Source organism: Rutidosis leptorrhynchoides, chromosome 1 (assembly GCF_046630445.1).
Source record: "Rutidosis leptorrhynchoides isolate AG116_Rl617_1_P2 chromosome 1, CSIRO_AGI_Rlap_v1, whole genome shotgun sequence".
Lineage (NCBI taxonomy): Eukaryota > Viridiplantae > Streptophyta > Magnoliopsida > Asterales > Asteraceae > Rutidosis > Rutidosis leptorrhynchoides.
Window position 1 is genome coordinate 44,978,401 of NC_092333.1, and position 72,089 is coordinate 45,050,489.

Here is a 72,089-nt window from a genome sequence, read left to right on the forward strand (position 1 = left end):
TCCTAAGAGAACTTGATTTATACATGATGATATGATTCAGACTCCGCCAACCCAACGAGTAACTAGATCTAGGACTTCGACATCTATCGTCCGCTAAACAGTTACTCCAACCGTTGGTGATACGGATCAAGACTTAGAGCCAATTAGGTCACCCTCACCCATCTCCGTATCACATCCAATAATAACAGTAAGCCCTACGTTAAATGAAGCGTAAGCTTCGGTAGGCAAGAGAGCTAAATGCAAGGATGGTAAAAATACCATTAAACCCATCAAATCTAAACAGGACTTAATAATAAATCTTACACAGAAAGATGCTTCGGCATCTAAGGAAGTAAAGTCTTCTGTAATGACCCAGAATTTTTCAACCAAATTATACTTATGAGATTAATATTTACATAAATTAAACCATACCAACATGATAAGCAATCCAAATTGTTGAGACTTGTGTTTTTGAAAAGAGTTTTACACAACGTTTGACCGTCCAATATGACTGATGGTATCACGAACTATATAACATACGATAATTATACGTTTGTGTATATATATATATTTATATATATTTAACATGATCTAAGGATAGTTTAACATCTCATTGTGTACTAATGACAATGAGTTATAAGTATATTTTGAGACTACTATCTTAAGTTTTCAAAACGATAACTATACGTAACATTCTTTGATATATATACTTATAATATATAATGCTTATACACGTATCGTATATATAATGTATTTAATCACTTTTTAAGGACTTAAATACATAAAACAATATAAGTATATTCACAAAAGATAGCTATATTTGAATTCTCGTTCCGTTTCCTCAAGATTTCTATACATATATCTAGGGTATATGTACCCGTATCATACCCAGCTTCTATACGTATTTACTATTGGTATATACACATAAAATCAACATCCTAATCAACATTATTACTGCCCTAGATATGAGGTAACTAAGATTTGTCAAGTAGTAAGAATTATTAGTAAGAAAACAAAATTAGGAATCCTTTTCTTTCTTTATAAACTAAAAACGTTTTTATAAATGAACACCATTTCTTCACTCCATTTTCTCATACATACACCCTCATTTCTCTCTCAAAATACTCCTAACTTCATACTTGATCATCTTCAAGCATTTTCCCCATCATTTAGCTTCAATTACAAGCCTTAAACACCATAAGAAAACTCTTTCAAGAACATATCAAAATAACCACCCATTTGAAGAAGTTTACTTCCAACATTTTGATCTAACTCCACCACTCTTTGATTCCAAGATTATTTCTTATCTTTTGCAGTAACTTTGTCGAAGTAACTTGAGGTAGTAAACTTGTTCATAATCTTATTCAATTCATATTCATATAGCTATCTTATTTTGTGGTATAAAATTTTAACAACAAGAACATAGTTTGAATGATTTCAAACTTGTTCGCAAACTAAATAGATCCTTCTAAATTGACTTTTAAAACACTTCAAGACCTGTAATATATCATAATGATATGCTAACCTAACAAGATATAACTTGGTTTTACAAAAAACATCTTAAAAACTGAATCTACGTCGTCGGAGTGCAACCGGGGGCTGTTTTGGGTTGGATAATTAAAAACCATCTTGAACTTTGAATTAGAAGTTCATGTTCTGAAAAAATGATATTTATTATGAATATGTTAACACATAAAAATTTCATGGTTTAACTCAAAGTGTAAGTATTTTTAGAAAAATGATCATTAAATGTTGTTTTTATGATGAAAAATGATCACTTTCATAAGTTTCACCAAAGTTTGACCTATGACCTATGATTTTGAATACAAACTAAGGTATTTTTAGTTCATATTCTTAAAATTTGACTCGATCCAAGGAAGTGGCAAGTTGAACCAACAAAAACGGAGTTGTAATGAAGAAACTACGACTAAAACAAGATTGGGTATCCGAAGCTAGTTTAGCTACGAAAATATTTGGAGAAAAAGTAAATTAATCATATCTTTTCTAATTAATATGATATTTTATATATAATTACTTATGATTTGATTTTATATATTTCAGGACCACCCGTAAACAACATGAGAAGATTAATCATAAGACCTCATGATTGTACGCAACACGTCATTTGACAACACGGTACTTTATGTACGCAACACGTCATTTGACAACATGGTACCATGGGTCGAGATTAATTCTAATCAATACGAATACGATGGGGTCTTTATTTATTTTATTTAAGCAACAAATTGTGGACCACTAACATCGGACTGCTAACTACGGACTAAGAAAATATTAAAAGTATTAAAAGTATATATATATGTAACGATTACTTAAAAAGAAAATATGTTGATATATTATATATATGGTTAGGTTCGTGATATCTATCGGAGACCAAGTCGAATTAAATACCTTCAAGGCAAAAGTGAGTTTCATTTGCTCCCTTTTTAATTGCTTTTGTAATATATATTTTTGGGCTGAGAATACATGCGCTGCTTTTATAAATGTTTACAAAATAGACACAAGTACTTAAAAATATTTTCTACGTTGAGTTGTACCACTGGCATATTTCCCTGTAGCTTGGTAACTACTATTTACATGGGTATTGTAAACGCGAATCCTGTTGATAGATCTATCGGGCCTGACAACCCCAACCGGACTGGACGACCAGTATTCAACGGTTGCACAGTACTTCCTTTTGGTGACTACACTTGATACGGTGTAGTGAGATTTCATAATAAAGGGAATATGCGACGTTGATTAAATGTTAAGTATGGTTACCAAGTGCTCAACCACTTAGAATGCTTTACATACACTTGCGAGTGTATTATGTTTATGATTATGAAATCTTGTGGTCTATTAACATATTGAAATGATTGTTATGATAAACCTATGAACTCACCAACCTTTTGGTTCACACTTTAAAGCATGTTTATTATCAGGTACGAATTAAGTCTTTCGCTGTGCATTTGCTCAATATAAGGACATTACTTGGAGCCGATCATCGCAATGGGACCAAATGTTGATGACTTCGTCCAGGTGGATTAGGACGGGTCCTTTTAGTTGGTATCAGAGCTGGTTTAATTCCGTTTATTAGCGGGTTAATCGTAGAGGGGGTTCTCACAGTGTTACCTGTGATGAAGCATTGGCTCTTACTCCTCGCGGTCCCTATTAGGGTTGGCTGTACTGTCGAGAGGCGGGCCGTAAAATCAGTGTCTGAGGTACGCTCAGTAGTCACAGGCGGTTAGCTGAGAAGGCACTGAGTGGGATGCGTCCCCAACTTTCAGTTGGTATCAGAGCGGTGGTCGTAGCGAACCAGGTCTTGCATTAGTGTGTCTAACTAGTAGTTGTTAGGATGCATTAATGAGTCTGGACTTCGACCGTGTCTACATTTCAAAAGTTTTGCTTATCATTTCTAGTCGGAAATCATCTGCTTATCATCCTTAGGAAATTACATGCTTATCATTCATAAGTCTAAACACGTTTTACTGCATTTACTGCATTGATAGTGTATAGACGAATTCTTATCTTAGCATATCTGTTATTGCGAACTTTTACTGATATCTTTTCAAAGATTCTCCGTAATTTACGGGATTTTGGTATTATATATACATATATAAATTATGTATTGACGAGTACCAAATCTAACTCCTATAATCTATTTCATACTAAAAATTCATTTTCCCCATTATACAAGATGGATTCCGCATCTAGTTCGAATTCTTCAGATTCCGACAGTTATACCGATATGGATTTCCATTCGGGCTCCGAAAGCAGCGTAACCAGAATGGATCAACCAATTTCCCATCATCTATTCTGGATGAATTGGGGATGGGTTCGTAATATACTAAATCACTGGAGACAAGAAGCAGGTGATCCATTCCATCCACCAAATTGCCCTCTTGGCGATGAACCTGAAGCACTTACCGGCGAACCTATTCGAAACACCATTTTCTCTCTCATTTCTAGAGTATCTCGTCACGATTATATACTAACCCATATTACAAATATTGTTCATTCGCTCGCTCCAACCGCCAATCATCCCGGTGTACTAGCAGAAGTTAACGAACTTCGCGCTCGCGTGACGGCTTTGGAGAACATGGTGCGAAGGTTGCAAACACCAGCAGCAGCACCAACAGCATAATCAGCACCACCATGAATAACATCAACAATACCATCATCACCACTAACAAACAACATCCGCATCATACGTCTCGACATCATAATCTGTCCCACAAACTTCAACATCATACGCACCATAGATACCAAGGAGTACCAACAATAATGAACGATGAAGTATTGATCCATAACTTCATTGATATTCTGCGAAGAATATGTGATTTCAAAAAGTTTTAGAGATTTCTTATTCTAGCTCAAATCGAAAACAAATGAGATTAATATCATATTAACTCATTAAATTCATGATTTCATCTGAAGAAAATATATATGTATATATGTTTTCATAAAGATTGTAATTAAAAGTTCTTTTGTACAAAATATTAATGGTGAAATTTTTTTTTTAACGGGTAGGTAATACCCGAAGAATAATTAGATTTCATCTTAATAAGTTACATTGTACATTCGTCGAAGCTGATTCAAAAGTCATTTACTATCCTACTTACAACCACAGATATACGTATCCATTCATCGCCGAATAACCATTTTCATTCAATTTCATATTTGGATTTTGACTTCCCAGAATCCAACAAGTGGCATATGAAGAAAACATATGACAAAATAAAATCTGTTAGAAACAAACAAATTAACTATGAAAAATTTTGTTAAGAATCCACGCTAACTGTTCCAGCTAACTGTTCCTAGCTAACTGATTACATTTTATTTATCGCAGTTTATTTATCTCAATTTAATTATCGCACTTTTATTTATCGTCATTTAATTTCTGTAATTATTTTGCGCACTTTAAATATCAGGACACGTATACAATGTTTTGACATATCATATCAACGCATCTATATATATTATTTGGAATCACCATAGACACTCTATATGCAGTAATGATCGAGTTCTCTATACAGGGTTGAGGTTGATTCTACAATAATATATATAGTTTGAGTTGTGATCGAGTCTGAGAGGTATACGGGTCACGACATGTATTAATTAATTCGTATATTATATATTAAACTATATATGAATTATTGAACTGTTACTGTGGACTATCGACTGTGGACTAATGACATTGGACAATTAAAATGAATTAAAATATTGATTATAACATATGAAACTAAACATTTCTTCAAGATTGCCACTTGATTTCATCTTAAACCACATTGTATCTCGACGATTACAATCACCGTTCAAATCTATCATGATTCTTAAAAACACCTCAATCGAGAGGATAAACCAACCGCACTTCATCTACGGAAGAAAAGATTGATGCATATAGTTATGCACCTGAAAAACCCTCGGAAACTGAGTAAACGTTTGACACGTATCTGTTCTAGTTCCTTTGACATTGTTATTACCGAAGATCATTTTGCAATCCCTTTCCAAAGTAGCTAATTTTGTCACAGCTCCAGCAAGTCAACTCCGACTTTTCATCCGAAACAACTTTATTATAACCGTGATATATATGCGTACTCTTTATTGTTACTGGGGAACATTTTATATTCCACAATATTACCATCAGCGATTAATCATTCTAAAAACACAATTCTCCTGAAACTACCTCGGTTTGATAACCGATGACCCAGATCAATTAACTTTGAAAATGTTGACGAAGCAGCATGTTGTAGATGATCTTAATGGCCAAAAGTTTGATGATAAAGAAAGGAGTGTTAGGAACGCTCGATAGAAAATTTAGTACCGAAAAGCGGATTATGCGAAACTATGAAGAAAGCCGTGGACAAATCACAAAGAATAAGTTTGCCTTCAAAGAATCCAAATGATTCTGTGTCTGCTGAAATCGTTAGCAAACATCTTATTTCTCATTCTAAACCTTCACAAACAAATCTTCTTCATCATCCATTGATATTAGAAATTCTAAGATATTCTCGTATGTTCTATTATAAATATCCTCCATATTTCTGGCGATATTTTCACAACTATTCTTATCTGAGATCATTTATCTCTCTGTAATATCTGCAACCTAAAAGAAACTGTGTTAGTTTCTAAATTCTGAAACCTTCGAGTTTAAAATATGAATGTTTTGAAGTAGTGTTGGGAACTGAAGCATGGATTAGTATAATATAATGACACTTGATCAACGTCATTATATTACAGTAAGTCATGCTGAGTTTCTAATGAAGCATGATGATTCACAGTACCGTCATCATGTGCCATTTACACGACTCTTACATTCTATCTAATCTCTAAACATATCAAGAGAATATTTTTCTGGATGACTCGGTCTTCTCCAGGGTATTCTGGTAATTTAACAAATCAAAATCGTTTTATTACCATTTCTTCTTAGAGCATTAGCTATGTTCATTCTGAATTTCATATCTACGAATTCCGGACCATTACTCGCTTGACTCGAAGTCGGGAAGAGAAAACGAAAGCATGAAGCTCCGAAAAATAATGAAGAATATAAACTCCGATAATAACCCCGAAATTACAAACCGAGTATATCGATGCAGATAGCAATATAGAGACATGGGAGAATTAGAAACACTATAAACACAAGAGTATAGTAGAAGTAAATAGATTCTTCTGGTGGTAGATGAAAAAGAAGAATGGCAGATATAAAAGTTAGGAGTATATCAAGAATCAGGACTGGATGGAGCATATTGATGAATGCTTTAAAGTAAGAATCAAGGGAGAAAGAATAGAAGGTGTGAGTCGTGGAAAATAAGGAAACGAAGGGGTGAATTTATAGTGAAATATCCGACAGAGCAATCGAAACAGATTATTGCATATAATCAAAGAAGATCCTGATTTCCTTAATCACCAAAGAACCAAATCTTATTACGTAAGATTCTCTTTAAATCCCTTAAATCCCGGAAATCAATCATAACTACGTCATCGGTTAAGACGAATATATTTTACTCATCTCACTCTTTTACGATAGTCTCATTTATATTCTTCGCATAATCGAATCATTTTATCTACATTACTCAATGATGATAAAACTCCATTATCACCTTATATTTGTCATGAAAACCTTCTTATTGTTATCCATAATAACCTCTATCAAATTTCGGGGACGAAATTTCTTTAACGGGTAGGTACTGTAATGACCCGGAATTTTTCGACCAAATTATACTTATGAGATTAATATTTATATAAATTAAACCATACCAACATGATAAGCAATCCAAATTGTTGAGACTTGTGTTTTTGAAAAGAGTTTTACACAACGTTTGACCGTCCAATATGACCGATGATATCACGAACTATATAACATACGATAATTATACGTTTGTGTATATATATGTATTTATATATATTTAACATGATCTAAGGATGGTTTAACATCTCATTGTGTACTAATGACATTGAGTTATAAGTATATTTTGAAACTACTAACTTAAGTTTTCAAAACGATAAATATACGTAACATTCTTTGATATATATACTTATAATATATAATGCTTATACACGTATCGTATATATAATGTATTTAATCACTTTTTAAGGACTTAAATACATAAAACAATATAAGTATATTCACAAAATATAGCTATATTTGAATTCTCGTTCCGTTTCCTCAAGATTTCTATACGTATATCTAGGGTATATGTACCCGTATCATACCCAGCTTCTATATGTATTTACTATTGGTATATACACATCAAATCAACATCCTAATCAACATTATTACTGCCCTAGATATGAGGTAACTAAGATTTGTCAAGTAGTATGAATTATTTGTAAGAAAACAAAATTAGGAATCCTTTTCTTTCTTTATAAACTAAAAACGTTTTTATAAATGAACACCATTTCTTCACTCCATTTTCTCATACCTACACCCTCATTTCTCTCTCAAAATACTCCTAACTTCATACTTGATCATCTTCAAGCATTTTTCCCATCATTTAGCTTCAATTACAAGCCTTAAACACCATAAGAAAACTCTTTCAAGAACATATTAAAATAACCACCCATTTGAAGAAGTTTACTTCCAACCTTTTGATCTAACTCCACCACTCTTTGATTTCAAGATTATTTCTTATTTTTTGCAGTAACTTTGTCCAAGTAACTTGAGGTAGTAACCTTGTTCATAATCTTATTCAATTCATATTCATATAGCTATCTTATTTTGTGGTATAAAATTTTAACAACAAGAACATAGTTTGAATGATTTCAAACTTGTTCGCAAACTAAATAGATCCTTCTAACTTGACTTTTAAAATACTTCAAGACTTGTAATATATCATAATGATATGCTAACCTAACAAGATATAACTTGGTTTTACAAAGAACATCTTAAAAACTGAATCTACGTCGTCGGAGTGCAACCGGGGGCTGTTTTGGGTTGGATAATTAAAAACCATCTTGAAATTTGAATTGGAAGTTCATGTTCTGGAAAAATGATATTTCTTATGAATATGTTAACACATAAAAATTTCATGGTTTAACTCAAAGTGTAAGTATTTTTAGAAAAATGATCATTAAATGTTGTTTTTATGATGGAAAATGATCACTTTCATAAGTTTCACCAAAGTTTGACCTATAACCTATGATTTCGAATACAAACTAAGGTATATTCAGTTCATATTCTTAAAATTTGACTCGATCCAAGGAAGTGGCAAGTTGAACCAATAAAAACGAAGTTGTAATGAAGAAACTACGACTAAAACAAGATTGGGTATCCGAAGCTAGTTTAGCTACGAAAATATTTGGAGAAAAAGTAAATTAATCATATCTTTTCTAATTAATATGATATTTTATATATAATTACTTATGATTTGATTTTATATATTTCAGAACCACCCGTAAACAACACGAGAAGATTAATCATAAGACCTCATGATTGTACGCAACACGTCATTTCACAACACGGTACTTTATGTACGCAACACGTCATTTGACAACATGGTACCATGGGTCGAGAATAATTCTGATCAATACGAATACGATGGGATCTTTATTTATTTTATTTAAGCAACTAATTGTGGACCACTAACATCGGACTGCTAACTACGGACTAAGAAAATATTAAAAGTATTAAAAGTATATATATATGTAACGATTACTTAAAAAGAAAATATGTTGATATATTATATATATGGTTAGGTTCGTGATATCTATCGGAGACCAAGTCGAATTAAATACCTTCAAGGCAAAAGTGAGTTTCATTTGCTCCCTTTTTAATTGCTTTTGCAATATATATTTTTGGGCTGAGAATACATGCGCTGCTTTTATAAATGTTTACAAAATAGACACAAGTACTTAAAAATATATTCTACGTTGAGTTGTACCACTGGCATATTTCCCTGTAGCTTGGTAACTACTATTTACATGGGTATTGTAAACGCGAATCATGTTGATAGATCTATCGGGCCTGATAACCCCAACCGGACTGGACGACCAGTATTCAACGGTTGCACAGTACTTCATTTTTGTGACTACACTTGGTACGGTGTAGTGAGATTTCATAATAAAGGGAATATGAGACGTTGATTAAATGTTAAGTATGGTTACCAAGTGCTCAACCACTTAGAATGCTTTACATACACTTGCGAGTGTATTATGTTTATGATTATGAAATCTTGTGGTCTATTAACATATTGAAATGATTGTTATGATAAACCTATGAACTCACCAACCTTTTGGTTGACACTATAAAGCATGTTTATTCTCAGGTACGAATTAAGTCTTCCGCTGTGTATTTGCTCAATATAAGGACATTACTTGGAGCCGATCATCGCAATGGGACCAAATGTTGATGACTTCGTCCAGGTGGATTAGGACGGGTCCTTTCATCTTCCTCTGCAGTAAAGTCTGCGTTGACTCAATCGATTGAGGAAACTCAATCATTGAAGTCCAGAATGACCGAAGGGGAGCCGAAAAGTCTTGAAAAGGCACCCTGCGTATCGGCTGGAAATCCTCCTGTGCCTTAACGTACAACAGGGTCTCGAGGTTCGACTTATCTTGATGAGGGAGATCTGCCGCGTCCCATGGAAACGAGTCAACATGACAATCCTTCGGGATATTTATCAGACTTCCAGCAGACTGATCCCTTGGTTCATGAAAGTGATCCATTGGTTCAAACCACTTCTCTTCTAGATTCTGAATCTCAGGGTCTGGAGGAAGAGTCGTTAACTAAAAGAGATGTATCACCTCATGGTATATCAACGATTTCAGGAGTCGAAGATAGGAATATCTCTGCGAGATCAAAACTGATGGATAGTTCTACTACTTTGTCAGAGTCCCATGAGACTAAAGTCATGGAGGCGGATGCTTCGAAAGAAACTTCGCCGGTGACAACTCCGGTTGTTGCCCAACCTCCATCAGAAGGGGATATCAAGAATCTGACTAGTAGTATGTACAGCCCTATATATAAGTATAATACTGCACATTTATGCTTACCTTCCCTCGCGGCAAATCAAACACTTCCACCGACATCGCCTCCAACAGATGCTGCTACTGCTGTTCCTATTGTCACTTTACCACCATCACCCTCGCATTCACCAAATTTCTATGATGCTTTGGAGCAAGAATATTTCAGTCGTATGTTTTCTCGAGTTAATCTTGATGTTCTTCGACGCACTTCAGTTCAAGCATTGTTTCGCGCTCGTGTACGATATTCACTTACTTCCTGCTCTTCTCCAATAAGTCCTCACCGTGATAATGAGCATGACGATTCTGATCCTCAGAATAGTCATGAGGGGGAGATAGGTGTAGATGGAGATTATCTAACGGTGAACATTTCAACCAAGGGTGGTGGTGTGAGGTCTTCATCAGCTTCTCAAGCTCAACAGGTTCAGACAGAATCAGAAATGGTTTCTACTAATGATGAAGTTGATGATAAGGAGCCTGAGCAAGTTATAATTCCAATTGTGCATTCAGAGGCTGATAGTGGACTGGTAGATGAGGATTTGAACTTAAGTGATTTCTATCTTGAAGAAACAGATGATGATGGGTTTCTCATTCTAAGCAAATTATCTTCAGTATCTTTAATCCCAGAAAATGTAGAGATTGTAGATGAAGGGAATCCTGATCCAGTAACTGAAAGTGATGATGAAATGGATTGTTCTGATGATGATGAAGACAATCTTTATGTTAATCCAAATGATGATGATATCTTTGATCATATTGAAGATGATAATGTTCCAACTGATGATGCAACAAATCCTACTGATCATACATCGAATTCTACACCGTCATCGAGTTCAAATCCAATAAATGCTAATGAAAACTCAACTTCTGGTACATCTACATCAAGTGAAACAGTGAATTCCAGATTCAAATACAACCATGGTATATTCTTTAAGAATCGAGAACAAAGATTGTTATTGGGAGTTGAACACGATTTCATTACTTTATGAAACACATTCATCGAGGAGAATGATTACAAGATCTTCCGCATTAACGAAACACCAAGGAGTAAAAGATTTACTTATATAGGTTCATGATTGCTTCCAGCAAGTGAAAGAAACTGGTATGAGTTTATGTGGAGGAAACACATCAACAAAGATGAAGATGACTTGTGGCTTCAAAGAAAATATCGTATTACAGAAGTGTTGAATATTACTCGTGTCGGAGTAGAGATAAGCGAAAAGAAAGACGTCATCAGTCAGTTCCACATTATTAGAGAAGATGAGAAGGAATACAAGTTCACAAAAGCAGATTTTCATAATCTAGATATGCTTGATATCATTCACATCTACAACTATATCCGTATAATCACCATTCGACCTTTTGCTAAGGCTCAAGCTTTGAAAGCTGTGAAAAGATACATGATGGAGACAATTGAACTGATGAGATGTGAAGATTTTCAAATTGGTCTCGAAGCTAATAGGAAAAAGATTCGAATAACCTGTCCGAATCAATACAAATAGGGACAAAAGGATATGAGAATGTTTCAAATGCAATTCGAACCTGAAGGGTTTGTATTTGTGAATTCTCAGAAATAAAAAGTGTTCATCCGCACTAAAGAGTTGAACAAATACTCAGATGGTACACTCAAGGCTGCACTGAAGTATCTTAAAATTCGTCAAAGCAAGTTTGATGACATTGACATGAAAATGGGTCTTGGAGAGTTTATAAAGCATATCAGAGATCGTCTGAAGCTTCGGATCTGTACAAGACAGTTTGAGATTCTTCGTAGCCAGAGAAAGAGAAGGTATTTCAAAGAAATGGATGAATATCCATTACATGAGGGAGATCCAAGAAAAGCGTGGGGCGTCTGGAAACCTTCTAAGCAAATTTTTGAAAATCAAGTAGAAGTTTCAAAACCAGACGGCACACGATGGAAACTAACATTTGGACCTCTCAAAATTACTCAATAGGATTATATTGTAAAGTTCACATTTAACACTAAGGGAGAGATTGTTAGGACCCCGAAGTTGTATAGTGTTAATGTGAAATAAGCTTAATTGATGGTTCCTTAGAAGAGGGCTATATAAGGAACCTAAGTAGTCCTAATTAGATAGCCATTGCATTGTAACTGAGTTCTAGAAGCTATGGAATGTAAATCTTGTTAATTCTCTCTAATACCGAATCTCCTTCACACTTACCGAATCTCATTCTAACTTGTCTTTTCTTTTAATCTCAACATGATCTGACCTATCAAGTATAACCGGAATGGATCAATAAATCAGTCATCATCAATACTGGATGAATTGCGGATGGGTTCGTAGTCGACTTAATCAATGGAGACGAGAAGAAGACAATCCTTTCCACCAACCAAATTCACCTCTTGGCGAAGAACCTGAAGCACTTACCGACAAACCTGTTCGTAATACCATTTTCTCTCTCATTTCCAGAGTATCTCGTCACGATTACATAATAACTCAGATTCTAGATCTTATTCATCCATTCGTTCTGACCGACAATCATCCTGGAGTAATGGACGAAGTCAACGAGCTTCGCGCTCGAGTAATCAATTTGGAAAACATGGTGCAAAACTTACCAGCTTCAACAACATCACCAGCACCAACAGTACCACCAACATCAACACCAGTACTATCAACAACCCAAGTTTCAACATCACACGCCTCAACATCTCATTATGTACCTCGAGCATAATCATCGTTCTACGTATCGTTCTAGCTCATTTATCTTCGTTCGACATGGTGATTATGTAATCTCTAAAGTTTTAGAGATTATGTACTCTAGTTCTAACCGTAAATCAAATGAGTCTAATATCATACTGACTCATTAAATCCATGATTACATCTGAAGAAAATATATATGTATATATATGTTTTCATAAAGATTGTAATTGAAAATTCTTTTGTACAAACTGTTAATGGTGAAAATATTTTAACGGGTAAGTAATACCCGAGGAATATTTAGATTTCACATTAATAAGATACATTGTACATTCTTCCAATCCGATTCAACAGTCAATTACTATCCTACTTACATCCACAGATATACGTATCCGTTTACCGCAGAATAACCATTTTCATTCAATTTCATATTTGGATTTTGACCTATCAGAATCCAACAAGTGGCATAATGAAGAAAACATTGGACAAAATAAAATTTGTTAGAAACAAACAAATTAACTATGAGAAATTTTGTTAAGAATCCATGCTAACAAAATCCTAGCTAACTGTTCCTAGCTAACTGTTAATTCCTTATTACATTTATTTATCGAAATTTATTTATCGCAATTTTAATTCTCGCAATTTTATTTATCGTCATTTAATTTCTGTTATTTATTTTACGCACTTTAAATATCGGGACACGTATACAAGGTTTTGACATATCATATCGACGCATCTATATATATTATTTGGAATAACCATAGACACTCTATATGCGGTAATGATCGAGTTAGCTATACAGGGTTGAGGTTGATTCTACAATAATATATATACTTTGAGTTGTGATCGAGTCTGAGACATGTATACAATGGGTCACGATACATATTAATTAATTCGAATATTATATATTAAACTATATATGAATTATTGAATTGCTAACTGTGGACTAATAATATTGGACAATTAAAATGAATTAAAATATTGATTATAACATATGAAACTAAACATTCCTTCAAGTTTGCCACTTGATTTCATCTTAAACCTCATTTGTATCTTGACGATTACAATTTGTGCTCAAACCTTTCATGATTCTTGAAAACACCTCAGTCGAGAGGATGAACCAACCGCACTTCATCTACGAAAGAAAAGATTTATGCATATAGTTATGCACCTGAAAACACTCGCAACCTGAGTAAACGTTCAACACGCATCTGTGCTAGCCCCTTTGGCATTGTTATTACCGAAAATAACATTGCAATTTTTTTTCAAATTAGTCAATTTTGTCACAGCTTCAGCAAATCAACTTCAATTTTTCATACGAATAAACCTTATTATAAAGATTACCCCTTCGTCATCGTTATCGGGGAACCGTTTATATTCCACCACATTAGCAATAAACTTACCAGTAACTTTATTGATCTTTAACCTTCCAAAAAATCATTATTTTTATCGAAACCCCATCACCTACTCATCCACATCTTATAACGAGAATTGCCATACTAATTACCGAGAATAGCAAACATTATTTTAAAATCTCGCAGCATGTCTACATCAACAGTTATATATATACATATAACCTTTATCTCTTAGGATTATGATCTTCCATTCTGAAATTCTGAAAAACACTCTAGTCTACGAATCAGTTCTTTGAATTTTGAGAAAGCTGATGAAACAGCGAAAACTGTTGATGACTTTAACAGTCAAAAGTTTGATGATAAAGAATGGAGTGTTGAAAAAGCTCCAAAAAAAAATTTGATACTGAAAAACGGATTGAGCAAACCATGAAGGAGACCAAGGACAAATACAAGGACCAAACTCTGTATTTAAAGAATCCTGATGATTCTGTTTCTGATGAAATCCTTAGCAAATACCTTGCTCCTTACTCTAAAACCCTTGCGGACAATATTTTTCATCATCCTCTGATCTTAGATATTCTAAGATATCATCATATCTTTCATTATAAATATCTTCAATATTTATGAAGATATCTTCATAACTATTATGATCCGAAATTATTTATCTCCTCGCGCTATCTGTGTTACATCATACAAGAAACTATTTTAGTTTCTAAGTTCTAAAACCTTCGAGTTTAAAATATGAATATTTTTGAAGTAGTGTTGGGAACTGAAGCATGAGTTAGTATAATATAATGACACTTGATCAACGTGATTATATTATAGTAAGTCATGCTAAGTTTCTAATGGAACGTGATGATTCACAGACCATTACATCATCATGTGCCATGTTACACGACTCTTACATTCTACCTGATCTCCAAACATATTAAGATCATATCTTCTTGATAAATCTATTTTTCCAGGATATTTTGGTAATTTGATAAATCAAGATCGTGTCATTACAAGTTCCTTCTTAGAACATTAACTATGCTCATTCTGAATTTCATATCTACAAATTCTGGACCATTATTCACTTGACTTAAAGTCGGGAAGAGAAAACAAAAGTATGAAACTCCGAAATATAAGGGGAGATATAAAACCCAACAACAACCCAGAAACTACAAACCGTGTATATCAATATTTATCGCAACATAAAGACACGGGAGAATTAAAAATACTATAACCCCAAGGGCGAAGTAGAAATAAACAGATTCCTCTGGTGGAAGTTGGAATAGTAGAATGATTGTTGCGATAGTCAGGATAAGGACAATGATCAGAACTGGATTAAGCATTTTCACAATCTTTTGAATTTGGGAATTGAGTATAGGAGTGGTAAAAGTAATGGAACGAAAGAAGTTAATTTATAGTGAAATATCTGATAAAGAAATCAAGGCAGATTTTCGCATTTAATTAGAGAGATCTTAATTTCCTGAATTTCCGAAGAATCAAATCTTATATAGATTTCTGAGATTAACTTTAAATCCCTGAAATTCTGAAAATTAGCCTTGACTACGTCAGCTGGTTAAGACAAATCTTTATTATCTCATTTCAGTCTTTTGTGATAACTTATCTCATTTCAGTCTTTTGTGATAACTTCACTCATACGCTTCGAATAATCGAATCATTTCATCCATATTAATCTATGGTAATAAAATTCTATTTTATCAACTCATATGCGTCATGAAAACATTCTTATTGTTAGCCATGACGATCTCGATCAAATTTCGGGGACGAAATTTCTTTAACGGGTAGGTACTGTGACAACCCGAAAATTTTCGACCAAATTTAAACTTTATCTTTATATGTTTCCGACACGATAAGCAAAGTCTGTAATATTGAATCTCAAAAGTTTTGGAATTATATTCATGTAACCAATTACCCTTTTGACCATTCTCGACGATTCAAGAACAGTTATGTAAATAAATATGTAAATATATATATAAATATAAGTGTATATAATATTTTAAATTAATAAAATATACTTTATACAATTTGAAATTTAAAATGTAATATAATAAATAGGATAATTAGGTTATTATTAATTTGAATATATAAAAATATATATATAATATTATTATGAATCTATATAGATAAATACATATAAATGATTTCTATAATTATATGTATGACTTAATGACTTATGTTAAAATGTATAAATTTAATACTTAATATAAGTTATTATATAATTAGTAACTAGGATAAAATTTATAAATTGTAATATATTAAATTTAATTACAAGCTTGAATATAATTGTTATGTTAATATTATCAATAATAATTTCATTATAAACACTAATATCAATATTTGAATAATTAATGTTATTATATAATATATATATATATATATATATATATATATATATATATATATATATATATATATATATATATATATATATAAATGTATAAAACTTGATATGTATAAGTAAAATTAATATTATTATTATTATCATTTCTATTATAAGTATTATTATTAGTTTCATCATTATTATTAAAATTAATATTGTTGTTATTATGTTTCCTTATATATATATATATATATATATATATATATATATATATATATATATATATATATATATATATATATATAATTGATATATATATATATAATTATACAAACACTGATATATATATATACATATATATATATAAATTTCAGTTATATATAAATAAATACAGATATAGAAAATCAGATTTATATAAATACGTATACATATATAAATTGCAGATATATATATAAATACATATATAGATAAATTGATTTATAAAAAAATACGATTATATCCATTTTAAATATAGAAAAAAATACGTATTCAGTTTCATGTCTTGATCAAACTGTAATCAAAATTTGTTTTTGTCTGCTATCTGGTTACAAATCGAATAAGATCACTGCTATAATCCAAAATCTGTTAGAAATCCTTTTCTTCTATTATTTTTTTCTTATTTACGTCTGTACCTGATTAATATCTGTCGACCATTTAATTTGCTATAAAACTAGATCAAATGCAGTGTTAAGTGGTACCAATCGATATACATTATCAATTATCAACCACAGAAACCTTTTATAACCTTTAATTAAACGAAATAAATCAGGAAAGGATGAAGAACAGGTACCTGCTCTGTTCTTGTTCTAATTTTCAAAAACTTCGAATTTTTGTTTTATTTAAAAATCTATTAATACATTTCTGTTCTAAATCTTTCATTAAAACTTTCTGGAAAGTTTCAAATCCCAATTTTTAGTATCGAGTAAGAATTTTGAGGTCAAAGTTTTATTTGAAAAAGTCAATCGTTATATTCTTGGTAAAATTCAAAATCAATTTGATGTTTTGAATTAAATTGAGGATCTATATAGTTTCCAGGAGTCATTTACAACTTACTTCATGTTATAATCATTATCTAAAACGTTCTAAAATTGTCGATTGAATTTCAAGTCCTTGGTGTTCATAACTGTGATTAGCAATAGTCTAAATTCAAGTTCAATTTCAAAATCCTTAAACGTAGTGTTGTTAGGAGTCTTATACTCAATCTTTCTGTAAATTTACAGCTTTCAATTTACATTAACGAATCCAAATTTACGAGTCAAAGTTAAATTTCAAAAAGTCAACAATATTGTTCATCTTGAAATTTGATTCCAGTTAGAGGTTTTAGGTTCAACTGAGGTTACAGAAAGATTATAGGAGTGATTTCACACCTTTTTCATGTTAAAATCGCGGTCTATAACAGCCTCTAATTTCGAATTCAACTTCAAGTTTATACGAGTTCAAAATAGCCTGTTTCAGTTTATTTCCTTTAATTTGTTTCTGTTTTAAATAATTTGATTAATCCTTTTCTGTACTGTTTATAAATCTAAAAATTAAATGGAAACATATTTAGTCAGGATTTGATCCCTGGTCGTTTGATTATGAAGAAATTATAGGAAACAGAAATAAACAGATAAATAAATAATGGATACGTTTAATTTCAGAAAAGCAAAAATGGTGTGATGGTTAGGGATGTTTTGTACAAGCGAGAGGTCTCGGGTTCGATTCCGGTTAGGAGCATTCTTTTTATAAAAACTTCTTAAAGAGGGTATATTCCTTATTCATTAAATTTATTATTATTATTATTATTATTATTATTATTATTATTATTATTATTATTATTATTATTATTATTATTATTTTTATTTTTATTATTATTATTATTATTATTATTATATTATTATTATTATTATTATTATTTATTGTTATTATTATTGTTATTCTAAATATTATTAATTATGGTCATTATATTAGTTATTATTATTAATTAGGTGATTAGTATCATTAACTTCATTAATATAAATTACGATATTATCATTATTGTTATTAGTATTATCATTTAGAAAATTAGTAGTATTATCATTACTAATATTATTATTAGTAGTATTATTATTATTGTATTATTGCTAGTAATATTGTTACAATTACAAATTAATATTAAAAGAAACTATCGTCATTAGTTTATAAATTAAATGCGAAGGTTATAATTATTATAACTATGAATATACAGGTTTTAATAATATTGATAAGATAATAAATATAGATATTTTGGATATAAATATTATTATGGAAATGATTAAAATTTTAATTAAAGTACGTTTTAAAAGAGTTATTAAAAGTTTTATAATTGTTGTTATCATAGAAATTTTAATATAACATAGTATTATTATCATTATTAATATCATTATTTTTATTAATATTATTATTATCATTTTTATCATTATAAATATTATTACTAATACTAGTATTATCATAATTATTAATTTCACAAACAAATGGTCTTCACATAAAAATATATTTAACTTAACTATATAAATAAAATGAATATATTTAATTAAATAAAGAAATACATAAGTTGTTAATATAAAAATTATATCACTAAGAATAATAAATAATTTGTTCAGTTACGATTATATGTTTTAATATATATATACAAATGGTATAGGTTCTTGAATCCGAGGCCAACCCTGCATTGTTCAGAATCGTCGTATGAATATTTTTACTATAAAATATTGTAGAGTGAGTTTCATTACTCCCTTTTTAAATGCTTTTGCAATATATATTTTTGGGACTGAGAATACATGTGCATTTATAAATTTTTGACGAAATAGACACAAGTAATCAAAACTACATTATATGGTTGAATGGATCGAAACCGAATATGCCTCTTTTAGCCTGGTAATCTAAGAATTAGGGAACTGGCCCCTAATTGACGTGAATCCTAAAGATAGATCTATTGGGCCCAACAAGCCCCATCCATTGTTGCGGATGCTTTAGTACTTCGAAATTTATCATGTCCGAAGGGAGTCCCGGAATAATGGGGATATTCTATATGCATCTTGTTAATGTCGATTATCAGGTGTTCAATCCATATGAATGATTTTTATGCATGATGTTTATGAGAAATGGAAATATGAAATCTTGTGGTCTATTAAAATTATGAAATGATTATTTATGATAAACTAATGAACTCACCAACCTTTTGGTTGACACTTTAAAGCATGTTTATTCTCAGGTATGAAAGAAATCTTCCGCTGTGCATTTGCTCATTTTAGAGATATTACTTGGAGTCATTCATGACATATTTCAAAAGACGTTGCATTCGAGTCATTGAGTTCATCAAGATTGATAATAAGTAATTCATAGTTTGGATATAGTATGGGATAGTGTGCATGCCTGTCAACTTTCATTATAATGAAAGTTTGTCTTTTAAAAATGAATGCAATGTTTGTAAAATGTATCATTTAGAGGTCAAATACCTTGCGATGTAATCAACTATTGTGAATCGTTTATAATGGATATGAACGGGTCCTTTCAGAAGACATCTATTCTAAGCATGTTGAGAAAGGTTTCATGAATTATAGATGTCAGGAACTAGTCAAACTTTATGTGGTCAAAAACGGTAACAGAGAAAACTGCGGTCGCACTGCGGTTGACCGTGGTGGCGATCGTGCAACTTGTTTTCACAAAACTGCGTTGCAATTCAATTTTGGGGTTTCACGGTTGACTATGCGGTCGACCGTACCTCGACCGTGTGTTTAGCTGAACTTTTAATTTCATTCTTTAACCTATGTTTGACTTGGTCATTTGCAAGATAAAGTATGGATTAGCGACCTTGCGTGTTTTATGTTAAGATGTCAGTCGTCACTTATGCATATGTGTGTGTCATCATCAAAACATATTATTTTGGTTAATCATACTTAAGTTTATCGTTTATTGCATTAACCAACATTCAACCAACAGATTTAATTGAATCGAAGGTGGAAGATTTGAAAACTCGTAAACTTAAGAACCCTAAACTAGAGAGGAGGAAATGAGAAGAAAAATTCGAGAGATGAATGACAAATACATATTCGTACGATTAGGGGTTTATATTAAGAGTTTTTTTTAAATAAAATCATCAAATTGCCCATCATGTGCTTAACACATGTACTTATATAACGAAATAATTTAACTGACATTAAATATAGAACCAGTGTTGTGCATTTATCAAATCATAAGGACTACCGGTATAATACTAAATAGCAAAGGACTACATATATAATTTTGGGTAAACTACATAGACTAATAGTATAATTAACTCTAATATATAAATTTGTAGTTTTAGTATAACATTATGTTATTATTATTATTTTTTTATTATTACTATTATTATTATATATGATTAACAAATACGGATAATACATCATATGAAAAAGAAAACAACAAAAAGACAAGACATTTTCGACACATATTGGCATATTGTGCATAGTGTGCAACTGAATAAGAACTAAAATATTAGAGGAGATCAAAATTTTAAATATTTATAATGTATTTATTTATATACAGTAGCGAAATATTATTCAAACAAATATTTTAAATTACAATTAGCTTGTATGACTATGAACTTAAAAAGATCTTTTTACTTGTATTGTTGTTTGATCCTCGATTACTTGATAACTCAAACTTAAATTAGCAAGTCATATTTATCTTTAATATTTAACCCATAATAACAGAGGCTTATTTTGTTTGTCTCGATGACTATACAAAAGTTTGTGAAATTTCGACATCCAGTTTTAATGACAAGTAAGCCCAGATCGCTCAAACCTACTTGCACGTCTGCAAATCATCTTTTGTTTTTCCCTCTTTTTATTTTTATTTTTTAAAACCCTTTATGCACATGCAACTCCTGCTAACATCAAACAACAATAGCTGGCAATATTTAGTATATACGGAGTAGCACATTACTTTCACTTAAAATTGTCATTTTGATTTTGATTTATTTGGTTGAATAACATTTTCTTTAATTAAGGAAATAACATACTAGTAAATAAAAACTCATAGTAGTAAGCCCAACGATTGAACCGTGAACCATGTTTAGCTTATAAAAAGGCTATGTACCAAATTAGAGTTGTACTCCTTAGAATGACATATAAAAAACACATAGACCAAATGCATTAAGTTTATCATTGGTGAATTTATTTATTAAGTTTTTATTTTATTTTCCAAATTTTAATACAAAAAACACAATAACATAATCGGAGTGTGATACATTATCTAATTAATTGTGTATTGAGCTACAAAGCCTAAATGGTCCCGGCCAAATGTAGACTATTCCCACATGTCAATGGCCATCCATCTTGTTAACAAACCAAAAAGTTGGTTCCATTATATATACGGAGTACTTACATTTATAACATACTTACATTTTTTATTTTATTTTTTAAAAAGCAAACAATTTTATTGATAAAGCAAAAGTTACACAATCGAGGTCAACGATGACCGTACAAAACAAAACCGCTAAGACCTATGTACAAGAGACTAAAAATCTAAGGAACAATACTTAGCAATCCAAATCGAGAAAATCGAGAACTATTGCGCAGCCAAAATTAACGGATCCCCCTTCTGGTGTTCGAAGATGAGGCGTACGTATAAACCCGGGTTAATTAGTCACTGATGTCATTCCAACGAGGATTCCTTGAGGCGTTCAGATACCCAACCGAAGCATGTCGTTTGGATATTGGCTAATATTTTCAAAGCATTCCACACATTCTTGAAAATTACTTCATTCCGAGCTTTCCAAAGGGCATATGAGCAGAACCATTTAGCACTTTGCCAAATGGTTTTTCCTTGCCTTGAAAGCGTAGGAATCATAGATGTATCATCGAAGATTTGTTCAAGCGAAATAGAGTTATCGTTAGGGAGATTCCACAACACTTGAAAAATTGATTCCATATCTCAAGCACATGCGGGCATTGTGTCAAACTATGTTCCACCGTTTCAATAACATTCTTGCAAACCGAGCAAAGAATAGAATCCAAATCAATACGACGTTTATCGAGTTTGACTCTTACCGGGATCCGCTTTTGGCTAGCTCTCCAGACGAAGATACCGACTTTTTGCGGAATAACATTGTTTCGGAGAGTTTCACCCCCAATTAGAATTGGTCAGTCTTTTTTCATCAATGAGTAAAGCATCGATTTTGTTCTATAAATTCCATCAGTTTCCAAGGCCCACTTCCATTTATCACCCGAGCTACTTACATTTAAATCATAAAAAAAGTTTTTATAATTTAAAAGTTCTTATGGTTTACAATTTTACATGTCAGTTGTTTAAACTTTATAAAACTTTGGTAAAATATATATTTTTCGGTGGAAATGACTATTGTGATCTAATTAGAAAGCGAATGCTCAACATATTTGATACCAAATTCTTTTCTTTTATTTTAACATCATAATATTTGTGGTACAATATTAAAGGGCAGTTGAACTAGCGGCATACAGTTGCCCCCTGATTTTGAAGTTATGAGGTGAACATTATCTATATATATTCGTGTTGGATGTGTGCGATTGACTTTTAAAAAAAGAAAAAATGTGGTAGACTAATATAACAAAAAGTGTGATAAATATAGATAATAAGATGACGCATACACCATAATGTATGCGGAGTATAAACGATGAAAGTTAAAAAAAAAAAAAAAAAAAAAAAAAGTATATAGATATATATCACAACATAAACAAAAAAGATTTACCTCGTTTAAGCTATTTGAGATAACAAATATTTTTTACTATAATATACCCGACCTACTCGGATTAATACGTTACAATTTCTAACCTTCCCGAATATATTGGGTCGAAATTGATCAAGCCTAATTTGTCAACTCCAACCAAGCATATGATCAAACCTTAGCCGCCAGTAATTTTTTAGCTGGCTGGCGTATTGAATGCACATCCTGGTTAACCATTAAAAAGTTCGTTGGGAGGTAGTTGTATTTTTATAATTAGTAGTAGTTACATTCACACCAACTTTATATAAATCCCATTTTTTTTCTTCATTTTTCTTTCAAATCCCAATCTTCTAAAAATCAACATTTCTCTCAAAAAAATGGCAGATTCATCAAAACCATCACTTCCCAACTTCTTATTATCAGTTAAACTTAAATATGTCAAATTAGGGTATCATTACTTAATCTCACATTTTATGTACCTTTTATTAATCCCACTCCTAGCAATTGTTTCAATACATTTATCCAGGGGCGGAGCCAGAAAATATGTTCAGTGGTGGCACAAAAATAAAATTTTACCTATTGGCCTTAAGTAAAAATTAACGTTAATTATAATAGCAAAATTCAATGTGGTTGACTTGTGTAATTGATTATAAAGTTCAGATTTGATTATAACATGTTGTTATTAGTGAATCCAACTTACGATTATTATGGCTATAGTGATTTAAAGTGTAAATTGCAAGAAACGTTAAAATGAGAGCGAACAAAGGAAAAACGATATAGCACATAATGTGTAAAAGTATTGATTTTGTGACTTCACATTTTTACTATATGATCTGTTTCAGCTACCTCGTTTAATGTATTGCATGTGTAAAGTGTTTTCCATGGGACCTAATGTATATAACTTGGTTTACTTTTTATATTTTATAAATATTGCTCTAATATATATATTTTAAGATGTCAGCCACTTAAATAGAGGGTCCCATCTTTGATGTTGGTATACTACACTTTATAAGTTGAGGGCTCATATAGGCAAACAATAATATATACTCTCTTTTTACGGTGGCACAGTATATTAGTACTGAAGACATACTTAATATATGGAGGATATAGGTGTTGAGTGGGGGCACGTGCAACCACTCTCACATGCATAGCTCCGCCCCTGCATTTATCAACGCTCACATCACAAGATTTAATCAACTTATGGCAACATCTTCGGTTCAATCTTTTAACCGTCGTTGTTTGTTCTGCTTTACTCGTGTTTTTAGCCACTCTTTACTTCATGAGTCGTCCTAAAAAGGTTTATTTAGTAGATTTCGCGTGTTACAAGCCAAAAGACTCACATATTGTAACACGCGAAATATTTATGGAACATTCTAATATGGCAGGTACATTTAGTGATGAGAATCTAGCGTTTCAAAAGAAGATTCTAGAACGTTCTGGATTAGGACAAAAAACGTATTTCCCTGAGGCAGTTTTGCAAGTTCCACCAAATCCATGTATGGCGGAAGCTAGAAAAGAAGCGGAAATGGTTATGTTTGGCGCGATAGATGAATTATTGGCGAAAACGGGTGTAAAAGCTAAGGAAATTGGGATACTTATTGTGAATTGTAGTTTGTTTTGTCCTACACCTTCACTTAGTTCTATGGTGGTTAATCATTATAAACTTAGAGGCAATATTTTGAGTTATAATCTTGGTGGAATGGGTTGTAGTGCTGGTTTGATATCAATTGATCTTGCTAAACAACTTCTACAGGTACATTTTTATTTTTTTCGGTTATTTATATGAAATTGATTATTTCATTTTCTAATTTCATTTTTTGGCTATTAGGTGATACACAGAGAAGGTTTTTTTTTATATGACTTTATAATAATAAAGTATCAGATTTTAAGATTTTTCTAATGATAGCTTTAAAAATGTTGTTAACACGTAATGGTTGAGTGGTAAAAAACCTCAGTTGGTTGTGGGCTCGTATCCTTGAAAACATATGTGCATGTTCAAATTCCGGGGAGTGTTGTGCCTTTGGTAATTCTGTACTCTGTGCGGGCTAAGCAGTTAACCTAAATCATTCTGTGTACGCTTTGTGCACTGGATGCGTGGAGCTTCTTTCCAACGGATGCGTGAGTGTCAAATGAGAGGATTCGATGCCAAAATTGCTGTTCTAAAAAATAAAAAATATTGTTTACACGTATGACATTATTATACACTATAATGACTGTCATTTTAAAGTCAACATATAGTTACTATGTATAACACTTTATGCTCGTTAAGAAGAGCCGTTGTTTCAATCGTTAGAAGAGCCGTTAGTGCCATCGTTAGAAAAAATTCAAAGGTTGATAATAATTTTTTAATTCTATTAATGACTGTCATTTTTGTGAGTTTTCCTCGTTCAAATATATTTTATCAATTTATTATAGATACTCCCATGTGAATACTGTATAGAGTTTATGTTTTTATATATAAAAAAAACACCAATTATTTTGTCGATATATATGAACACCTTTACTAAAAATGAGTTCGAATTGTCGTGTTCATGGGTCCACTATGCCCATTACCCACCATGTTATAGAGTGTCATACAGAGACATCTCTTTTAGTAATTTACTATAGAAACGTGTAGATCCAGATCTTAGACAACATGGCCTAGCCTAATACTTTTATGATTTTAATTTTATTTAATCTCTACATTTTAAATTTCTAATAGTAGTGTATTAAGTTTCCAGATTTAGATAAATGTATGTGTTGTTATGTCTATTCTTACATGTTAACTGAACAACCAAAACTCTTTATTCGTTCTTATTTTCTAAAACATTACAAACCCATTAAAGTCCAGAATCAAAATTTCAAATTTAACACGTGACGAGTTATTCAACACGTAACAAGATTTTTGAATGATTATATCATTTGGTCATGACTAATCAGTGTCAAAAATATGCTATACGCTCAATTACAATGTGAAAATGTTTAGAATAAATGAAACTAATACTTTTTTTGGTTTTTTTGTTAAAAATAGGTGAACCCTAATTCCTATGCTTTGGTGGTTAGTATGGAAAACATCACATTGAATTGGTACTTTGGGAACAACCGGTCTATGCTTGTGTCAAACTGTCTATTTCGTATGGGTGGTGCCGCGGTTCTGTTATCTAATCGTTCTAGTGACAGACGTCGTTCAAAATATCAATTGATTCACACTGTTCGCACCCATAAGGGTGCAGATGATAGATGTTATAGTTGTGTTTTCCAAGAAGAAGATAACGATAAAAAGATTGGCGTAGCTCTTTCGAAAGATCTTATGGCAGTTGCTGGTGAAGCACTGAAAGCCAACATCACAACACTTGGGCCTTTAGTACTTCCTATGTCGGAACAACTATTATTTTTCGTGACATTAGTTGCTAGAAAAGTTTTCAAAATGAAAATTAAACCTTACATCCCGGATTTTAAGCTCGCGTTTGAGCATTTTTGTATTCACGCGGGAGGAAGAGCGGTTCTAGATGAGTTGGAAAAGAATCTTGAGTTATCCGATTGGCATATGGAACCTTCTAGAATGACGCTTTATAGGTTTGGTAACACGTCGAGTAGCTCATTGTGGTATGAACTAGCGTATTCCGAAGCTAAAGGTAGAATAAAGAAGGGAGATCGTTCGTGGCAAATTGCTTTTGGTTCGGGTTTTAAATGTAATAGTGCGGTTTGGAGAGCTTTGAGGACCATCGATCCAACGAAGGAGAAAAACCCTTGGATGGATGAGATCCATGAGTTCCCTGTTCATGTGCCTAAGATTTCCAAAATCGAGGTGTGAAGTGTGGTTGATTAATTTGTTTTTCTTAGGGTGATTAAGGGTTTGATGGTTTAACTGTTATGTAATGTTAGTAGTAATGAGCAAAGGGGCAGCCAATGGGGCTTTGCCTCATTGGTCACCATGTTAACATGGTGTTCGAGGAGACCAAGGGTTCGAGTCTCGGGGGGGGGGGGATTTTCGTGAATTAACTCTAACCACTAACATTGCCTTTCAAAAAAAAAAAAAAAAAAAAAAAAAAAAAAAAAAAAAAAAAAATGAGCAAAGGGGCAATTTCCCTTTGTCTTTTGCTTGTAATATATGGTAATATATGTGATTGTAAAATGTAAGTTTTTCAAATGATTGCTATTCTTCGGAAATTATATTTCAAACTAGTTAAAGAGTAAGCTATTAGTGAAAATCCTAAAAACATAATTAATAGATATAAATCATATATCATCGAACTATTGGTTGAGTGGTAAAAAGCCTCAGTTTGGTTATGGGCACATATCCTTAAATAAATAAGTTCATATTCAAATTCTGGGGGAGTGTTCTCAAGGTTGTGACTCTGGTATCATTCACTCTGTGCGGACCAAGTAGTTAACCTAAAGCATTCCGTGTACTCTTTGCGCGATGGATGCGAGAAGTTTCTTTCAAACGGGTTTGTCGGTGACAAATGAGAGGATTCGATGCTAAAATTGACGTTTAAAAAAAAAGAAATAGATAGAAACCATATATATTAAAGGGTTAATAGCCTATCCGTATGAAGGTAATCTTCTAATCTTTTGTGAGTTTAAAGTTTAGTGGTTGGGTATGTGTATATATTCATTGAAGAATGTATAAATTCGTAAAGGGTGTTTGAGTTCATTATTCGTAATGGGTGTTTGAGTTCGTTGTTTTTTTTCTAAAGGAAACCAATTTGAGCTCTAGAAAAATTCATTCTAAAGAAAGAACTAAGCTCGTATTGTATAACGAGGAGTTTATTATTTAGATTTGGCTCAAATTTTTCAAGGCTTATTATTTGAATGGACATTTACACTTTTTGTCTTTCCGAAAAAACAAATTCATTGTGAAAGACCTTTGTTATATTAAATTACAAGTTTGTTTTTACAATAAACAAAAGTTATATTCAAATGAAACTAACTTTTAAATTGAGATCTAAAGGACTAATCGGAGTGCGACACGTGGCGCGATAATCACATGCGATTGAAAAAAAATATAAAAAAAAAAAATTTTGAAAAAAAAATTTTGAATTTTTTTTTTTTTTGAAATTTTTTTTTTTTGAATTTTTTTTCAATCACATGTGATTCAATTTGACATGCAGTAAATCACATGTGATTCTTCATGCCAATCACATGTGATTGTAAAACTCAATCACATGTGATTCTGCATGTCAAATCCAACCACATATGATTGGAAAAAAAATTATTTAGTAAAATGACGAATTTCAGTAAATTTGTGCTAAAACTTTTAAACACCAAGTTTTTGATCAAATCACTGAATTAAAGTCTGAAAATTTAAAGATATGATCAAGAAACGCTAATAAACTTAATCAAATCACCAAATTAAAGTCTGTTTCTTGTTGAAATTTTTTTTGAAAAAAAAAATTAAAAATTTTTTTTTTCAATCACATGTGATTGGATTTGACATGCAGAATCACATGTGATTGTGTTTTACAATGTGATTGGGTTTGACAATCACATGTGATTGGATTTGACATGCTAAATTTTTATAAAAAAAATCGAAAAAATTTTAGAAAAAAAAAATTTGTAAAATTTTTTTTTCACAAAAAGAATTTTCAAAAAAAAAAATTTAATTTTTTTTTTTCAATCACATGTGATTGTTGCGCCACATGTCGCACTCTGATTGGTCCGTTGGATTTCAAGCAAATTATTGGATTCAAGTGATTACAACTCAACAAAAGTTATATTAAAAGAAAACCAAAGAACTTCCATTCAAAAAAGAAAGAGTCCGAAATGAAGCGACCCGTCCTAATCCATCTGGACGAAGTCATCAACATTTAGTCACATTGCGAGGCACTGTCCTAAATATGTCATGAACGACTCCATGTAATATCTTTAAAATGAGCAAATGCACAGCGGATGTAGTGACCCGAACTTTTCCATGTTTATATATATTAATTGAGATTGATATTTACATGACTAAATGTTTCCAACGTGTTAAGCAATCAAACTTGTTAAGACTTGATTAAATGAAATAAGTTTCATATAGACAATTGATCACCCAAGTTGACCGGCGATTCACGAACGTTACAAATTTGTAAAAACTGCATGTTGTGGTATATATAGACATATATATATGGTTGACATGAGATTATGATGAGTAAGTATCTCACTAAGTATATTAACAATGTGTGATATACATAAGAAATGAGATTACTAAGTTAAGAAACTCGAAATGATATATATAACGATTATCGTTATGATAACGTCTACTAAATACATATGTATCATATTAAGATATTGATACACTATATTTAACATGATAAAATGATATTTAAATATATCATTAAGTGTGTTAACAATGAACTACATATGTAAAAACAAGACTACTAACTCAAGAATTACGAAACGAGACTTATATGTAACGATTATCGTTGTAACGATATTTTAATATATATATCATATTAAGAGATATTCATACATCATAATATCATGATAACATAATAATTTAACATCTCATTTGATATAATAAACATTGGGTTAACAACATTAATTGAGATCGTTCACTTAAAGGTTTCAAAACAACACTTACATGTAACGACTAACGAAGACTTAACGACTCCATTAGAATGTATATACATGTTGTGTTTTGATATGTATTCTTACACTTTTGAAAGACTTCAAGACACATATCAAAGTACTTCTACTTAACAAAAATGCTTACAATTACATCCTCGTTCAGTTTCATCAACAATTCTACTCATATGCACCCGTATTCGTACTCGTACAATACACAGCTTTTAGATGTATGTACTATTGGTATATACACTCCAATGATCAGCTCTTAGCAGCCCATGTTGTAACACCCCAGGTTAACGTTCCCCGTAGCATGATATTGTCTGCTTTGCAGAGATAGGGACGTACCCTTGTCTCCCCCGTAGGTTGCTCACGGATTTTTCTTAGCGACCACACACGACGAACACTTTCCCAGGAGGTCACCCATCCTGGTAGTGCCCTTGCCTGAGCACGCTTAACTGCAGAGTTCTCATGAGATCTGCTGTGCTCGTGGTCCCAAAACGCGTCATGCTAGGAAAGGTCTCCACATCCTTATAAGGCATGCTTCGTTCCCCTCTCCAACCGATGTGGGACGGATGTAACACGGATGTTACAATCCTCCCCCCTAATGGGACACAGCGTCCTCGCTGTGCACGTTTGATCCGGAGCCTGGCTCTGATACCAACTAAAACGACCCGTCAAAGTACACTTGACGACCATCCTTATCTTGGTCCCACAGCTTGATCTCAACTCTATATGAATTTGATAAATAATCTTGCATTCTTTATTTAAAAATGATTTCCCATAAAGGAAACCTACCAAGATATGTAAGTTTAGAAAAACCATACATTATTACTTAACCCAAAAGTTGACCAAAACAAAGTCAACTACATCCACTATTAAATGTATCAAAATAGAATGCAAGTTAATGTTTAACAAAAGCTGCCATCATAAATATGCAGACTCTCTAAGCACAGCGGAAGCAATCAATCATGAACCTGAGAATAAAACATGCGAGTAACTGTCAACAAAAATGTTGAGTGAATTATAGGTTTAATATTGCAAACAATATTTAATGTAAACCATAAAAATTTATGTTTGAAAACATAAAAACTCCATTTTGGACCACAAAATTATATGCTAGAAAACATATAAAAATATTATTCCATTTTCCGTGAGCCACCTGGTAACCACTTAACCATTTATTTACCCTTGCCAAACATAATAAATAATATACACCGAACAAGTGTATCTTCAACTAAATACGAAGTACTAAACATTCCGATTATAAATTGCTAGCGCGACTAGCTCGAAATGGGGTTGTCAAACCCGATAGATCTATCCATAGGATTCGCGTTCACCAGTAGAAACTAGTGATTACAGTTACCAGACTAGGGAATATTTTTGTTCAACTCACAATAAATAATTTAAACCAACCTCCACTTGTGTCCAAAATATAAAATAAATTGCATGTATTCTCATCCCAAAAGATTTAAATAGAAAAATGGGACTATAACTCACCTTAACAGCAAACGAAGTAACCACATAAATATGCGAACAGCAAAAGAAGTAAGTGATCAAGAATGATCACAACGCCGACCTATAAATAAAGCAGGTCGATATAAATAACTAAATTAGGTCAAGTCTTAGTATGATAGCTATAGTACTTGTTGCAAGTATACATAGAACAACACTCAGTATGCTTCGGTTTGATCAGGACAGCGTAGTAACACGTACTTTCTATTTTTAGAAAATTTCTATTTTTGGCAGGTTTCCATTTCTGGAAAAATTTCTATTTTTGGAAAGTTTCTATTTTAGGAAAGTTTCTATTTTTGGAAAGTTTTCAAATTTAGAAAGTTTCCATATTTAGAAAGTTTCTATTTTTAGAAAGTTTTTTAGTTAGGAAGGTTTCCTTAATTAGAAAGTCAATAAAAGTCAATTGAAAGTCAAAGTCAACCGGAAGTCAACTCAAAAGTCAACCTTGGTCAAACATAGTCAACATTAATTTTAAAAGTGTAAGTTATAATAATAATATAAGTTATAATGTTAATTAAAGTTAAATATGTATAATTATGTCATAACATAAGTTTAATTAAATTAAAATGAATTATTAAGTTAACATAAGTTTAAATGATATAATTAATATAACATAGGTAATTAATTAATTAATTAAATATTAGTCATAATATAAGTATTATTAATTAATAATAAATTTTAATCATATCACAAGTATTATTAATTAATAATGAATTATTAATCATATCATAAGATTCTAATTATAATTATTAAACCACATGTATTTAATAATTAAATTATAATTAAATAATAACTAAGCCTTATAATAATTAAATAATTAATTAATCCTTATTATAAGTTTTAATATAATAATCTCATAACATAAGTTTAATACTTATCATAAGTATTTTTATTAATAATAAAATGTATTATTAATCATAAGTTTAATTAAATGAATAATTAAATCATAAGTAATTATTGAATGATATAATAAATATATATCATAAGTCTTAAATAAAATTAATTAATTTTATATCATAAGTAATTTAATTATAATTCCAAACATTATTTATAACCTAAGGTTCAATTTTATAACCATAAGTTTAATTAAAAGTTCGTCGGGTCATAACTTGAGCCTTGAGTGTCAGTTTTCGACGAATTTTATATATATCCTCGTCTAACCAACCAACCCGATACATTATTGAGCTCAAGAACACCCTAAGGTCAGTTCATAAGTCGTGACCTACATCCATTAGCCAAACATATTCATTAATCCGTTTTAGATCTTGTTTTAGTCATTTCGGGTGACCCGTGGCTCGAATTTCGATGACCCGAACATGAATGTTCATCTAATCATCAATCCTAACCCAATGGTACATCCTATAGGCTCCAAATATGGTCACAAAGTCGGACCCCAACTGATCAAAATCGTTTTTACATTTTAATTTCAACAAAACCCTAAATCGGGCATAACTTTTGATCCGAAACTCAAAACAACATGAATCCAAAGCCTAAAATTATTGTATTGATGAGAGGAACTCATCTATACACTTTAATTAACCAAAAACATCTGTCAAGTATACTGATTTTAAAAAATAGCTGCTGTCCGCTTTTGATCAAACCGAAAACATATGAAATCGAGCATTTCTAAGCATCAAATCAACAACACAACAACATACAAGTACTATGGCATCAACATATAATCAAAATCAGTAAAAAGAAATGAAATTAAAATATCTAGGGTTTGTGATTATACCCTAATCAAGAAACAAGAAGATGAAGGTTGTAGATCGCGAAATGGAGCATCCGATTGTGTCGATAATCTAGAGAGATGATGAAGGGTTGTTATGATGATCATGGAGGATGATTTTGATGATGGAGGAGCTGCAAAATTCGGCCATACAAAGGTGGATAAGAGGAGATGCTTTGTTTTTAGGTTTAGGGCTTGAAATGTGAATAAATGAGTTAATATATATGATTTCCTAAGCCCATAAACAAAATAAAGGATGAAGGTGGGCCATGGGTGGGAGTTTCATCTGATTTGCCTTGGAAAGTGGGCCTATACTCACTAAATATATATCTTGGACTATAATATGTTGGCCCGAATGATCAAACATAGCCCGAATCGAGAAAATACCGCTACGCGATTTAAAATACGGAAAGAGCTCGCACCCGCGAAAAATAAAATATAGAAATATTTTATAACTTCATATGATATGAAAATATCATAAATAAAATAATTCGGATTTGAAAATCACGAAAGTCTAATCGTTGGTTTGAAAACCGAAACGATTTACCGGATAGAAATCCAAAATACGTAGAAACGTATAACTTAAAATATGAATACAAATATTCATATAACACATAATAATTAAAATATTATTACAAAAATAATAATATAGATCATAGAAATCACGTGGCACGAATAAAAATTAACGGTCCTTAAATAATTAACGGTAAAAGATAACGGAAAAAGTAGGGTCGTTACACGAACCCCCGACCTTTCGCAACCCACTAACACCCTTAATCATCTCACCATAACTGTTTTTCTGATTTTATATCCGCCCTATGCTTATTTAAACCCAGTTTCCTATTTCACCTTCTTCCTCATCAATAGACAAATCAAACCCATGAACGAATTCAATCAGTTAGCCAAACGAGTTTATGACTTTCAACAAAGTAGAAATAATCTATATAAATCCTTGAACAAAAAATAAAAAAAATAAAAAGAACATTAAAAAAAACTGCTGCAGTCGCTGTTAAAGAAAGAAAAAAAATTGATTTCGTTTTAGAGAAAGTATTAGCCAAAGATTATAACATGAAATATGTTCCAATTACTTCCTATAAACTTCCCAAATCATCAATTAAACTCAAATCTTAACAGAAAACTTGAATTTGTTTGAAGAACAAAGTTTGACTTTTTAAAATCGAAACTTTGACTCGAGAATTCGTAATCGTTTTTAGGAATTGAAGTCTGAAATTTTGGATAAAGTTTGAGTAACATAATCCTAACGAAACTGCAATACTACTTTTTGGAATTGTGTTCGAATTCGAGTTTTCACCAAAAAGTATATTTACAGAGTTTATCGAGCTTTATAAATAAATAAAAAAAATATGTTTAACCTCGAAGATGTTTGGAGCAAAGGAGGCAGTGTATGATTTGATAAATGCACAATTTAAATCTTTCATAATTTGATTGATATAATAAGGAGATGGCTCGACAGGTTATCACGGACAAGAAACGGATAAAAAAAATATCAATAAATAAGTGGATATCGATGGTGAAAGAAAATACAAAAGCAGATTAGGTTGAGAGTTGTTTTGTAGTGAAAGAATTTGGGATCGACATATAATCACGGGGAGAGAGGAAGAACGAATCAAGAGAAGCTACTAAAAAAAATATATCTGATGGTGATAGGGAGCAGATTATTCGCGTAATTATATATCAGTATATTTATTTAACTTTAATAAATATAAATATATTATTTATAATAATACTTGTATAATAATAATAATATTAATAATAATGATAATGATAATTATTAATAATAATGTTTATAATGACATTTATAATAATAATATTACTGATAATAATAAGTTGTATTATATTAGTATTATTAAAAGTTATAATAATTTTAAATATTTTAGTAATAATGATATTACTAATAGTATTAATAATAATATTGAATGAATAAATTAATATTTACACATAATTATTTATATAGAATAAATTATTATAAATTTATATTTTTCTTAAATTACTTGTATTACAATATTTATATAAATATCTATGTATAGAATAATACATATTACATACCTCACTTAAGAATTGTTAATATATATATATTCGTTATTAACTTTGTTTAGAATAAAACGAGTATTTCTAAATAATGTGATCAAGTTAGAATATATACATATACATATATATACATTTTCATATACAATTAAAAAAAATGGTTCGTGAATCGTCGAGCACGGTCAAAGGATAATTGATTACATGAATGAAATTCCAAAATTTTTGAGATTCAACTTTACAAACTTTGCTTATCGTGTCGAAATCATATAAGAATAAAGTTTAAATTTGGTCAGAAATTTCCGGGTCATCACAGTACCTACCCGTTAAAGAAATTTCGTCCCGAAATTTGATCGTGGTCGTCATGGCTAATCATAAAAAAGTTTTTATGACGAATATGAGTTGGTATATAGAGTTTTATCACTATTGCGTAATATAGATAAAACGATTCGATTACTTGAGGAGTACGAGTGAAGTTTTCACAAAAAGATTGAAATGAGAAATAGAGTTTCGTCTTAACTTTTGACGTTGTATTGGTTGAATTCCGGAATTCAAGGGTTTTAAAAAAAATCTTCGAAATCTATAAGATCTGATTCTTCGGGATCTAAGGAAATTAAGATCTCTATAATTAAATACGGTGATCTGCCTTGATTACTCTGTCTGATATTTTCATTATAAATTAAACTCCTCCGTTCCATTATTCTCACCATTCCTATACTTTCTTTCTTTGTTCATACATCCAAAAGATTGTTAAAAATGTTTAATCCATTTCTAATCCTTGATATTTTTTCTAATTATCATTTCTGTCATCCCTCTTTTCAATCTTTCCACCAGAAAAATCTATTTACTTCTATTATTACCTTGTGGTGATACTATTCTTAATTCTACCGTGTCCTTATATTGTTATTCATATTAATATTCATGGTTTGTAACCTCTGTGTTGTTATTGGGCTTTATATTTTCTCTTATATTTTGGATCTCTTTGCCTTTTTATTATCCTCTCGACCTCTAGTAACGCGAAAAACGGTCCCGAATTCATAAGTACGGAGTTTTCGAATGAACTTAATGTTCTAGCCAAGAAAGAACGTAATCGTACGATTTGATTTGTCAAATTATCAGAATCATTGAGAATAGAACTATCAAGAATATACTTTCTTGATATGTTCAGAAGTTAATCAGAATGAAAGAGTTATGTAACTTGACACATGATGACGTTATGATCTGTGAATCATCACGTTCCATTAGAAACTCAGCATTACTTACTGTAATATAATTACGTTGATCAAGTTTCATTATATTATACTAATTCATGCATCAATTTCTTTACATTTCTCCATAATTCATTCATAAATTAAACTTAGATTTTACAGAAGTTTTCAATATAATGAAACACAGGAAGCACGAAGAGGTATATAATTTCGGATGAGAATATTTATGAAAATATCCTCAGAAATATCGAAAATATTTATGATGATATTTTGGAATTTCCAAGTTCGAAGGTTGATGAAGAAAAATTTTCCGCAAGATTTTAACATGACTTAGGAGCAAGATATTCTCTAAAGATTTCAACGGATCCAGAATTACCTGGATTCTTTTATATAGGGTGTGGACCTTGTATTTGTCCTAAGTCTCCTTAGTGGTTAGCTCAATCCGTTTTCCAGTTCCAACTTTTCTGAGCTTTTCCAACATACTATTCCTTATCATCAAACTTACGATGATTAAGGTCGTTTTTGGTTGTCTACGGTTTCTGCTGCTTCATTCAGCTTTTTCAACATTCAGAGTATTGATTTGTAGACTGAGTGCTTTTCAGAATTTCAGAATGAAAGATCATAATTCTTAAGAGATAAATGTTATACATATAACTGTTGATGTAGATATGCTGTGTGTTTTCAAAGTACCGATTGCTGATTCCTGGTAATTGGTATGACAGTTCTCGTTACAAGATATCGATGAGTTCATGATAAGGCTTCATTAGATAAGTATAGTGATTTGTCGGAGAGTTTTTAGTCAAAGCGCAACGAGGTTGCTGGTACTTCTGCTGGTAATGTGGTGGAATATAAGAGGTTCTCCGGTACGATGAGGAAGGGACAAATGTATATATCAAAGTTATAATAAGACTTATTCGAATGAAAAGTTGAAATTGATTTGCTGAAGCTGTGACAAAATTGGCTACTTTGGAAAGGGGATTACAAAGTGATTTTCGGTAATAACAACGTCAAAGGAGCTAATACAAATACGTGTTAAACGTTTACTCAAGTTCCGAGTGTTTTCAAGTGCATAACTATATGCATCAATCTCTTCTTACGTAGATGAAGTGCGGTTGATTCATCCTCCCGATTGAGGTGTTTTCAAGAATTACGAAAGGTTTGAACGCAGATTGTAATCGTCAAGATACAAATGAGGTTTAAGATGAAATCAAGTGGAAAACTTGAAGAAATGTTTAGTTTCATATGTTATAATCAATATTTTAATTCATTTTAATTGTCCAATGTTGGTAGTCCATAGTTGATAGTCCATAGTTAACAGTTCAATAATTCATATATAGTTTAATTTATAATATTCGAATTAATTAATACGTATCGTGGCCCGTGTACATGTCTCAGACTCGATCACAACTCAAACTACATATATTATTGTAGAATCAACCTCAACCTTGTATAGCTAACTCCAGCATTACTGCATATAGAGTGTCTATGGTTATTCCAAATAATATATATAGATGTGTCGATATGATATGTCAAAACCTTGTATACGTGTCCCGATATTTAAAGTGCGTAAAATAAATAACAGAAATTAAATGACAAAAAATAAAGTGCGTAAAGTAAATAACAGAAATTAAATGACGATAAATAAAATTGCGAGTTGTTTTGTAGTGAAAGAATTTGGGATCGACATATAATCACGGGGAGAAAGGAAGAACGAATAAGGAGAAGCTACTAAAAAAAATATATCTGATGGTGATAGGGAGCAGATTATTCGCGTAATTATATATCAGTATATTTATTTAACTTTAATAAATATAAATATATTATTTATAATAATACTTTTATAATAATAATAATATTAATAATAATGATAATGATAATGATAATTATTAATAATAATGTTTATAATGACATTTATAATAATAATATTACTGATAATAATAAGTTGTATTATATTAGTATTATTAAAAGTTATAATAATTTTAAATATTTTAGTAATAATGATATTACTAATAGTATTAATAATAATATTGAATGAATAAATTAATATTTACACATAATTATTTATATAGAATAAATTATTATAAATTTCTATTTTTCCTAAATTACTTGTATTACAATATTTATATAAATATCTATGTATAGAATAATACATATTACATACCTCACTTAAGAATTATTAATATATATATATATATATATATATATATATATATATATATATATATATATATATATATATATATATATATATTCGTTATTAACTTCGTTTAGAATAAAACGAGTATTTCTAAATAATGTGATCAAGTTAGAATATATACATATACATATATATATATATATATATATATACATTTTCATATCCAATTAAAAAAAATGGTTCGTGAATCGTCGAGGGTTGAGGTTGATATATCATATCATATCGACCCATCTATATATATTATATATACATATACACGTATGTAAATGTTTTGACATATCATATCGACCCATCTATATATATTATTTGGAACAACCATAGACACTCTATATGCAGTAATGTTGAAGTTAGCTATACAGGGTTGAGGTTGATTCCAAAAATATATATACTTTGAGTTGTGATTTAGCCTGAGACGTGTATACACTGGGTCGTGGATTGGGTCAATATAATATATATCAATTTATTTCAGTACATCTAACTATGGACAACTAGTTGTAGGTTACTAACGAGGACAGCTGACTTAATAAACTTAAAACATTAAAACGTATTAAAAATGTTGTAAATATATTTTGAACATACTTTGATATATATGTACATATTTGTTATAGGTTCGTGAATCGACCAGTGGCCAAGTTTTACTTCTCGACGAAGTAAAAAATCTGTGAAAGTGATTATAGTCCCACTTTTAAAATCTAATATTTTAGGATAAGAATACATGCAGTTTTATAAATGATTTACAAAATAGACACAAGTACATGAAACGACTTTCTATGGTTGAACGATCGAAGCCGAATATGCCCCTTTTACTTGGTAACCTAAGAATTAGTAAACCAGTCTACTAATTGACGTGAATCCTAAAGATAGATCTATTGGGCTCAACAAACCCCATCCGTTGTAGCGGATGCTTTAGTACTTCGATGTTATTTTATCATGTCCGATGGATGTCCCGGAATGATAGGGGATATTCTTATATGCATCTTGTTAATGTCGGTTACCAGGTGTTCACTATATGAATGATTTTTATCTCAATGTATGGGATGTGTATTGAAATATGAAATCTTGTGGTCTATTATTACGATTTGATAAATATATAGGTTAAACCTATAACTCACCAACATTTTTGTTGACGTTTAAAGCATGTTTATTCTCAGGTGATTATTAAGAGCTTCCGCTGTTGCATGCTAATATATGGACAAGATTTGGAGTCAGCATGCTTGTATAATATTTTTTAAAACTGCATTCGAAATTTACTTTGTTGTAACATATTAATATTGTAAACCAATATGTATTGGTAGTGTGTAAGTGTGATATTTTTAGATTATCATTTCTGATAATCTAGGTGGTGTCCTTTAATCCTTGTCGATAAAATAAAGGTTATGTTTGTTTTAAAAACGAATGCAGTCTTTGAAAAATGTCTCATATAGAGGTCAAAACCTCGCAACGAAATCAATTAATATGGAACGTTTATAATCAATATGAAAGGGACATTTCACTTTCACACTGGTACACTGACTCATCCGCATAGTTATGAATTTCACGAACACATCTTCTCATCCTCAAGCACGCTCTCACCATACGAGTAAGAAATAAATCACGGCTACCCGAGAATAATCAGGTTCGTACCACCCGGTCAGTTGCAAATTGCTTTTCCATTGAAGAGTAAAACAAGTACCCGAGTCTCTAGTGTCCAGAATCGACGCATTAACCTTGCGAAAATTGGAGAAACACGTCACACAACTATCTCCACAACTCCCACGATTCATCCAACTCACACTAACCCGATACTTTCGTCGATTACCAAACTTACACCAAGTTCCCGATACCCTCAATAATATCTTGAAATCTCAAGTTTCGAAACTTACAAGATTATCTGCTCCATCAATCACCTAAGAATTCCTAACTGGTCAACTCGAAGAGACGACGCGTTCATTGAACAAATCATCACCCAAAACCCGAGCACCGGTCGAACGCATTCTATCTGACACCCTTTGTCAACCAATTTCCTTAGTGAGAGAAGCTCAAACCCGCCCGCATATTCCACTTAGAATATCCGACCAAAACCTTTGGTCATTCCGTTTCAAATCCGCATGTGCCAAACTTCTCCGATAACTCCCTTTGTCGATTTCAACCTGGGTGTATCCCATCGTTACCCAATCGCCCAAACCTGAGAGAAAACATTCTCATGAGATATTGTAACAAACCAACAGCCCATAAATAATCCAGCTCATATCGGCTGAAGTTTTCGAGACAAAAACCATCTAACACTCGCGTTATCAAACCGAAAAAAATTCATCCAGAAACTGCTGAAAATAGAAAATCAATATCACAAATTCAACCGTCCAATCATCACAAAACTTTTACTACGTTTAGATCTATATGTGTCTCATCTCCAGTAACAAATTAAGGTCGATTAGATGGTAGATAGGGATGGCAATGGATGCCCGATCCATCGGATATCCATCCGATCCGATCCATTTAGATGGATATGGATGATCTAAACGGATGATAAATGGATATGGATATGGATATGGATATGGATATGGATGATGTGAAAAATTAGTGGATCGGGTATGGATGACAATTTATCATCCATGGATATGTCCATTTACCACCTGAAATACATATATACATATAAATATATACATATTTACTTAAATATATGCTATATATCTAAATATCGTTATATGTGTACACTGTAAGCTATAAATTATTATCGAAAATATAGATTGCGAAGATATAACGATTTTTGAATAGTTTCATATATCTTACATATATTACACATCTTCGTTAAAAACATTTTGATGACTTCATTTTTTAATAGGTATTTTTTTTATAAAAACGTAACATCCAACGGATACCCGATAACCCGCTTAATCCAACGGATATGGATATGGATGGATGAATTATATTTAAATGGATATGGATATGGATTTTAAAATTTAAATGGATATAAATATGGATATAGGCGCACCCGATCCATATCCGATCCATTGCCATCCCTAATGGTAGACGAATTTATAATGATTTTTCTTTTACAGGTGCGCAATCAAACCTTCCATGACGGCTGCTACCTTCGAAAAGGCATAACCAAATCTAACAGTCTGATCATTACCAAATTTTTACAGCACTTAGATCTGCGTGTCGAACGCGTACTGTTAGAAAATCAAGGATATCCAACGATTAACGAACCCGTATGAATTTTCTCCCACAACAACTTTTGAACCTCCGAATTTGATAGGTCAATTATTCTTTTGCAGATCCGACACCCGGATCTCTCGAAAAATCTGTCTGCTGCAACAAACTTTATCGAACCGACCTATGACTCTCAAGTCTTTTCTAACGATCATCATCATAATACAATTGTCGCGGTCAACTGTATCATAAAAAAGGGCAAAACATAGATCAATCCTGGTGTGATCACCTCTAGATACATAGACCATTGCGATCTACTAAGCGTCTAGATCTCGATATATGTTGCAAACTCTAGATCTGTCGTTTCATAACCCTAATGATTACCGAATCATCGTCTTATCGTAAACCCGCTTTCAATAAACGTTAAATACATAACATTAAGTTATAGCTCAACTGGTAGTGGTCTGCTTCTCTTAGCGAGAGGTCAGAAGTTCGACTTCGCTGGGCTGCAACATTGCTCTCAATGTTATCACTGACCTGAAGTATCCACCCAGGTCGCCTTTCGCTTAGTGCGGAGGCAGCGGGGAGGGGGTTTTACCGGTCATGCCCTCGGATTGGTCCGGGTTTCCTCCAGGACAGTAGTTGGGGGCAAACTATGCAACAACGGGAGATGAACGCGTAGGTGATTTAGTCTCCATGGGTGATCCCAAACTGATGTCAAAATAAAAATATATATATATATAAATGTTAAATACAAGTTCAATACATTCAAACATATCTATATCAGATTTTAAAAAGTATACTTTTATTTTACATTGACAAATTAAATATACAACAACAACAACAACAAAATGGATATGTTGTACGTAAACCTGTTGTTGTGTTGTAGCAATTTAAATATGTTGAACGTTATATCGACTTGAAGAGTCAAAAAAATGGATAACGTACAATTTTTAACATTTAAAATATTAAAAGATGACTTTGAACATCTAAAATCTAGAAATATAATTGAATATGATCAAGTGGGAAGTTACAACTAGTCAACCACCAACTCATAACGCACATCAACACGTACAACAGTATAGTTTGATCAGTTTGTTGTGTAAATAGATGATAAATAGTTAGATATGGTTAGCTAAGAATAAAGCTACGTGTCACTTTATCTTCTACCTTTTTTTATTATATTTTTGACTTCATATAACACCAATTAAATTAAATGATAAATAATATCGTACGAAGAATATTAGAACAGTACCTATAAGAGTTAGGGCCTGTTTATTTTTAACTTAATTGGGATTAATGTTCTAGAGGACTTATTCGATCACCAACTTACCTTGTTTACTTTTGACTTAATTTTTTCAACCACCTTACCAGGGAGCTATATGATTAATACAAAAAAGGCTGTTGTCCCATATGGCCATCTCATTCCACCTTTACCCTTAACAATTTCATCTTCGGGCAAACCTCCATCAAAATAAAAATAACAACAACAAAAAAACAATCATCAACATCTTCAAATTATATGTAAAATCGAAACCTAATCGAAGACCTTGGACGTTAACGGTTCTCAACTAACGGATGCCGTCGCTTGCTCCTCCGATCTCCGACACTTGTTCTTCCGGTCGCCGTCAATTGCTCCTCCTGTCTCCACCACTTGCTCCTCCGGTAGCCATCACCTCGAGGGTTGAAGTTATTTAGTTATTATATATGACGATGATGATGATTAAACACTTATTAGGTGGGGATAGCGATAATAAAGAATTGGAAATCGTTGTCTTTTTTATGCTATTAGTTGAATATGAATATCATACGGAGTATATCAATATTAATGTTCGTTGGGATAAGAATTAGAAGTATCTGGAGATTTTGTAAAGTACATGGTGGATTGTGAAATGTTACAGATGGTGTTAATTTATTTATTACTATGTATATAAAAGATCCCTTTTTTTATTTTATTAAATTACTACTCATTATTATAATTATTTAGCTATTATTTATTTGTTATGTATTTATTAGTATTATAACATAACTTAAAATAATTGTAATTATGTATTTAGTAAAATAAATGTAGACAGATTATTTATTTTAATAAAAAAAATTAATTTAGGGGTAAAATAGTCAATTTAATCATTCAGACCGTTCATTCAGCATAAAAAGTAAACAACATTATATATCCATTGATCATATACATATTGCTATCTATATTCATACTGCCATCTATATCCATATATAACTTAATGAAGAAAAAAGTAAACAGCTTGTTAGTGATGATAGGCTTAGTAAGTTGGATCCTTTCTTGATTTCGAAGAACTTTAACTCTATGTGGGATGGCTTGTCGGCATGTGCACTCTAAATGAAACGTTCTAACCATTGTCCGATTATTTAAAGGATAAATGTATTGATTTTGGACCGAAGCATACAATAGTATTTGATTCCTGGTTCGAAGTTGATGGAACTACCGACATCATTTTAAACACATGGTCATTAGAAATTCGAAGTTCCCTCCCGACTATATCTTTCTAGACAAACTAAAAAAGGTTAAGGAGACACTAAAACCATAAGCAAATCATTATCTTGGACAGATTGATTCGAACATTAACAAATTTCAAAGGGAAGCTGCACTTTGAGAATTAAAAGCGGATAATCATTGTCTAGATGTGTAAGAGCTATGACTTAATGTAAGGAAAGATCGACTTCAAGAAGATAAAGAAAAGCCAACCGTGTTTAAGCAACAAGCAAGAATAAATTGGGTGATCTAAGGCGATGAGAATAGTACCAGGGGAAGCCTGGATGGAGAACAAAGTGATCGACCATTCAAGGTCCACGATTTTCAGAGGCCCTATTTTTTATGTATACAGATGTAATCGGAGATTTGAGAAGTAGAGTAACTAGGGAAACACAACTGGAGCAGCAAAGACAAAACACAATAGGCCCAAAAACAACAATCAAATGCCCCAAAAAAAGAAATCATGGCTTTTTTAATATAATTTACATTATTCGTTAGGGCCTAAGGGTCTTTTTTCACCTCGTTCTAGGCCCTTAAATTCTCGGGACCGGCCCCGGCAGATACTTTCGCGCCGTCAATAAAAGAGAAACAACAAGTACAACATTTGCGGTCTAAATACATATGGTGCTTTGTGCGAAAATCTGACAGAGATAAAGGATGAAACTCTTAACTATTTTAGGAAAGTCTTCATTCAGTCCCGATGATCAAAAAAAAAAAAATTGTCAAACTTGGAGGCCGGAAGTCTTGAAGGTCCTAGTTTTTTTGCTAAAAATGTGATAACTCATATAGAAACGAACACGTTAAAAAAAGGTCTACAACGAGACGACCTTGATACCCAATAAGGAAACGTCTATAACTCATATAGTGAAGATGAAAGTTTTAACGCAATCAAATGATGTAGCAGTCGTAAAGCTCCGGCCCAAACGAGTTTAATGCAAAGTGCTTTAAATCTTTCCGGAGCATTATGAAAGACGACCTTCTAAGTGCGTTCAACTAGTTTTGGGAATGAGATGAAATCTCTAAAGGTTGCAATGCATATTTTATTACTCTTGTACCAAAAAAGGACTCGTTGAGCATTGCAGATTCCCAGCTAATAAGTTCAATTGGCAGCTTCTATTAAATACTTTCTAAAGCATTATCAAAGCGTCTTCGTAAAGTCGTATCAAAAGAGGTGTAAGGAGAGCACAACGCATTCCTTATAGATCATTTTATTCTAGATGGATTCTTAATTGCACATGAGTCGGTGGGAGATTTGAAATCGAACTTTAACAAATGTTTTATCTTCATGGTGGGTTTTGAGAAGACCTTTGATTGCATAGATTGGGAGTTTCTATTAGAAATCTTGAAAAAATGGGTTTTAGTGAAAGCTGGAGAAAATGGATCATTGCTTGTCTCTCTTACGCATTGTTCTCATTATTAGTTAATGAGTCCCCTACTAGTGACTGCGCTTGGGAAGAGTGGTTCGTCAAGGAGACTCTCTTTCTCCTTATGTGTCTATTATCGCCGTTGAAGGATTAAATTATATTTGCTGAGTAGTCTCAAGAATTGTACTAAGCCCACGGTAAGACACCTTCATTACAAAGGTGGTGGTTGATAAAAGCCATTTTCAGAGGTGTCGAAATTAGAAGGGAAAAGGTTCAGTTATGACATCTTTGACGACACAATATTTTTTGAGAGTTGGAGTAAGGGAAACGCTTGCAACCTCATAAAGATTTTAAAATGTTTCAAAGAAGTGTCCGGGCCTAAAGTAAATTTTAATAAAATTTGCGTGTTTGGAGTAGGTGTCAGGGCTTCGGAAATCGAACGTATGGCATTGTGGATAGGTTGTAAGGCATGTAACTTTCCCTTCTCATACCTCGGCTTTCTTATTGGCGCCGAGATGGACAATAAAGAATGGCAATTGGCCGTTGAAAAAAATCTCAAGAGGCTTTCGGATTGTAAAACACGATTGATGTTGTAGGGTGGCCTTTTAACTATTGTAAAGTCGTTCCTTAGTAATTTGATGTTGTACTTCTTTTCCCTCTTTTGTACGCGTTGTTAAAACATTTGAAGGTATGAGGCGTTTGTTCTTTGGGGTGGGGGGGGGGGGGGGGGGGGGGGGGCTCGGGTGAGAGTGTTAAAATTGCTTGGGAAATGTGACATAGAATTCTACTACCACACAAATATTGGGGGGGGGGGGGGTGGTGTTTAAACGTGGGTTCTTTAAAAGATAAAAATTGGGCTTTATTGAGAAAAGGGTGGGGGAATTTAGAAAAGTAACACAGTGTATTCATGGGGTGAATGATGGGTTGGGTCATGTCCATATCAGTGGAGTGAAACAAAAACAATACACCTTGCCTAACTATAATAGATACAGGTTACAAAATTGACAGCCTTGGCATATTCTTTTCCTAACACGTTTACGAAGGAAACTATTGATGGTAAGTCAACTCGCTTTTGGAACGAACAGTGGCTTAGAAATGCAAGATTAATGGATAGATATAATAGATTATTCAGTCTAGAATCAGATTAGGTGGCTCGTATTGCGGACAAAGTAAGTTGGTCCGAGCATGATGTTCAATTTAACTGATGCTGGTTGCGCAATATTTCAATACATGTGGGTTTGGTCACTGGCAAGCAATGGAGTCTTCACGACAAGCAGATTAACATACTTAATCATGGCTGTTTGCGCCCCATCAGACTCATCTAATGCTGAAACTCTCTTAAACAAATTAGCTCCACAAAAAAATGGAATCTTTATTTGGAGGGTTAGAAGAAAAAAGATCTCAATTAGAGTCAAATTGGATAAACGTGGAATAGACTTGGATAAAGTGAGTCTGGTATGCGATGATGGGATAGAATCAGTTGACTACACAATCATCTTATGTAAATTTGAAAATAAAGTCTGGGTCAAGGTGTTTACTTTGGCAAATGGGCTCTCCACCAAACCTAAACATAGATGGTCTATTTAAAGGAAATTGTACAAATCTAGTTTCAGATTATGGAAAAATACTATGACAAGCAGTTATGTTATGTGGACAATCAAATCCGAGCAACTTTTAGAAAAGAAAATCGTAGCAGCTCCCCTCTTAGATACAACTAAAAAGTTTCGAGTAGATATCAAATAGATCGAATAAAGGAACCCTTGAGTGGCATATAGGTGGCTGATAAATTGATGTGCGAAAAGTAGTATATGAATTGTTGTATGGAAAATACCGGTTTTAAAGATTACACACACTAACGGGCAGTGTACCCAATCGTGTAGTAGTATAGATAATGGTAAAATCCGTGTATCGTTCCAAGGACAGTTATATGTGCAAATTAAGATTGTATAAACTAAATTGTGATTAAGCTAAAATAAATGAAATCAAACAAGTACAAGATATTGGGTTGCCCTTTAACGATGGGCAAATCAATAAAGGAATAAGTTTAAAGACAATATTTTTGGTATTTTAGGTTTATGAAGATGAAAGATAGTTTTTATATCAAATTAAACAACTATGCTCGTCTAGACTTTTTACCCTCGATTGTTGATTGTTGTTTTAGGATTAAGACCGGATTGATTGACTATGCACGAGAACTAATTAATCGGTTTACCAAGAGTAGTCTTGCGCAAACACTCAAACGGGATTACACGACGCAAGTGATGTTCTTGTCATCTAAGACCTCCTATTTATAATCAACTAATTCAACTAGTCTAAAGACTTGAAGAATGATCAAGTCAATGGTGTGTTGATCATGTTCCACTCCTATATCAACTAATGGTTTAGCTTAGTTCATTCCCTTGGTCTGGTTTTGATCTTTGAGTTGTTTCATTCATTATCTTCAACATTTCTTCAAGTATACAATGATTCTATGCTTAATTACAATACAACGGAATATAAATGGATATATTACAAATTCGTATGAAATAAACGACGATATGACTTGATATTGCGACTAATGATATGTCTATTTTGAGCAATATCAAAATCCCCCACACTTAACTCTTGCTTGTCCTCAAGCAAGTCTTGTTCTAATCATACGAATACAAAACACAAAAATAGAATACACACATTTATTAGAGAACACAATAATAGAAATCACACTCACACCATATAGTACACAAGTTTACACTAGTCACACAAAACACACACGTTCTTTTGGAACACAAAACTCACGCTATATGAGACACACGCACACATTTGGAGTAATCGGGAGAAGTGAACTTCGTTGCAAGTTCTGAAAAATTTGGATCCTTAGGGAAAATTGGATCTTTAGAAAAACGTTTTAAGATTTTGAAAATGTCATGCTAGTTTTTACACTAGACACGTTTTCCAGTTTTAACCTCAAATTCCGGTTGAGGGTAACTGAAAACCGAAGTCTCAGTCGGCGATTAGCAAGCTATCCGCCCCTATGATTGTAGTATCATGGAACTCTTAACCGGGCACCCCCTGACGCGATATAAATATCGGTCTTTCATGACAATTTGTACATTTTAGATCAAGGGTTAAAACTGCGAAGACTAAGCTATCGCGTGGGACAGATCCTGCTCCAGCTTATGCACCGTAATCGGTCTTGCACTGGATAGCGACTTGGATTTACCCTACCAAGTTTATTTTCGGGTTTGAAAGTTCAAGACTTTCTCTTCCTACTGTACCTTTATATCGTGATATGATATTGGTATGAAATGACATAGTTTAGGAAGTATGCTATATCAAGTAAGGCAAGAATTCGGAAGACTTTACTTCCTTCAAGGATGAACTAGATAATCCTTTAGGTTTAGTGACATTATTCTTTTTCCTTTCAAGCCAAAAGTACTTTAAACATTTTTCTTAGCAAAATTTGGTGATAGTAATTCGAAAAGATTGGTAAAATCCCCCACACTTGGCTTTTTCGTTAAGACTTTTAGTTCAAAAATTTTAAAATTTCCCATTAAATTACAAAAATAAGCCAAGTTGAATACCGTTTGAATACCCCGCGAGAATTTATACCATCCCCCCACACTTAAGATTAAGTAATGCCCTCATTACTTAAAATCAGTAAAATTTAAATTCGAGAGGACAATAGTGAGAAAAAGGAGTTCGAAAAACCTAGGTTCAAAAACCGGAGATCGTGGAATATAGGTGAGCGGTGGCACATCCTTCAGTCCTTGATCTTCATCACACAAATTCTAATTTGATAGGTACCTTGCTGAATTTTAATGCTAGTGTCACTAAAACCTTGAAAAACCTCGTGCAATTTTCATGCACTCGACTCGACCCCAGAATTTAATGCCTAGTGGGGTTAAACTCCCCCACACTTTATCGGACGAGACGTGAAGTCGGTGGAAAAAGTTCCACGAATCAAAATAGTGAGCCAATCATTTACACCTCGGGTGGTGTATATTATATGTGATAAATCCTTTTTCAGTTTCCCGAAAAAGGATGACCTAACCCGAGGGTTAACATACGACTCCTCTCCATGTGCGACTTTCTGTAAAACTTTTATTCTTATTGGTGGATCTTGGTCAAATGGGTCTTTAAAGATTTTCTTCCCCAAATTGACATCCTCTGGAATAAACATGGACTCGCTGTGAATCTCAACTATTGAGCGGGGCTCAATTTTCAGCTTCAATTCCTTTAATTCTTCAGTTGTAGGTTCATAACCATTAGCCATGAGAACGGTTAACAAAGCTTTTTCATCAATCATAGTAACCTCTTCTTCATCACAAAATGAACAGGAATGCAAATCCTGCAATTCTGGGAATTCCATCATTAACTCAGAAAGTGTGTCTATTGGAGTTGACTCATGATCAGCTTCATTTATTATCAACTCATCTCCGACATCAGCACACTCTTGCTCACTCGGAAAGTGAACCAACATATGTGATATATTTCCTATTTGTTGCCCTATGTTCTGAAAGGAGATTTCTTGATCTCCAAACATTTGTGCACACCTCTCACTACCTTGTGTTTGAGCGGCAATAAGTTCTGTTTGAGAGGCAATAAGATTATTCATCATATCTTCTAATTTGTTTGAGAGGCCACGTTCTTCATCTCTTCTAACAAGCTTGTTAGTTTCATCCTCCAATTTGCTAATCAAGTAATCAAGCATCATCCTGCAACTGACAAAAACTAGAAAAGAATAAAAGCACCGACACTAAACAGCGATAACAAAACAAAAAAAAAGAAAAAATAAAAAAAGAAAATTCTAAAAAAAAATAATCACAACTTAGTAAACAATTCTTATCTTGACACAACTGTCCCCGGCAGCGGCGCCAAAAACTTGATGTGCGAAAAGTGGTATATGAATTGTTGTATGGAAAATACCGGTTTTAAAGATTACACACACTAACGGGCAGTGTACCCGATCGTGTAGTAGTATAGATAATGGTAAAATCCGTGTATCGTTCCAAGGACAGTTATATGTGCAAATTAAGATTGTATAAACTAAATTGTGATTAAGCTAAAATAAATGAAATCAAACAAGTACAAGATATTGGGTTGCCCTTTAACGATGGGAAAATCAATAAAGGAATAAGTTTAAAGACAATATTTTTGGTATTTTAGGTTTATGAAGATGAAAGATAGTTTTTATATCAAATTAAACAAATATGCTCGTCTAGACTTTTTACCCTCGATTGTTGATTTTTGTTTTAGGATTAAGACTGGATTGATTGACTATGCACGAGAACTAATTAATCGGTTTACCAAGAGTAGTCTTGCGCAAACACTCAAACGGGATTACACGACGCAAGTGATGTTCTTGTCATCTAAGACCTCCTATTTGTAATCAACTAATTCAACTAGTCTAAAGACTTGAAGAATGATCAAGTCAATGGTGTGTTGATCATGATCCACTCCTATGTCAACTAATGGTTTAGCTTAGTTCATTCCCTTGGTCTGGTTTTGATCTTTGAGTTGTTTCATTCATTATCTTCAACATTTCTTCAAGTATACAATGATTCTATGCTTAATTACAATACAACGGAATATAAATGGATATATTACAAATTCGTATGAAATAAACGACGATATGACTTGATATTGCGACTAATGATATGTCTATTTTGAGCAATATCATAAATCCTAGATCTTTTGATGTTACTTGTGATGACCCATCCAAATCCATTTGGACGAATACATCATTCATCGATTTCACAGTGAGGTACTGACCTCTACATGATACGTTTTGTAAACATTGCATTCTTTTGAAAAGGCACACCATTAATGAATATCAAATTCCAAGGTTTTTTACGTCTGATGATTTCTATATATAGACAGTCACCGTAAATAATAGTTTACAATATTACATCCGTTGACAATGCAGCCAAAATAAGATACATGGTGATGAATTTGTGAATGCAACGTTTTCTCGAATAAAACATGTATGACTCCATGCACATAGCTTGTATAACATATAAGCAAACAGCGGAAGACTTCTAAGAACCTGAGAATAAACATGCTTAAAAGTGTCAACACAAAGGTTGGTGAGTTCATAGTTTTAATGTTGCGCATAATCTGTATGTAAAGGTGGATCACAAGATTTCAGTTGTTTCATCCAGAAACGTTTATCAAAATATTATACAAAATTGAGCACCCTGGTAACTAAACTTTAATGTATATATAATAAGTACCTCTGTTTTAACATACATGCAACCAACATGTACAATACACGCAATCCAACGTATACTAAACTCAAATAGCATGCGTCTGTTTTATAGTTCAGGCTAGGGTTTCTATACCTGGAACAGACGGGGATGTCAAGCCCTATGGATCCATATACAACTACTCGCGCCCACCAGTTCTTATAACTGGCAGTTACTAGTTACCAAAGCTAAGGGATTTTCGGTTCAAACTCAGTGTAGAATTTAGTATGTACTTGTATCCATTGCGTTTAAAATAAAGTGCATGTATTCTCAGCCCAAAAATATAGATTGCAAAAGCAATTAAAAAGGGATCTATAAACTCACCTTAGCAGCACATAAGGTCATTTACCGAAATGTGACCGAAACTTGGAATGCAAAATAACCGTAGATTTCAACCTAAAGAACATATGTTTGTCAATACATGTCTAACAAGCTAGGTCAGGTCATAGTGTATCACAATCCTAATGCTCGAGACCGACATGAAAAAGTTAACAAAAGTCATCTCAAAAAGTCAATTTTGACAATTGTTTAATAAAACGAGACGTGTCTTATATAAGAATTCATTTACTCGACTAGTAGTATCCAAAAATCCAATTTATTAATCTTATAAACAAGTTGGTTAAATATTAATTTCAGATTCAAAAGCAATTTCAATTAACGTTAATCATAATTCAGTTGACCATAACTTTTAATTCGTTCATCGAAATCACGTGATTCCTAAATGAAAAGTTATTAATTTTTTGCCAGCTTTCCAATAACATGCATATCATATACCTTATATCAGTAGTGTATGTATTAAATTCGTGATTCATCATAAAATTATCTAACGACGAAAATTAGCATACAAGCATGCATAAACATATATACTCGAGCACTAGACACAGATACACTATTAATATATAAAAGGTAAGATATGAATGCTCACGTATCAATATTGTGATTCAATATTGCAGGAAAGTACGTAGATGCAACGGAAATGATAAATGCTAAGTTGGCCTCACGAACAATACCCACGAACATTACCCACAACCTCCATAGCTATAACCCATAAATTCCTTAGCTTTAACCCGTTTGAAAACTTGTTTTGAAATCACTTGAACATAACCCCGTCGTAGTATTTTATGTTTAATACCAATAATATTACTAATACTAATAATAATAATAGTATATATATATATATATATATATATATATATATATATATATATATATATATATATATATATATATATATATATATATATATATATATATATATATATATATATATATATATTACGGAGTACTAGATAGATAGATATAGATATATGTATGTATGTTTTATTTTCTTCTCGTTTCACTGATTCTAAAATTTGAGGTATATATAGAATAAATATAATAATATAATAATATTGAAATAGAATATTATAATATAATATTATAATAAAGTAATAATATAATAATATAATAATATGAAAATAAAAAAGTGTGAATTAGAATTCAATAATATTTGCCGACAGTTTTCTCGGACCGGTATTTCGTACTCTGTTGCTAGTAATTGACGTGTAAAAGTATAAGTAAAAATTTCACTTTTTATATTTGAATATATGTATATCTGTTTTGGTCTTAAGCTTTATAAAATTGGTTGTAAAAAGGTTCGTTTATAAAGTTTGTACGCGTAATATGTGTTTTTCTAGTTTTTGACTGGACAAAGATATATAATATAATATTAATTTAAATATAATAATATAATAATATTGAAATAAAATATAATAATATAATAATAATTTTGAATAATTTTTAAAAAGTCGTATTTCTTAAATACTTTAGGGGTATATTATGTAACTTATAATTAATAATTTCAATCATGTCGCTTTCATGTGAATAGTAAATGAATTAATTTCGTTTCATTTACTATTCAATGAATAGTAAATGAATTAATTTAAATTCAACTATTTAAGCTACACGTTGTACGTTGTGCTTTACAAATTGTACATTTTTAATTTAACTTCGTTTCTTAGAAAAAAAAATACAAAAATTATATCATAAAAATAAAATGACTTAATACGTAAAAATTTTAATTTGAAATAGCATCGTTTAATATTAAATTTTTATCATTTCATATATAAATATTATAAAATTTAGTTTTCTAGAACTAATTATATTCAAAATCATTTTATTAAAAGGTTATAGTAATAGAGATTATTATATCATAAAATGTCTTCGTTTAAGAATGTAAAATCATATATAAATCATGATGGGTTCGAGTTTTAAATTACAGTATGTTTGTGAATCGTATGGTAAAGTCTAAAGATTAATTAAATGTATGAAAACATTTTAATGCAACATATCAATTTGCTTATCTTGCCGGAGTTATCAGAGTTTAAATTTGACCAAAATTTTCGGGTCATGACAGTACCTACCCGTTAAAAGAAATTTCGTCCCAAAATTTGATTAGGATCGTCATGGCTGACAATAAATATGTTTTCATGACTCATACCAGTTGAAAATTAGAGTTTTATCATCAGTGAGTAATAATGATAAAACAATTTGTTTATATGAAGAGTACGAGTGAAGCTATCACAAAAGAGTGAAATGAGTAAATGTAGGTTCGTCTTAACCGGTGACGTAGTCACGGATGATTTCTGGAATTCAAGGGTTTAGAGAAAATCTTCGTAATAAGATTTGATTATTCAGTAATTAAGGAAATTAGGATTAACTTTGGTTAAATGCGATATTATGTTTCGATTTCTCTGTCGGATATTTTACTATAAATCCACCATCTTCGTTTCCTTATTTCCACACTCTCATCTTCTATACTTTCTTTCCCATTTTATACTTTAAAGCATTCGTCATTATGCTTCATCCAGTTCTGATTCTTGATATACTCCTAACTTTCATATCTGTCATTCTTCTTTTTCATCTACCACCGAAGGAATCTGTTTACTTCTACTATGCTCTTGGGTTTATAGTATTTTTAGTTCTCCCGTGTCTTTATATTGCTATACGCATTGATATACACGGTTTATAATTTCATTTCGCTCATATTCTTATTTATATTCCGAAGCTACATGTTTTTGTTTTTCCTTCCGGACTTCAAGTCAAGCGAATAATGGTCCAGAATTCGTAGATATGAATTTCGAAATGAACATAGTTAATGTTCTAAGTAAGAAATTGTAACGGCACGATCTTGATTTGTCAAATTACCAGAATTCAAGGAAAAAGATAGAACTATTAAGAGAATATTGTGACGACCCAGAAATTTCCGACCAAATTTAAACTTTAATCTTTACATTATTCCGACACGATAAGCAAAGTTTGTTAATTTAAATCTCAGGAAATGTAAACTTTGTTCATACATTCATTTAACTCGACCAAATTTCAATGATTCACGAACCATTATATGAACGGATATGATTATATATGTATATGTATATATATTATAACTTGAAAATATTAACAAAGTATTAAATGTATAATACGTTACATAAACGTAATTGTCTCAATATGTTTATCGGTGGAATTAAAAGATAAAATCAAATGATTGATTTATCAGATACATTGAATTAGGATTACGAGTCTCCGTTGAGAGGTCCACTTTGATTTAGGAAATCTGTTCCTTTTATCGGTATTCGGAATATTATTAATGTGATTTATAAATAGGAATAAAAGTGTCATTAACAAGGATTAGACAAAAGTTAGTGGAAGACTAAAGTTAATAATAATGATTTAGTTACAAGTGTACGAAAATGTTTTTCGATATAATAGAACTTGATTGATTAAAAATGTCTTTGATTAAATAAATGTAAGTTGGAATATTGATTGTTAGATGTATAGAAAACTTACAACATGTTCATTAAATATATATGTTTTCAAAATAATTAAGTACACGATAGTAACACTCACTTGGTGATGCGGTTGATATTTAAAATATTAGTGCATAAATGAATCGTATCTATTTAAGTTTTAAAGTATAAACGATACGTGTTATAATATTTTTCTAAACGAAATTTAAAACGAATTTTGAAATACAATTAGTTTTGAAAGACTAAATATTAATTCATTAGACAAATATTTCAAATATATATATCTATATATTTTAAATTAGTCATAAAACGTCCTGATTCAAAATAATATATTTTGATAAACAACGAGTCACTGATTTATAGAAGCAAATGACTAAAACGCTCAAATTTATAAATTACATTTTTTTACAAAGTAATTTATTGATGAGTAAGTCAAAATTATTAATAAGGGTACACGTCGCGTAACGTAAAAGACTAGTTTTCTAAACGTACGAAAGTGCGTTCGAAAAACCGAAAGTGATACATGAGTCGAGTGACAATGTCCGTGTCATTTGAGTTAAAATTTCATTTTTACTATGAACGTAAATATAATATAATATATAATTAATTATATAAATTAAATATATTATAATAATATATAAACCGTCGGCAACCTCGAATTATTGAGCAACGATTTGGAAAAAGAGAGTGCCGCGATCGCGGCAGTTTTGTGCTTCGAACCTCCGCAGTCGCGGAGTAATAAGGTCCGGTTTGGGGATATAAAACCCGATCGTTTCTGCTCGATTCAATTCACAAATTCATCCGTCTCTCTATTGTACTCCATAATATTTACTTAAATTTATTATTATTATTAGAAATATTATTATTAGTATTAGTAATATTAAGAGTGATATTATTGTATTATACATAAAATATTACGACGAGGTCATGAGCGAGCCATTTCAAAACGGGTTTTATGAGCGGGATAGAGCTAAGGAAATTATGGGTTATAGCTATGGAGGTGATGGGTAATGTTCGAGGTTATGCTCGTGAGGTCAATCTAGTGTTTATCATCTCTGTTGTGTCCACGTACCTTTCCTGCAATATTGAATCTCAATATTAATACGTGAGCACTTACAACTTCACTTTTATATATTAATAGTGTATCCTAGACTAGTGCTCGAGTATATAGGATTATGCATGCTTGTATTTTTGACATTGTCGTTAGATAGGTTATGTTGAATCCTAAATTAGTTACATATACGGTTGAGATAAGGTATAAGATATGCATGTCGTTGGAAAGCTAGCGAAAAATCAAGAACTTTTCATTTAGATATCGAATGGTTTCGATGAACGGATTAGAAGTTATAGTCAATTGAATTTTTGTATTATTATTATTATTAAAAATGATTATTATTATCGTCATTATTATCGTCGTTATAGTTTTTATCTAATTATTATTATTATTATTATTATTATTATTATTATTATTATTATTATTATTATCATTATCAATAAAAAGTACTATCATTAAAAATTGTTATTTTTATTATTACTATCGTTATTATCGTTAAAGTTATAATTAGTATTATTATTATTATTATGAATAAAATAGTTATTAGTATTATCATTAATATTATTATAACATTTAGTATTATTAGTATTATTATAATTAAAAACTAATATTAGTAACACCTAATTATTATAATTACTATTATTATTATTAACATGAACGCGATATAAAAGGTCGATTAAGAGCTATTAAATGAATCGATTAGGAAATAATGAGTATGAGTATCATGATGAAATTAAAATATTGTAAGATATTGATTTAGATAAAATTACCGTTCTTATTTTTATTATTACTATTATTATTAAAAGTATCGTTAGTATTAAAACTATCATTTTAACGAAAATTATCTTTTTAATAGAAATGTCATTATTATTATAAAATATCATTATTATTATCATTTTAAATAGAGTTATTATTTTAAAGTTAATATTAAAAAGTATGGTAAATATCAAAGTTATCATAATTAGAATTATTATTTTATCATAATATCAGTTTTAGTAAATATAAATATTGATATTTTTATTAATAGAATAATAATAATTATTATTACAAAATAATACAACTTTTACTTATTATTGTTATTAATGTTATTTTATTAAATAAATATGTAATACAAATAATATAATTACCTTAATAAAACCTATCATAATATTTTATGAACTTTGTTACTTAAGATATATAAAAGTATATTTTTGTATAAAATTTTATTTATTAATAAATGAATTATATTATTTACTCTAATAAATCTTTAAAAAAATATTTAAGAATATGAAACGACGATATTTAAACTATATAATAATCATGTATAAATTTTGGAAATCATTTTGAGTCAAATTGACTTTTGTTGACTTTTGCATATTAGTCTCGAGCATTAGGATTGTGATACACTACGACTTGACCTATATTGTTAGAAAAATATTGATCATTATATAAATATATATACTTAATATAGGTTCATGAATCCAAGGCCAACCTTACATTGTTCAATGTCGTCATATGTATTTTTACTACAAAATACAGTATTGTGAGTTTCATTACTCCCTTTTTATATATATTTTTGGGACTGAGAATACATGCACCGATTTTATTAATGTTTTACGAAATAGACATAAGTGATCAAAAACTACATTCTATGGCTGGATTATGAATATTGAATATCACCCATTTTTAGCTTGGTAACCTAATGATTAGGAAACGGGTATGGCCCCTAATCGATGCGAATCCTAAAGATAGATCTATGGACCTCGACAAGTCCCATCTGGGGTACCGATGCTTTAGTACTTCGAGATTATTATTATTATACAGACGAGAGGTTCTGCTTTGGGGATATTCTATGCATTAAAGTTAAGTCGGTTATCAAGCGTTCACCATATGAATGATTTTTAATTCGCGGGTTACGCGTGTTATTATGTACTCGGGTTACGGGTACAATTGAATATCTGAAATCTTGTGGTCTATTAAAATGATGGAAATGAATGTTTATGATAAACTAATGAACTCACCAACCTTTTGGTTGACACTTGAAAGCATGTTTATTCTCAGGTTTGAAAGAAATCTTCCGCTGTGCATTTGCTCATTTAGAGATATTACTTGGAGTCATTCATGACATATTACAAAAGACGTTGCATTCGAGTCGTTGAGTTCAACAAGATTACTATTAAGTCATTTATAGTTTGGATATATTATGAAAGGGTGTGCATGCCTGTCAACTTTCGATGTAAATGAAAGTTTGTCTTTTAAAATGAATGTAATGTTCGTAAAATGTATCATATAGAGGTCAAATACCTCGCGATGTAATCAACTATTGAGAATCGTTTATAATGTATATGAACGGGTCCTTTCAAATATGTTCTTGATATGTTTAGAGATTAGATAGAATGTAAGAGTCGTGTAACATGGTACATGATGACGGTATGGTCTGTGAATCATCATGTTTCATTAGAAACTCAGCATGACTTACTGTAATATAACTACGTTGATCAAGTGTCATTATATTATACTAACTCATGCTTCAATTCCCAACACTACTTCAAAAACATTCATATTTTAAATTCGAATTTTTCAGAATTTAGAAACTAAAATAGTTTCCTTTATGATATAACACAGATAGCACGAAGAGATAAATGATTTCAGATAAGAATAGTTATGAAGATATCTCCAAAAATATTGAGGATATTTATAATGAAAGATACGATGATATCTTAGAATTTATAATATTGAAAGATGATAAAGAAGATTTGTCCGTAAAGGTTTAGAGTCAGGAGCAAGGTATTCGTTAATGACTTCAGCAGATACTGAATCATTTGGATTCTTTGAAGGCAGGTTTAGTCTTTGTGATTTGTCCACAGCCTCCTTCATGGTTTGCTCAATCCGTTTTCCAGTTCTAACTTTTCTGAGCTTCGCCAACACACTATTCTTTATCATCAAACTTTCGACTGTTAAAGTCGTTTACAGTTTTTGCTGCTTCATCAGCTTTTCAACATTCAGAGTATTGAATCGTAGACTGGTTGCTTTTCAGAATTTCAGAATGGAAGATCATAATTCTAAGAGATAAATGTTATATGTAGACATATAATTGTTGATATAGAAACGCTGCGTGATTCAAAATACTGATTGTTGATTCCCGGTAATTGGTATGGCAATTCTCATTACAAGATGCGGATGAGATATGATAGGGTTTTAATGAACAATTATAATGGTTTTTCGGAGAGACTTAAGTCAATGAGTAATGAAGTTGCTGGTAAGTTTACTGCTAATGTGGTGGGATATAAAAGGTTCTCCGGTAACGACGACGAAAGAGAAAACGTGTATATTACAGTTATAATGAGGCTTATTCGAATGAAAAATCGAAGTTGATTTGTTGGAGGTGTGACAAAACTCGCTACTTTGAAAATGAATTGCAAAGTTATTTTCGGTATTAATAATGTCAAAGGATCTAGCATAGTTTTGAATTCAAAGTATGGTTTTGTAAGATGTGACAATCTAATAGTGATATCTTCTGTTAAATCTTGACTCGGATTCTGATCTGTCAAAAATCAGAATGTGTAATCGAATTTGTATGAAAATGGTTGTTATGATTCTTATGGAAGAATGTATATCGTTGTGAATGTAGTGAGTATAGTTAATGATTCTTGAATAATGTACAGTGTAACATATTAATTGTGAACTTATATATTTCCCGAGTATTACCTACCCGTTAAAAAAAATTCACAAGTAATGTTTTGTACAGAAGAATTTTATTACAGTCTTTATGAAAATATATATGTATATTTTCTTTGGATGTAATACGGATTTAATGAGTTAATATACTATTAAACTCATTTGATTTTCGGTTGGAATTAGAAATGAATAATCTCTGAAACATTTAGAGATTACATAATCCTTGCGAATTATTTTACTAATGTAATCAATACTTCATTATTTGTTGATGAATAATGTTGGTGTTCGTGGGATACTTGTAAATTTCGCAAAGTACGAATGATGTTTTCTGGAAAGTTTCGAGTACATCGAAAATGAAAATGTAAAATCTAATCTGTAGTTGAATAATACACTTGGTTTATTATGAAATGGAATTCATTGGTTTGAAACATTGATTGAAGTTAACGAAGGATGTACATCATAGCATATTTATATGAATTAACCGAGTAGTATTTACCCTTTTTCAATTCATACTTAATAGGTTAGTACGAAAAGATATATTATAGTTTCCAAAGTTCACATATATAAATAATATATAAATTCTTTGGAGATAATGAATTAGTACTCCATAACCCGTTATTTCAATATACCCATTGGTGATTGTGGTGTCGATATCGTCGGTGGTTATGGAGTTGGTGGAGCTTGTGGTGCTACAGGTGTTACTGATGTTGGTGATACTGATGGTGATGCTGGTGGTACTTCTGGTGGCGCTTGTATAACCAGTCTAGCTTGTAGATCACACACCATTCTTGTTAGGGTTTCCTATATCATTTCTATCCATCTACTCTTCTGGTTTACGGTTAGAACTAGAATAAGTAATCTCTAAAAAATAATAATTTAGAAACTACATATTCTCTGCAGAATATTTCTTCAATGAAGTGATTAATCGATACTTCATCGTTTGTTGTTGTTGGTACTCCTTGGTACCTATGGTGCGTATGAAGTTGATGCTCGAAGTACAGATTTTAGACGTGATATTGAGGTGTGGGATGCGGATGTGGTTGTTGGTGGTGGTAATGATCCTGTTGGTGTTGTTGATGGTGGTACTGTTGATGCCGGTGATGCTGATGGTGTTTGTGGTATTGAGGCTTGCGATATGGATGTTGTTAGTGATACTGGTGTTGTTGGTGGTGCTTGTAATCTTTGCACCATATTCTCCAAAGCCGTCACGCGAGCGCGAAGCTCGTTGACTTCTTCTATCACGTCGGGATGATTGTCGGTTCAGACGAGCGGATGAATAAGATTCAGAATTTGAGATAGTATATAATCGTGACGAGATACTCTGGAAATGAGAGAGAAAATGGTGTTTCGAACAGGTTCGCCGGTAAGTGCTTTAGGTTCTTCACCAAGAGGTGAATGTGGTGGATGGAATAGATCACCTTCTTCTTGTCTCCAATGATTAAGTAGATTACGAACCCATCCCCAATTCATCCAGAATAGATGATGGCTAATTGGTTGATCCTTTCCGGTCACACCGCTTTCGGAGCTCGAGTGGAAATTCATATCGAAATAGCTGTCGGAATCTAAAGAATTTAAACTAGATACGGGATCCATCTTGTGTAATCAGAGAAATGATTTTTGATGTGAAATAAATTATAGGACTTAGATTTGGTATTCTTCAATACATAATTTACATATGTATATATAATACCAAAATCCCATAAATTACGGAGGAATTTTTGGAAGATGTCAGAAAAAGTTTACAGTAATAGATATGCTAAGATATGAATTCGTCTGTACACTATCTATGCAATAAATGCAAAAAAACGCGTCTACACTTAAGAATGATAAGCAAGTAATTTCTGACAAGAAATGATTAGCAAAACTCGGTAAAAACAGATACGGTCATAGTCCAGACTCACTAATACATCATAACAATTACCAGTTAAACACACTAATGCAAATTCTGGTTCCCTATGACCTCAAGCTCTGATGCCAATTATGATGACCCGTCCAAATACATTTAGACGAATACATCATTCATCGATTTCACAGTGAGGTACTGACCTCTACATAATACGTTTTGTAAACATTGCATTCTTTTGAAAAGGTACACCATAAATGAATATCAAATTCCAAGGTTTTTGACGTTTGATGATTTCTACATATAGACAATCACCGTAAATAATAGTTTACAATATTACATCCGTTGACAATGCAGCCAAAATAAGATACATGGTGATGAATTTGTGAATGCAATGTTTTCTCGAATAAAGCATGTATGACTCCATGCACATAGCTTGTATAACATATAAGCAAACATCGGAAGACTTCTAGGAACCTGAGAATAAACATGCTTAAAAGTGTCAACACAAAGGTTGGTGAGTTCATAGTTTTAATGTTGCGCATAATCTGTATGTAAAGGTGGATCACAAGATTTCAGTTGTTTCATCCAGAAACGTTTATCAAAATATTATACAAAATTGAGCACCCTGGTAACTAAACTTTAACGTATATATAATAAGTACCCCTGTTTTAACATACATGCAACCAACATGTACAATACACGCAATCCAACGTGTACTAAACTCAAATAGCATACGTCTGTTTTATAGTTCAGGCTAGGGTTTCTATACCTGGAACAGACGGGGATGTCAAGCCCTATGGATCCATATACAACTACTCGCGCCCACCAGTTCTTATAACTGGCAGTTACTAATTACCAAAGCTAAGGGATTTTCGGTTCAAACTCAGTGTAGAATTTAGTATGTACTTGTATCCATTGCGTTTAAAATAAAGTGCATGTATTCTCAGCCCAAAAATATAGATTGCAAAAGCAATTAAAAAGGGATCTATAAACTCACCTTAGCAGCACATAAGGTCATTTACCAAAATGTGACCGAAACTCGGAATGCAAAATAACTGTAGATCTCAACCTAGAGAACATATGTTGGTCAATACATGTCTAACAAGCTAGGTCAGGTCATAGTGTATCACAATCCTAATGCTCGAGACCGACATGCAAAAGTTAACAAAAGTCATCTCAAAAAGTCAATTTTGACATTGTTTAACAAAACGAGACGTGTCTTATATAAGAATTCATTTACTCGACTAGTAGTATCCAAATATCCAATTTATTAATCTTATAAACAAGTTGGTTAAATATTAATTTCAAATTCAAAAGCAATTTCAATTAACGTTAATCATAATTCAGTTGACCATAACTTTTAATTCGTTCATCGAAATCACGCGATTCCTAAATGAAAAGTTATTAATTTTTCGCCAGCTTTCCAATAACATGCATATCATATACCTTATATCAGTAGTGTATGTATTAAATTCGTGATTCATCATAAAACTATCTGACGACGAAAATTAGCATACAAGCATGCATAAACATATATACTCGAGCATTAGACATAGATACACTATTAATATATAAAAAGTAAGATATGAATGCTCACGTATCAATATTGTGATTCAATATTGCAGGAAAGTACGTAGATGCAACGGAAATGATAAATGCTAAGTTGGCCTCATGAACAATACCCACGAACATTACCCACAACCTCCATAGCTATAACCCATAAATTCCTTAGCTTTAACCCGTTTGAAAACTTGTTTTGAAATCACTTGAACATAACCTCGTCGTAGTATTTTATGTTTAATACCAATAATATTACTAATACTAATACTAATAATAGTATATATATATATATATATATATATATATATATATACACGGAGTACTAGATAGATAGATGTAGATATATGTATGTATGTTTTATTTTCTTCTCGTTTCACTGATTCTAAAATTTGAGGTATATATAGAATAAATATAATAATATAATAATATTGAAATAGAATATAATAATATAATATTATAATAAAGTAATAATATAATAATAATATAATAATATAATAATATAATAATATGAAAATAAAAACGTGTGAATTAGAATTCAATAATATCTGCCGACAGTTTTCTCGAACCGGTATTTCGTACTCCGTTGCTAATAATTGACATGTAAAAGTATAAGTAAAAATTCCACTTTTTATATTTGAATATATGTATATCTGTTTTGGTCTTAAGCTTTATAAAATTGGTTGTAAAAAAATTTCGTTTATAAAGTTTGTACGCGTGATATGTGTTTTTCTAGTTTTTGACTGGACAAAGATATATAATATAATATTAATTTAAATATAATAATATAATAATATTGAAATAAAATATAATAATATAATAATAATTTTGAATCTAATTTTTAAAAAGTCATATTTCTTAAATACTTTAGGGGTATATTATGTAACTTATAATTAATAATTTCAATCATTTCGCTTTCATGTGAATAGTAAATGAATTAATTTCGTTTCAGTTACTATTCAATGAATAGTAAATGAATTAATTTAAATTCAACTATTTAAGCTACACGTTGTTGTACGTTGTGCTTTACAAATTGTACATTTTTAATTTAACTTCGTTTCTTAGAAAAAAATGTAAAAATTATATCATAAAAATAAAACGACTTAATACGTAAAATTTTTAATTTGAAATAGCATCGTTTAATAGTAAATTTTTATCATTTCATATATAAATATTATAAAATTTAGTTTTCTAGAACTAATTATATTCAAAATCATCTTATTAAGAGGTTATAGTAATATAGATTATTATATCATAAAATGTCTTCGTTTAAGAATGTAAAATCATATATAAATCATGATGGGTTCGAGTTTTAAATTACAGTATGTTCGTGAATCGCATGGTAAAGTCTAAAGGTTAATTAAATGTATGAAAATATTTTAATGCAACATATCAATTTGCTTATCTTGCCGGAGTTATCAGAGTTTAAATTTGACCGAAATTTCCGGGTCATGACATTACTCCTCAAAATAAAGTCGGTATTGGGTGATATATAAATTTTAGTTTCAGTCTTCTATTTATATGCCTGCCTGCTCATTGCTATGCTGGGTTGCTGCAGTAGTAGCGTATTACAGGTCTAAATTAATATGGGTCTTGCATGAAATGTAATATAAATATGTACATATATATATTTATTCAATAATTCAATAATAAATAAAATATATTGCTTTCTAAAGAAAAGAATACCGGCTAACTTATACGGTGATTAATTGTGTAAGAACTAATCACAACAACACATAACCTGAATTAATTAAAAGCATAACTCTATCTATGCTACAAAAATTAATGACTTCTCTAGAACAAAAACTTCGTTGTTGCAAACCTCAAAGTTAGTATGAACATCGAAACTATAAACGTCGTCTATTATTAGCTAATTAACGAGCGGGGGAAGCTCGCGCGTTGCTGCGAAAAATGGTTCGCTCCATACCTATATATTTGGAATTCACATATTGACTAACGTTTTCTTATATTTGTTTACATTAAAGTTTTCGTATGTAAACTAGTTAGCAATACGTTATTTCGTTGTTCAATATTTCTATTTGGTTATACCAAATTAAATGTCCTACATCGTCACAGCTATTTTGTTTAGTATTATTTTTCGAGATGTACAAAATTAATTGTCATATATAGTTAATTTCTTCCTATCCAAAAGAATGTCTCTCAATATAACTTTTTCAATTGAAAATATTTTTGTAAATTGTTCATTTTATCCTTTTAATTTATTTTAAATTTAACTTCTCAAATATGGTAAAAGATGAAACTAAGAAGTAAAAGTTTTAATGGCTTACATATATAAAAAATGTAGAATTAGAACCTTAATAATTTTTTAGTATTATTTTGAGTAAACGATAATTGTTATGGGATGGATATTAATAGTAACGTGAACAAATTTTTTGAGATAGATGGAGACATGGAGTGATATATAGCTCGTAGTTAACAATGTTATTACAGTAAAAATATTTACTTACAAAACAAAATATAAGAAATTTTATTATTATGGTCATGGTTCTCTTTTAGTCTATAGATAAATAAATACATATACATTAAAAACAACTTACATTTATAAAAAGAAAAATAGTTACTATTTATGACATGCTTACTATTATTGTTAGCATATATAGAAATAGAAAATTTAATATAGAGAAGTTTATATGTTATCAAAGTTTTTTTTTTTTTTTTTTTTTTTTTTTTTTTTTTTTTTTTACGAGGAACCCCAGTATGGGCCAGAGCACATTGGCCCCCCCACCGCAGGTAAACCCCGGGTAAACGGCAAGCCAGCCCTCCACCGCTACCAGGTAAGGCATTCTCCAGTTTGGTCATTAAATGCGGGCACCCCTTAGGATTGAACCCGAGACCTCCCCTTCACTGAAAGTGCTGGTGGCCACCCAGGCTAGGCCTGGATGGTTTATGTTATCAAAGTTAAATACGTAGTAACATCTTTTTACAAAAATAATAAAATAATACACATCCTATAGATTTATGTACTCTCTCAAGTAATAGAACGAGGTCTTAATTTCATCGTCTAAGACTATTTCTAACCTTGGTGGTGACGTCAAAGGCAAGTGATGTACTTTTTGATGATGTGGCAAAGTCAGGAGATGAAGTTAAATAAAGGGGAGTGTTAAATTTGAGGGTTAAATTTATGAATGAGTGATGTGGTAAAATATTATTGGTAATTGGGTATAAAATATATTAATTAAAATATATAAAAATATTCAAAAAAATCTGATTGGCTGAAATAATTTTGACACACCCGTGAAATTTCCGACTGACGCCCCGGGCGTCAAATTTTGACGCCGCGTTAGGGGCGTCAAGGGCGTCAAATACGTTGCCATGTGGGATGATGGGGAAAAAGTGACGCTGCGTTAGGTTTAGTCTAACTAAATGAATCATGAGAAAACTATTTGAAAATGCATTGAACTTTTACTAAACTTTTATTGTATGCATCCAACTTTCAAATCTCATACTATATGCATTCAACTATTTAAATTGTTCTATTGTATACATTTAACCTGTATAACAAGTAAACTACACGTCACCTCTAGACAAAATTACATTATTGGTTCCTCATGTTTGTGAGATATTGAAGGCTACTCTTTATGTTAATTTTTAACGCCATTAATCCCTCAAATGAAAATCAACTTCACATCTTCTTCTAACCAAACATTTACATCCAGATTATAAATTAATTTGGTATTTTGAATCTAACCAAATTTCATTTCGTCTCAAACAAATTTCATGTCGTCTGAACCAAATTAACTTCATCTGAATCAGACCAAAATAATTTTGAATCTAACTAAACTATTCCTTCACCTGAATCTAACCAAAATTTCATTTCCTTCATGTGAATCTAACAAAATTTCATTTCATCTCATGTCATCAAGTAATAATCTGAGGCTTCGACTAATTTGTCAAACCCAAATTGAAAAAAAATCAAACCGGAGCAAACTCATATCCAAACAACAAAAAATCTTAAAAATAATGATGAACAAGGGTAGTTCCAGAACTTGATCCAAAAATACACTTTCATCAATCTGGAGGTTTTTTATGTTGAATCCTGAATGAAATATGCTCTAAATAGATCAACAAACAGTCGGTAATGAAGATTAGAACCTGAAATTAACATATTAGCTCATATCGAAATTATTACTTTTTTATGTTTAAAGCTTTAATCTCAGATCTAAAAATTTCAGTGCGTTTGTTAATCGAATTTGATGTTCTCGAAGTTAAACGAGTATTCAGGAACCCAAATATGCACTCTATTTAATTTGGAAGTTGTTATTCGATTCAGACTCGTCCTGTTGATTTTTTGATTGACCGAAATTCTCAGTTTTGATTTTGAATCTGCATGAGGATCGATGATGATGTATTAAAATAAGGTAGATCTGGAGGCTTAATCATGGTATCGGGTGGTTTATTTGATAAATCCAATGCTCAGAAAAAAGAAATAATTAAGCAAAGAATCAAAGGTTTCCATTAAAAAAAACCAAAGGAACCTAAAAAGGTTTTAGGTCTTATAATTTGGTACTGTTAATTTTTATATGTCGATTTAGGTGTTTAAATTCTTTACTGAAATTTGGTATTGTGAAAGCTTAATGCATTTTTTAAACAATTTTCACATGAATTATCAAGTGGTGGCGATTATCAAGTTCTTTTTTATGTTGTTCTTACTCTTTAATCTTCTTGAAGTCTACAATAACCTTGAAGACTAAACATTCGAGACAATTTGATGAATGAATTTGAATCAAGTACGCACATTTCTTGTTTTTACAAAGTTACTATATTCCAGAAATATCTTACAATAGTATTATCCAATATAGCGGAGACCCACCAAAGCACGAAATCGAGGATATATCAGAATATGAATTACTATTCAAAGAATGCATAACCGCATTTGTTTCTTTGAATTTAAGGCAAATTACTAGTCTAGTTGAACAAAGACAAAATTACACGGAAAGTCATTGTGATTCGTTAAAAAAATTTGTAGATAGTTCAACTTGTTTTTTTCCCCTACGTAGTCCATTACTTTACAATTTATTCATAGATATGACTTAAATGGGTGATGAGTAATGACTTGAATTTTGTAATTCAAGTGTGTTTTGATTTTGGTTTTTATTGGTATTTGATTATCTGATTTGATTTTATATGAGCGTCTGAAATTTTAGGAAGAAGAACTTATGTTCATGAATTTAGTAAGTAAAAAACGTAGGTAAAGGATTCGGGGAACACACCCTCATGTACATGACATCATTAGATTTAACAGAAAAAGTTAATGATCGTTAGATGTCTGGACTGTCTATGTAAGATTTGCAAAGTAATAGACTATCCGTGTAAAAAAGTTAGGGTAGCCACGAAATTTTTGGCAAACCACAGAGATTGTCCGTGTAATCTTGTCTTGAATAAAACATCATATTTGTATTTGGCATGTCTATATATTTTTATTCGGCCTGTCTATTTTTTCCTTTACTTGTTAGACTAACACGATGGCTCATTTCTGGTAATCTGCTAATCAGTTTAACTAATCATGTGTCCATCTCGTTTATTTCACGTTTTGGTTGTAGAAATAAGTGGGCCTTTGACACAACACATGCACATGAAGCCCAATAAGAAGCCTGACTAGTTGATACAAAGCACTATACAAACTATTACTCCCTAAGCCCCTGTTAAAATTTAAAATATCAAGATGATAAAAATGGGCCAACGTCTCAAAAAAATAAAAAGACTTAATTACACGAATGGTCACTGTGGTTTGTCAAATCTTGCAAGTTTAGTCACTATGATTTTTTTTTGCGAAAATAGTCACTGTGGGTTCAAAATATTACACGTTTAGTCACTCATGCTGACGAACATTAATTTAGGTTGTTAAGTCGGATCATATGATCTGCACATGATGGGTAAAATCGTCATTTTACTATTTCTTCTCATTCTTCATCTTCTCTCCAAAAAAAAAAAAAAACCCTTCTTCACATTTTTCATCACTCGATAATTGCTTTTCTTCCCCACCTTCACATTACCTTCTACATTTTCACCAATTTATCATGAACCCTAATTGAATACATCAAAAAATCAAACTATTTCTTAAAACCAAACAAATCGATGAGATTTATTACCTCTAATAATCCTCCAATAATCCGTTTACAAATACCTCTCAATCCGTTATGAGAATCATTTATGACTCTACAACCGTGTCAGCATCAATCTTCGTTGAAATCTGATTCTGAATCTTCCAGGAATATTACCCACATATGAACCACCAAGTTGCTACAAACATATGTTGTTGCCTAAATCGATGTCGGAGTTTGTTGCCGAAAAGGTTTACCAGATCTGTTTCCGGATGAGGATGAGGAATACGTAATAAATTCCGGTGGCGGCGGTCATAAATCGGAAGCCACCGATGGCGGCAGTCGATGGTGGTGGCTTTCATATACAAAGATTCAACCTGCAACTTCTACGATCTAAAAATCGTATTTATGTCGGGATTCATTCTAAAGCTACCTGCCTTGATTTTTATTTCGTGAAAATGGGTCAATGAAATAGTTTTTTCTTGTGTTCAGTACTTCCATTACCACCCATGAGTATTAATTCTGTTATTGATTACTTACAAGAACAATCGTGTTTCCGATGCTCGATGGACGTCGGTACCTTCTTCGACAAACCGCCGCTACCTTCTTCGATAAACCGCCTAAGATATGTTCGTTTGAAACTGAAAGGAGCTAAATCAACCATTTGCGAGATGGTGGCGGTTCTACTCGATTGTTTTGAAGGTGGAAACAAAATTAGGGGTACTGCATTTGAACAATTCTGTTTGTTTTCTTTTAATTTTTGCATTAAATTAATTGTGCTGAAGGTGGAAACAAAATTAGATCTATTCGTTTGAAGTGATAATTGGTTTTAGTTTTCTTTCAGATATAAGATAGATACGTGAGATACAGGTTTGTGCAGTCTATAACTGATTTATGGATTTCGATTAACACTTTTATTTACTTTTTGATTTTGATTTGGGTTTTGATTATGAATTTAAGGTTTTTGATTTGGGGTTATGAATTTATGGTGGTTGGGATAAAAGAGGGGAGAAGCAGGTGTAAGACTTAGAGTGACTAAACTTGTACTTTGTTGAAACCCTCAGTCAAATAATAAACGAATTGACGAAATTACCCCCACGTGATCAGCACATGATGTATTTTAACGGATCAAATTAACGTCAGTTAGCTTGAGTGACTAAACTTGTAAGTTTTTGAAACCCCAGTGACTAAACTTGCAAGAAAAAAACCATAGTGACTAAACTTGAAAATTTTGACAAACCACAGTGACCATTCATGTAATTAAGTCAAATAAAAATAAATAAATAAATAAATAAATAAAAATAGAAAAGAAAGAAATAGAAAAGAAAACTATAAGATTAGTTATAACCCTCCATTTGACGTAGAATTAGTTTGGTAGTTTTTAATTAATAAGTGCAAATTTGTTTGTGACATGGTAACGTCGGAATTTGACATACATTAACCCAGAATATCAGATTTGTGTTAAAATTTTGTAGGATCCACATGTTTTTTTTTTTTTACATTGTATTATGAAATTAATTAATATACTATCTAATTAAAACTAATAATTTATAATTCCAAAAATAAAATAATATAATATACCATAGGCCCAATTTAAAATTAAATTTAACACACTCTAGTTAACTCCGTAAATAGTATATGTAATTTTAATAAGTTAATATAAACATCCATACTTAAGCCAAATACCTTTCATTATTTTTTCAATATAATTCACATTTTTTCCCAAAAATAAAAAGAAGTCCAACATACTATTTTACCCTACACGTCCTATTCTTTTTCTTCGCCTCTCATCTTCTTGCACCTGCAGTCATCACCATTTAAATACAGTAAATGCAATACTTCGTAAATAATACAAACACAAAATTGTTAGTAAATGATTTTCTGTGATTTCCATTGCACACAATCGACTGAATATATATTTTTTTTTCGAAAAGCAAAAATATTACTAGAACAAGAACCAGGAACAAAAGCAATGGATGGCCCAATAGGCCCACCCACCAAGAAAAACCATCCTACACGAAGTACATATTACATATACAGAAGAATATTACAATCGACTGAATATATACAAGAGCCTCAAGAGGTATCCTAACCAAATCCTCTACACATTTGGACATTATATCTTTTCTATACATACAATGATTGACTTTGCTATATATTCTATATATGACACAAGATAAATA

The 72,089-nt window shown here is 31.4% G+C and overlaps 1 protein-coding gene across 3 annotated transcripts; it reads left to right on the forward strand.

Moving 5' to 3' along the window:
• Positions 1 to 23,834: 23,834 nt before the first annotated feature.
• LOC139859410 (3-ketoacyl-CoA synthase 11-like) lies at positions 23,835 to 27,377 on the forward strand. 3 transcript variants are annotated; one of them, XM_071848211.1, is made up of 3 exons: positions 23,835 to 24,036; positions 24,684 to 25,252; positions 26,510 to 27,377. In XM_071848211.1, exons 1-3 carry the CDS (start codon positions 23,877 to 23,879, stop codon positions 27,290 to 27,292), a joined length of 1,512 nt encoding a protein of 503 aa, XP_071704312.1. In that variant the 5' UTR covers positions 23,835 to 23,876; the 3' UTR covers positions 27,293 to 27,377. The 3 variants fall into 3 exon arrangements, with proteins under 3 accessions (XP_071704312.1, XP_071704309.1, XP_071704304.1); XM_071848208.1 differs by having other exon boundaries at positions 23,835 to 24,009; positions 24,657 to 25,252; XM_071848203.1 differs by lacking the exon at positions 23,835 to 24,036 and having other exon boundaries at positions 24,668 to 25,252.
• The last annotated feature ends 44,712 nt before the right edge of the window (positions 27,378 to 72,089 follow it).

Coding starts and splice junctions, on each gene's coding strand:
- LOC139859410 (XM_071848211.1), top strand. CDS start 23,877: ATGGCAGATTCATCAAAACCATCACTTCCCAACTTCTTATTATCAGTT. Junction 24,037..24,683: donor TTTATCCAGGGGCGGAGCCA/GAAAATATGTTC, acceptor CGCTCACATCAC/AAGATTTAATCAACTTATGG. Junction 25,253..26,509: donor TTGCTAAACAACTTCTACAG/GTACATTTTTAT, acceptor TGTTAAAAATAG/GTGAACCCTAATTCCTATGC.